The following is a 70,881-nucleotide window of genomic DNA, read 5'->3' as shown; positions in this document are numbered from 1 at the left end:
CGCCCTGTGGCTCGCCCGGCCCCGGCGCGGGGACGCGGCGGTGTATTACTGCGCGCTGGGAGACACGGGGAGAGGAGCCGGGGCTGCGGCCGGGCACGAACCGCCGCGGGCGGGGCCGGGCGGGGCCCGCGGGGGCGGGGGGACAGTCCGGGGAGGGCCCGCCAGGGGGCGCTGCCGCTCCGCCCGCCGGGGCCGCCTCGCCTCGCCCGGCCCCGCCTGTCCCTGGGCCCCGGGCCGCTTCCCCCGCCCGCCCGGCCCCGCCACCAACACCGGCACCACCAGGCCCCCCCAGCAGTCAAGGCCTGGCCTCAGCACCTCTTCTCATTGACGGCCGCTGCGGGTCTGTGCTCCCGAGGCCACCAAAGAGCCGCGCTTGGGCAGCGCTGCCCAGGGACAGGCAGACGGGCTGGGCAAGGCAGGCAGGGCAGGGCGGGCTTTCCCCCAGGCTCTCTTGCTGCCTCCCGACGGGCTCAGACTCTGCTGCCTAACGGGGCGTCCTCGGGCCTGTCTGTAACGGCCGGCCAGCTCTGCCTCAGAAATGCCTCGCCCAGGGGACAGAGTCCCAGAGCTTTTGCCCTTCCCGGGCACATGCACCAAGGGCTCCCCCAAGGCTGTTAGTACCGCCAACAGCCTCCCTGCACGTTCGACGGAGCCAATTAGCAACGGGGCAATTAAGAAACCAACGCAGCCAGGAAGTACCCGGTGCAGCAGAGCTCCTCCTGCCCACGGGCAGCCGGGCAGCCCTCGGCTCACACGGAACATACAGGGCCCCTCCTCGGGCTCCGGCCTTTCCCCCCGAGGACAGCCAAGGGAACCCCGAGCAGGTGCTTTCCTCTGCCCCGGCCCCACGGACACTCCAGGGCTGAGTTGCTAATGAAAAGCTTTCCTTGAGAAAGAACAGCCAGAAATGGTTCCACATTTCGTTACTTTGTAAAATCTCTGATATAGAATGAAAAACTCCAGCTACAGGCTGTCACGGATCTTTCAAAATGTTTCTGCTCATATTACAGATTCATCCCACCGAGTCAGGAGTTCAAGCTCCACATCGAGAGGAGAAGCAGATGTCGAGGTCACAGGCACGTTCAGGCGCTCCCCTCAGTGGATCAGTTTTGAGACCATGAGCCTGTTTGACAGGATTCAGGTCTTTCTGATTTGAGGCCCAGGAGACACAGGAAAAGCCTGGTCTGGGCACCTGAGGTGGGTTAAACTTGGCTGGGTGCCAGGTGCCCCACCAAGCTGCTCTATCACTGCCCCTCCTCAACTGGGCAGGGGAGAGAAAATATTACCAAAGCCTTGTGAGTTGAGATAAGGAAGGAAAGATCACTCAGCAATTACAGGCACAGGCAAGAACCACTCACTTTGGGGAAATCAGTTTGATTTATTGCCAATCAAATCAGAGTAGGATGGTGAGAAATGAAAAACGAGTCTAAAACACCTTCCCCCTTCCCCCCTTCTCAGGCTCAGCTTCACTCCTGAATTCTGTGCCTCATCCCCCTAAGCAGCACAGGGGGATGGGGAATGGGGGTTGTGGTCAGTTCATCACACATGTCTCTGCTGTTTCTTCTTCCTCACACTCTTCCTCTGCTCCAATGTGGGGTCCCTCCCATGGCAGACAGTCCTCCATGAACTTCTCCAAAGTGGGTCCTTCCCATGGGCTGCAGTTCTTCACTGGGAAGAGCCTGCGGGCTCCAGCCGTTCGCCTGGGAACCCTGTGTGGCTCAAGTAGCCAACAGAGCTCTTCAAAGTCCATGGTCAGAGGGTTCCAAGGCACAGAGTGAAGGATCAGCCGTGGTGCCTGTCCCAGCTGGACTTTGTAACTGTGTTTGCAGGGAACTACTGGCAGGGGGACAAACAAGGCAGAGCCACAGGCATGGCCAGGCCAGCACATGGATCAGCCCCATGGTCACATGGGATCAGCCCCTCTTGTCCCTGTTTCCAGCTCTCCTCCCATGCCTGCTCCAGGACAAACTGCCTTGATCTGTGTCTCTGCTGCTTCCCCTAAACAACCCATGCACAACCGCTTGCACAGTCCCCAAATGCTTTTCCACTGCATCCCATAAGGATTTCAATCCCGTTGCAGGCAGAAACACCCCTGAGTTTATAAGATGATCCTCTCTTCTCACTCTCCTCAGTGGTGTCACCTCCAGAAAAGAATTCAACTGTGATACCTGAGGGGATGTGGACAAGATGTCTGTGGAGCAGAGGGTTGTGCTGGATGTCCTCCTGTCCAAGAGAGGTCATGTCTCTGACTCTGGCTGGGATGTTTACAGCACGTGCTGTTCCCAGAGACATTTCCCTTGAAGGGCCTCATCTGTGGTGTGGGGAGAAGGGAAAGAGAACTCCTGTAGGGACAGGAACTCCTCCTTCCAGCTGCCTTTGGCTGTTCCAGGTTCTACCTCCCTTCAGACTCTACCGAGGGACAAGGAGCACATCAGGGGCTGCAAAGGGGCCTGTGTCCAACCCTGAGAGAGGTGGGTGCAGGCCCCTGTCTCTGGCTGGACACTGGATGGCAGGAGAAGTTCACCATGGACACTCCTCCCATGCTGGGGGCTGGTTGGGATTCAGGAGCAGCAAGAAGCAGGCAAACAGCCTGCAGCTTCCTATTGCCTGACAGCAGGCTGCTTGATCCCATCCTTCAGGCTCCTGCCTGAACTTCCAGGTGCCCCAGACCCCATTGGCAATGTTATTGGAGCTGAGCGGCAGCACTTCTACAGCAGGATATGTGTGTCTGAAGGGATGCTCAAGCACCTCCCGACTTGGAGGGCTGAGAAAAGCCCATTTGTGGCCTGACTGCCCAAAGATGAGCCCCCCAGTGCTGAACAACCTCCCCTTGGCCCTTGCAAACCTGGAACACAGTAAGAGTCACAATTTGGTGTCTTTCTTTGGGCTGAGCACTTTAACAACTTTAATTTATCTCCCTACAGAGCCTCCCCGGGCAGAGGTGTGGAGTCCCAAGCACATCTGTCTGCAGCAGCAGGGAGAGTGGTGCTCCACCCTTGACACTAAGGTTTGGTGGATGCTTTGAGCTGGCAGAAGGAGGAGAAGTGGTGAACTCTCAAGCTTCATCTCCCTCTTTCTGTGTGTACCCTGGACATGCCGTGCATGGGAGTGTGTGACATGGTCCTGGTTTTCCTGGCAGCACTGGTGGCACTGGCATCTTTTAGTGAGACACAACATTCAGGCTGGGGAGGAGCAGGGCAAGAGGTTGTCCTGCCAGTGGTGGGAGGGGAAATTCCAGTTGTGACTCTGCAGGAAACTGGGACTGATTCTGTAGGTAGAGCAGGGACTGCAGGTGGGACTGGAACATTGTCAGGGAGATGTCAGCTGTGATGGGAATGGAGGGAGGAAGAAGACTCTGCACATCCCTGTGAGTGTTCACAACCACCTTTCTAGGGGTTGTTTTTGCACAGGTGTTTCGAGAAAGACAGAGCTGCTAGGGTAGAGTCCAACACTAGAAATGGAAACTTCTCTCCCAGGCATATTTGACAAAATGCTTTCAGCCTGTGTAGGAATGGCCAAAATCATCAGGAGAAGGCTGGGTCAATGCAAGGAGTGTTGAAATTCCTTTCTAGCTTTACAGGTCATGAGCAGAAGGACTCTGTGCTCCAATCCCCTCCAGAAAGGACACAACACAACACTCTACCTTGATTTCTCCACCACCTATTCCAACCCCGACATCTACTGGAATCAGCAGCTCCCAAACCAGTCCCCTCTAATGCTGCTGGGGTTGAGCAAGTACAAAGCTCGTGTGGATTCAGGGAATTTCTCCTCTGTGCTGTCTGCAGAGGACTCCCAGGTGCTTCTGTGTGTGGGGGATGTCGAGCTCCAGGACAGCACTCTCTGCCTCTGTGTGCTGAGTCCACATCTGTGCCCTCAGTGTGCAGCACTGCGCAGGAAGGGGAGGGTGTGTGCTGGGGAGCGACTCCCTCCCCACCACTGCTTGGGTGTAGCTCTGAGCTCAGCCTGCCCAGGAACTGCACACTGGTGCTGGGGTGAGGCTGGGTCTCTGCCTGCCCAGCCTGTGCAGCAGGGAGAAAATCTGGGCATATTGCAATGAATCACAGAATTGGTTGGGTTGGAAGGCACCTTCTGAGATCATGCAGCCCCTGTTCAAGCTGGGTCAGATAGAGCAGGTTGCCCAGGACCATGTTAGTTTGGGTTTTTAAACTGGTGTCCACTACCTCTGCTCCTGTCAGTGGGCACTGCTGAGAAGAGTCTCTTCTTCATTCCCTCCCATCAGGTATTTACAGACACTGCCAAGATCCCCCTCGAGCCTTCTCTTCCCCAGGCTGAACACTGCCAGCCCGCTCAGCCTGTCCTCATAGGAAAGCTGCTCCAGTCCCTGCACCATTTTGCTGGGCTCATTCAGCTATCTTTCTTGTACTGGGGAGCCCAGAACTGGATCCAGCACTCCAGAGGTGGCCTCACCAGCGTTGAGGACAGAGGAAGGATCGGGACACTTGACCTGCTGGTGATGTTCTTCCTACTGCAGCCCAGGCTGCTGTTGGCCTTCCTTGCCACGAGGGTCCATTGCCACAGCAGAGTCGGGAACACCCCTAAGCTGCTGAAGCTGACTGGGATAGAGCTGTGAGTATTCAGAAGTATCGCAGCTGCTTGTCCAGCTCTTACTCTTCCTCAGCATCCACCAATGAACATTATAGGAGGAGGGGGCTCTTGGTAGGAGACATAAGTGCTCCTGTGGTTTTACCTCCTGGAAATAAAAGCCAAAGGAGGGAAAATGTCCTCCTAGCCCTGCACCTGGGGATCAGGGAAAGCCTCAACATGTGACAAAGACCCATCAGCCAGACACTGGACAAGATGCTCTGTTCAACCCCTTGAGCTGCCCCCCTGCTTTCAGGTCTCTTTCAGCACTAAGGACACCCAGAATCACCACGAGGTTTCCCCCCAGAGCCTTGACTCAAGAGATCCTATTGTTTCAGTGGACAGGACCCTTTCAGTGTGCCTTGAGGAACTCACTCACCTGAGGAACTTCACCAGAGGTCACTGCAAAGGCCTGTGGAAGGTGAGAGTGGCCAGTTCACTAAGGCTGTCTGATCAAGTCCTCTTTCCTTTCGAAGGGAAGAACAAGTCAAAGGGAAAGTGATAATCAAGGCACACAATGACAGCAGTCTCTCAGGAAGTGATCAGTGTCCCATCAGGGAACTGCAGGTGAAGCTTTGAAGTGTTGGAGGCTGAGCTTTTTAAGTGACTAGAAGTGACAAGAGGAACCTGAGGATTTGGGGTGTTTGAGGGAGTCCTGCAGGAGTAGGCAAGAGTTCTGAAGGAATGCTTAGGGGAAGTGTCAAAGGTGGTGGGGAAGAGGGGACTGGGGAAGAGCAAGGGGAGGCAATAGAGAGGAGGAAGGAAACTGGAACCAGCAGCACAGAAGCACATGTTGGGATGATGCCTGTGCCTGATCACTACTGTACCTCTTGTCTTATGAAATCCTTTTTCAACCATCCTACTGAGTAACTTCACTCCCTTTCCAAATGTGAGGGTTGCAAGGTCTGAGTGCCAATAAGTGGAGAGAAGGATGTGAAAGAGAGAGTTAGGTGCCAGTATTTGAAGAGCCAACCTATGCCCGTAGAGATTGTATGCCTGGGTGTCAGCAGTTGAATCACCAGGGTGTGTGCTGTAAAATCTAAGTGCCAGCAACTGGAGAAGGGTCACAGGTCATAGAGCCTATCACCCTCTGCACCAGCAGCTGGAGGGACTGGAGTGTAAGCAAGGTCTGGGTGCCAGCAACTGGAGAAGGAAGAAGGTGGCAGAGGGGTCATACATCTTGCTGTCAGCAACTGCAGGGACCACATTGCATGTGTATGTGTGGCAGGTCTGAGAACCAGTGACTGGAGGGACCTCAGTGTGTTTCTCATTTTTCTTTTTGACATGAAACCGATGTGCATGGGTGCATATATGGAATTTCACAGAATCACAGAATCATCTAGTTTGGAAAGGACCTTGAAGATCATCTAGTCCAACCGTTAACCTAGCACTGACAGTTTCCAACTACACCAGATCCCTCAGTGCTATGTCGACCCGACTCTTAAACACCTCCAGGGATGGGGACTCCACCACCTCCCTGGGCAGCCCATTCCAACACCCAACAACCTGTTCTGAAAAGAAATACTTCTTAATATCTAGTGTAAACCTTCCCTGGCACAACTTGAGGCCATTACCTCTTATCTTATCCCTCATTACTTGGTTAAAGAGATTCATCCCCAGTTCTCTGCAAACTCCTTTCAGGTAGTTGTAGAGGGCAATGAGATCTCCCCTCAGCCTTCTATTCTCCAAACTAAACAACCCCAGTTCCCTCAGCCGCTCCGCATATTGCACTCCCATTTGCAGCATATTTCAGTGAGTGGGCAGAAAAGCTGTATCTGAAGTCTGAGACAGAGGTGGGTAAGGGAGCCCAGGGCCCACTCATGGCTGCTAGACAGGCTGATATTACCAAGCCATGGTAATGTTTGAGGGATCCAAGAGTGTGGGGGTGATGGTGAGAGGAGTGGGAGATTTCACACATGTTTTTACTAGTGAACATCAGGCTGGCCTAGCCAGAGGGAAGGAGGAGACACAGGTGCTGGGTGAGAGGGCCCAGGCTCCAGGCAGGGCTATTAGATAGGTTGAGGGCCCGTGCTGGTATTTGGGGTGTGGTGGTTAGGTCCTGTCGGGGTCTGAGACCACGTGGCCGCTGCCCGTCCCCCACAAAGGGAGTGAAATACAAAGCCCTGGGGCTGAGATAAGGAGAGGTTTAATACAACAGTGCAACAGCAACAAAATAAACAACAACAATAGCAATAACAATAGCAGTAATAACAATGAACAGAGCAAGATATCTACCGATACAGCAGTGAGAACAGAGAGATAACACACGCGTTAACCGACTCTCCCGCGCTCTCGCGCTTGGGCACCAGGAGGTGATGTCAGCATGGTATATGAATAACCTTTCTAGAGCTTCCCCCCCACTACTGGGGAAACTTAACCCTATCCTAGCTGAACCAGGACATAGGGGATGCACAAACGTGACTTGTGAGTGACAACAGCGGGTGAAGCGTGTGCGATTTCACTGAGAACTCTATGTCACAACCATACTGGAGACAGTCAAGCCACAGGCTACTTAGATGATGGAGAGCCTGAAGCATGTCTCGTATGGAGATCCCAGCTGAGAGAGCTGGGACTGTTCAGCACAGAGAAGAGAAGTCTCAGAGGAGCTCTCATCACTGTGTACAAATATCGGAAGGGAGGGTGTGAAGAAGGCAGAGCCAGGCTCTTCTGCGTGGTGCCCTGTGACAGGACAAGAGGCATTGGGCACAAAGTGAAACACAGGAGGCTCTCTCTGAACACCAGGGAACAATGTTTGACTGTGAGGATGAGGGAGCACTGTCACAGGATGCCCAGAGAAGTTGTGGAGTCTCCATCCTTGGAGGCATTCAAAGGCCATCTGGACATGGTCCTGACAACACAGCTCTAGGTCACTCTTCCAGAGCATGGGGTTGGAGCAGCTGACCTGCAGACATCCCTTCCAAATTTAAGAATTCTGTGATTCCATAATGTGAAACATGAGGAGAGGCTGAGAGAAATGACCCGCTTCAGCCTTCAAATGAGACGCTAAAGGGAGAGGTTTATAATCTTCTAACACTTGACTGGAGGATTGTGGAGGTTTGAACTCAGCCGGCAGCCAGACACCGTGTGGCCAGCTGTTCACCTCCCCCTCTCCCCTCTGGTAAGATAGGGGAGGGACAAAAGAAGAGAATTCGTGGGTTGAATAAAAAGAAAGAATTTACTAAATATAACAAGAGAACAACAGTAACGATAGTGAGTTCAAAAAGAAAACGGGTAAAATGCAGCAGTGGCTTACCAAGCGCGACGACCGCCCCCCCCCCCAGCAACAATACTGCAGAGAGAGAGAGAGACAGAGACAGAGAGCGTGAGTGCCCGCCCTGATGGTATGAAATACTCCAATGAAAATTAACTCCATCCTGGTCGAAACCAGGACAAGGATGAAGAGAGGAGCCAAACCTGGATGAAGATTGGAGGAAGCCAGAGGGAGCAAAACTCCCCTTGAGCATAGTGATGGAAAGAAAGGCAATGGACACAGTCTGGAATAGGGGAAATTTATAGTGGAAATTAGGAATGTGTTTTGGTTTTACCCATGTGGTTGGAGCATGGGTGTAGATGGATCCCAGTAAGAATGGCACTGCAGCTCCATAAGGTGTTGGTTAAAATACCATTAACTGAGATGAGACAAGAAGGAAAAGGGGGATGGCACAGGTAATGTTATGTCCCTTCAGATTCTGGCAAATCCCAATTATGGATCATGAAAAGGACCTTGAGTTGAGGTTTGTCACATGCAGCAAATCCTGCCCGTTCTGAGATTCACTGACATTGTTGTCCCTGGAGTTGTCACAGGATTTTCTTAGAAATAGGCAAGTCTGTTCATCATTTCTACTGCTGAGCAAAATAACGTTCATATGAAAACACGGTGTTTCATTCACTCCTAAAGACAAGGATGTGTTTGTGGCATCATTGCCGAGTGCCAAGTGATATATAGAGCACAGCACAGCACGCGTCCGTGCCTGCTCAGGTCAGCTGCCATGCGGATCCCTAACTACTCCAAGAACAATCATCTTCTGGTTACTGTGGGCCACTACAGGCAGGCAGGGAGTTACACTGGTTCCTGAGGTACTTTAGTTTGGATAGAGGAGAAAGCTGATACTGCCTGGAGGATTCAAAAGGGACAGTCGGGATCTGCAGGGCTTGGAGTGTCATTCTTCAGGTGTCGGAGAGCTACATCCTAGAGGTGTGCTGAGGGAGGTGTAGGGGCAGACACTACGATGAAGCCAGGTGCAGAAAGTCAAACAAAGAGAGTATTAGCGATGTTGAGAGAGGAGACACAAGCATCAAGAATGGAGAGACTCCCAATGAGGATGGTTGCAGGTTGAGGACTATGGCTGTGTTTCTCCTCTCAGTAGAAATACAGAAATCCTCATCTTCCTGAACATGTCTTATGTCTGCTACGAAGCCTAGGGAGGCAGATCCACCTCCGGAGCTTGTTGTAGGGTTGTTACTGTAAAAGCCAGCAGAGGATCTCTCTAAGACTCCTTTTGGAGTTTTAGAAAGCAGGCATTCTTTGTTGCAGTGCTGGGCACACACGCCAATAGCTTCACAAAAAGTGAGTGTGCCCAAGATCTATAAGCAGCAGCTAATATACAGTGTGATCATACATACTCATATTTTTTCTGAGAAGTGAGCAACATATGCATTGGATTTCCTGCAACTAATTATAATATCTGCATCCCAATTTCTTGCTGGGTGGTGATCTTGAGGGGTCCCTGGTGGTCGTTGGTAGTCTTCCTCGCCATGTCTGCTGGTTGACCTCAGTGCTCACACATGCTCACAAAGGCCTGTTTAGGAGGTGCTGTGCAGCTGTGTTGTGTCTTGAGCTGGTTTGTTTTAATTTGCCCTGTCCGTGTTCCTGTTATCTTTAAGAATAGGCCCTGACTGTCTTATTTATTAATGTCTTCTCTTCAAACCCCTTTCTTCTTCATGACAGCACCAACCTTCAGCTGTATCTGCACACTCCAGAAGTTACATTGACATTGACCTACTTTATGCTCAGAAAAAATGATGTTCAGCAAGATGAAAAAGCAAGATGAAAAAATCTGTTAGCAAGCTGTTTTGGCTCACAGGATAAGCTTCAGCCTGTTCTTCCACCTGGGAAAGACTGTGTTGTCCTTAGAACCCACCACTTCTCTAGAAACCTCCTTTTACAGCATGAGGAGGTTCAGCACTTCCATAAGAATATTCCTGTTATTACCATTATTGTTACCTGGATCATTATTCGCCTCATTGTGGAGGTTTTCTGTTGGAAAGCCCATATAAGACTTAAGGAAAATGACCAGGATGTTATCTTTATTGTGATTGGTCCATGGGACCACTCTGGAGTTGATCTGGAAAGCGGGTGGCAGTAGTGGTCTCCACCTGCCCATCCCCCACCCCTTCGTGTGCCCTTTCAGCTCTGGGGTGCAGGGCTGCCCCATCACCACCCCTCACAGTGCAGCGCCCCAGTGGGTGCCCCATGTGCAGCCTCTTCCCACAACTGGGACCCCCAGAGACCCCAGGGCCCCTTACTGTAGAGATGCTGAGAATGCCCTTTGCTGAGGGAGCCACAGGTGTTGCTGCTGGAGGAGGGAGAAACCCAGAAGAAACATTTCATTCACAGGAAGAACAGATTGTTTCCCTCCCCCATTTCTTCCTTTGTTCCCCCAACAGAGTCATTTCCGGCAGCTCTGTTATCTCGGGGCTGGGAGGTGCTTTTCTGACTCTCTCTCACTCAGCAAATGGGCAGGTTGGTCTCAACATGCACCTCAGATATCTCATCCTCACGTCCTTCCTGGGGCAACTGCTGGGTAAGTTCTGGCTTTCTACAAACACATAGTTCTTCTCCTCAGGAAACCCTCAGCAGCCTTATCGGTCCATATGGGGAAGTACTGTTAAATACCAGGAGACCACTGGTAAAATGTCAGTTGACATCTGTGGTTTTCACTGGTTCTCTCAAAATGCTCTTACTTTTGAAAAGGAGAGAGGAGAGATACCTCAGGCCCCCTCTCCATCTTCTCTCTCCCCTTTGATCCATTCCTCTCTACCGCTCTCTTCTGATCCACCTGCTGTCACCATAGGAGATCTCAGCTGTCTCATGTTTCTCTATTTACAAAGGAAGTTAGCAGATCCTATCAGTGCTGCTACAGGGACTTTAAAGCACTCATCCCACTGACCCCTGAGGATCCTAGGGGCCTCAAGTGTGCCTCCTTGTTGGCAGATCCCTGCCATGGCCTCCACTTTCCTCCTTGTGAATATATCCAGGGCTCGTCTTTCCAACACTGGGTTCAGCTGTGTGTTTACTGAGGGAACAAGGACCCTTCAGAGATGACAGGGATGGGGAAGCAGGAGGAATCTTTTTACTGCAGTTCCAAGGGCTCCTCAACATTACGGAGGGGTGCTTGTCCCAGCACACAAAAGACAAGCATGACAGGCTGTTCCCTTCTCCACTGGACACTAGAAGGAACAGGGACACAGCACAGCTCTCAGGGTCCATTTTGGTCTGAGATCTTGGAGGTCCTGCCCAAAACTAGTCTCCACCTTGTTGTGTCCAGGCCTCATGATGTTCCTGTAGGGCAAGCGACAGGAAGCTTTCTCCTCCAGGGTTTTGCATCCATTTCTGATATGCTTATACAATCCCATCCCAGCAGAGCTACTGACCTTCCCTTTCTTCCAGGCACCATGGGGCAGAGTACAGTCACCCCACAAGAAGGACAAGTCACAGCAGAGGAGAGTGACACCTTCCAGACCAACTGCACATACCAGGTCTCTAACCTTTATGGATTCTCCTGGTACCAGCAGAGGAAAGGCCAAGCTCCCCAGCTGCTCTCGTATCAGGCAGCAGCTGGCCCAAGGCACAGTGGCCGTCTCACCACGTTGCTGAACACCACAGGGAAATACAGCGTCCTGCAGCTGGAGGAAGTCAAGGTCTCTGACAGTGCCTTGTACCTCTGTGCTGTGGGTGTCACTCTGGTGCAGGGAGCTTCCTTGGCTGTGCAAGAAGCCAGGGGAGGGAGGGGATGTGTGTGTGCAAGGCTGAGCTTGGGGGAAGGGTCCCTCAGCTCTCCCCTGGCAGCTCTGCTTCCCCTGGGCACCCAGGGATCTGCAGGCCAAAATTTTCTTCCAGGAGGGGACAGTGTCAGTGGTTTGAGAGGGAAGAGAAAGCAGTGGCAGAGTCTCAGGTCCTCTTGTTCTCACCATGGATTACATGGTTCTTCTGTCCAATGGCTCTGATGAGGGGACAGGCAATGCAGGAGACGGTGGCTGTTTGTTCAATGGTTCCTTGCTGCTGCTCTTTGCTTTCTCTTATTCCCTGTTGCACATTGCCTCTTCAGGTTTTCCTGCAGGCCTGTCTCTTAGAGTACCTGCTCCAGGATGTGTCCCTCAGAGGTCAGAGTTCAAAGTAAGATGGAAAACAAATAGCATGTCACGGGGAATGATTCTTCCTGGAATTGCATGATCATTCCAATTTTGGATAACAGTCTGAACCACCTTGTGGACTCTCCTGTTGTTGCATGGTCATGTGCTGGGACCCAGAGGACCTGCTCTCCCCAGGGCACTCTACCAGTCCTTGGAGCCCTTCTCATGCCCTATCTCATGGGCCTGCCAGGAGAGTACCAGGCCTTGGGGACAGCTGCCTCATGCCTGGGGGAAGGAATCTCAGGAAGCACAGATGGACCATGGGGGCTTGGGCACTGGCTGCTGTCCTTGGGGTGTCCCATCTGGTGGGAGCTGGGGGTGTGTGAGTGACAGGAGGGCTCTGGTGCGAAGGCTGGACAGGCTGATTTCAACATTAACCTTAGGGTCATCTTAGCCCTTTGAACTGTGTAACTGCTGGGCTGTGCAGTGATCTCGGATGGAGGGTGTAGAGGTGACCTGTCCTTGCTATCCTTACCCTTGAGTGCAGGTAACACCCCTCATTCTGGTGACAGGTGGGAAGATGAGGAGGAGAATTTCTGGGGCTATTTTAAAAGATTTTTCTGCATCCTTTGCAGACATCTTTTGACTGAGTTTCTTTTCCTAGCTCTAAAGCAAGAAAAACTCCCTTTTGCACAAAGTTGTGAGCTACTGACCTCTCAGAGACTCTAGGAGCATTGGGCTCCTCTCTAGGGGATAGCAGTGGTCACATTCCCTTTCTGCAGGACATGCTCTGAGGCCAAGGGCCTGTGTCTGAGCAGAGATGCTGTCACGGATGAAAGTACTGACACGGTAATGATTTAGCAAGAAATCTAGATTTATTAATAACTAACAGCAATTTATTATTACAAAATAATTCAGAAATGCTGAAAGAAAGGAAAGCATCTTATTCACAGATTCTAAAATGACATGATTCACACTAACATACTTAACAGTACCTTAATTTATACCTATATACATGCGCATACACAAAACGTAAAGATGCGCAAACACACACACAGAGACAAAAGTATTTGGGTCCAGTAGAATGAACACAAAATGTACAAACACACCCACAGAAACGAAAGTATCTGGATCCAGTAGAATGAAGTATGTACCCACACACCAATAAACAGAGAAAGAACGGGTGAAAGAGAAGCTACCTCAAAGGAAAATTTCCCTCTCAAGTTTAGAGTAAATACTCACAACGCCTTGACATTCCTCAGCCGGTGATAATTGAGACTCGAGTGAGTGGACTTTGCCCTGGCCTTCCATCAGCTCTGGCAGTAGACGACACCTTAAGGGTTTTGGTACCTGAGAGACGTCCCAGCTCAGGGGAGATACTGGTCACAGGCCCGCTGTGATCCAGGAGAGCTCAAAGGGTCTCCCTTGTGTTTGCCATTTATAGGGTCCAAGATAATTGACTTTTGTCAGATACCATCTGGTGCCTTCCAGCAGTTGCACAAGAACTTCATGAATGTGCAACTCTGTTATTGTTCCCATTTGACCACATCTCAGGTACAGGTGTGCCAGGCCCTTAGGAGATGATGGGCCATTTTAACTGTTTCGGAGCAATTGGGAGGGGCAGGAGCCAGGCTTCTTAACGTTATCAGTCCTTATCTCCACAGATTAATGTATAGATCAGGGGATGTGGGTGGAATCACACCTAGCACCAAGCAGCCCAACAAGGAGGGGTGGGGACGGGTAAGAATTGCACCACCACAGACGCCAGACAGCAGAGCCCTGTCGCCACTGGCTGTGGAGGAGCCAGGGATGTCTTCTTCACCTCCAAGAGACAGTGCCTGAAGGAGCCCCACTGCCATGTGTCCCATCCTCCCCTTCCTCTCTGAATGATGAATGAAACATCTGCTTTGGTCCCCAACCCAATCACCCACCAATCAAGACAATGCCTTTCTTCCTCAGCAACTCGATACAATGTTCACTAACAAAAGGATTATGTGGAGGCTGAGGCTGGGATGCAGAAAGCTTTAATGACTCTGAAGAGGGAAATTGGTTCACTTTGAGAGGAGGCGGCCAGAGCAGCGAGAGAACCAGCAGCTGCCAAACGTCTGTGCCCATCGGCCACAGTGCAGATCCCAGAAGTGATCCATCATCATGAAGGGACAGTGGCCAGTAGATTCCCCAGTTTGGCTCCTGGGGCTCTTACAGCCCAGAAGAAAGACAACACAAGAAAAAGATGGGAGGAAGTAGAAGGCAGGGGAGGTAGACTTTGGCCATGTTATCAGAGAGGCCCTGCTGCCCTCCCTTGGAAGGATGCTCAGCTTCTCTGAAATCACTGGCCAGGAGCTCTGTCCTCAGTCCAGCATGAGCTTCTGGGTTCCTGGGGGTCCTTGTCCGGGCTGTCACTGGTGGCTTTAGCAGGGAGGGCACCTTCTGCCGCAGTAGCGGCTGGTAATGCAGGAGAGGTCAAAGCCCCCAGAGTTGATGGGCACTCCGTCACAGCTGAGGATGCTGCCAACGGCAGCGGAGGTGGAGGAGCCCACAACGGTGTTCTGTGGGAAGGAGCTGAGGATGGGTCCGGGCAGGGTCACCACCACGGGGGAGGGTTGGATGATGATGGTGGAGTTCTGGCACTGCCTGACACAGGGCTCATTGCAGCTGTTGGCCAGCGGGGTCGGACCACAGGGCCGGCAGCAGGGCTCGCAGGGCTGGCACTGGTCACAGCAGGACATGTCTTGAGGCCCGAGGTGTACCTGGGAGAGAGGGCAGGGAGGAAGAAAAACATGGGGATGTGTGAGGAGCAGCTTGTCACCGCACCATGAGGCAGCCACACAACATGCAGTGCCCGAAGGTGGAGTCTGTGAGAGATGTATGAGGGTTTCTTGGACTCATCCTGCCATGGACCAAAAAGATCCACCAGCTCCTATGTGGCTACTGTCTACGCCTGAGTACAGAAGTCACCTCAGTACTGTTCCAGCTTCCCTCCAAGCTTAACTTCTCCCCACTCCCCTCTCACATGACAAGCAGCCCCAAGATCTGGTATAAAACAAAGCCAGTCTCAGCTGACAGGTTCACTGAAGTGAGACCTCCTTTGAGAGAAAGCAAAGAAGGAGAAGGGGCCTCAGACTCACCTGGTTCTCAAGGAGAAGGAGGCAAGAGAAGTGGCTGAGAGAGTGAGGAGCTGGGCTGGCTTTTATCCTGGACCTTTACTGCCCCAGGCTGACAGAGGCATCCCTTGTAGAGGTGGTTATTATCTGACAAGCTCATCCTGAATGCAAAACATCCCACGTAACCTATGGGCTGTGATTTAACTTCCGGAATCATTGTCTTTTCATTTCCTGCTGGATGTCAGATACATTTCCCAGTGAAGGCATCTTTTGCGTGACAGGATGAGAGGCCCAAACATTTCCGGATCAAGACACGTCAGCATGAGCAGAGGACTCACCTCACATGCTGGAGGACTCCAATAAAGGACACTCAAGGTAGATTAAACAGCTGGCTTAGACAACACACAGACGCGCGCGCACACACACACACACACACACACACAAATCTAGACCTCTAGTCATTCAGAGTTAATTGAGAAGACTCAAGACTCCCAAAGAGAGAGTCATATACACTGTCCACTCAGGTGTTGGAATGGACAGAGTCATCTTCTCCCAAGCCCTGTTTCCAAGGGCTCTGTGTGGCTGAGGGAAGACTGATGTGTGCTTGGTAAGAGCAGGACATGTAACTGATGAGAGAAATGTGTCCAGCTGGAGCCCATTCACTCCACAAAAGCCTTTTCCCTGCTCTCTGTCTGTCCCTCAGTACCGTGAACATGGATGTGGGCTTTAGGCATTGGATGAGGTGCTTGTAGGTGCTGGTAAGACAGTCTGTGGGTTCATTCCTGATCACATGATGAAGCAAGCCACGGAGACGTGACCAGGTAGGCCGACCCTGCTGTGAGCTTATGTTAGCTGGGGAGTTCAGAGGCCACCATGGTCAAGGGCAGGATCAGTGTCTCCAGAAACAGGATTCATTCTATTTACCGTGCACATCTTCTTTGGGGTGGGATAAGTCCCGTGTGTGAGCTGACATCTCTTCACTGACTGAGGGAAAGAGGAGGCCACGAAAATGATGAGAGGGATGGAACAGCTCTCCTATGAGGAAAGGTTGAGAGAGGTTGAGTTGTTCAGCGTGGAGGGGAGACAGCTCTGGCGAAAACTTCTTGAGGACTTTCAGTTCTTAAAGGGGGCTTACAAGACAGAGAAAGATGTTTTCGAAGGGCCTGTACTAATAAAGAGGCAATGGCTTTAGACTGAGAGAAGTTAGATATAGATTGGTCATAAGGAAAAAATTTTTCCTATCATGGTTTTGAGACACTGTCAGAGATGTACCCATGAAGTTGAGGAAGCTCCATAATTGGAAGTGTCCAAGGTCAGGTTAGATGGGGCTCTGAGCAACCTGACCTAGTGAGAAATATTCCTACCCATGGCAGGAGGCTTGGACTAGATGGTGTTCAAAGGTACCTTCCAACACAAACTCTTCTTTGATTCTGTGAGTCTATGAATTATGCTGGTGAGTGAGTCTGGGCTGAAAGAGCCTTTACACAAGGATGTGCTAGAATCTGAGTTGGTCCCGCAGGGCTGGAAGGACATATCCCCTGAGGGGATCTTGTTCCATTTGACTCAGAACCCCTTAATTACCTATATTTTCTAAGAGTGTGATGCATATTTACTAAGAGTGAGATGCAGAGCATGTCAGAGAAGTCAGAAGAGACTCCCTCTCCCTCATGTGGAAGAGCTCATTTGGTCAGCGTGCATGGCAGCAGGAGGCTGCGGCAGCACTGCACAGCTGTGGCTTCTGTCCCCAGATGACCTTCTTGGAAGAATGAAGACTACTGGTCAGGAGTGGAATGTGCCCGGCAAGGTGAGACAAGAGTGTCTTTCCAAATCCCTGCTAAACTGGGAAGGAGGAGTTTAAAGTAGGTATGGAGGGGGAGGTCTCCCACAGACTGAAGAGCAGGGATGTCACAAGGGTAGAAGAGGTATGCACGGGGGAACAGCATGCCAGGGGAGGCTCTCACACTTCCCCTGTGACGCAGGTGGTGGTGTACTTAGGTGACTGCTATGCATTTCCTGCTTAAGAAGAGGAGGCAGATGACACATTTGTCAGGCAGTTGGGGAAAGCCTCATAGTCACAAGCCCTGGTGCTCACCTGGTACCACCTCAGTATCTACTGCAGGAAGAAAATGGCTGGGCACAAGAAAAACAGGACATACCTGGAGTGTATGGAATACAAATTTTTGATGCAGTGCACTAGCGGAGAAGATCTCTTAGACCTGCTACTCACAAAAGAGGAAGAACTGTTGGATGATGTAAAATTCAAGGGCAGTCTTGCCTGCAGTGACCAGGAGACTGTGGAGCTCAGGATCCTCAGAGGTCTGACCAAGACAAACAGGAGGATTACTGCCCTGACTTCAGATGAGCACGGCTTAGTCTCATCAGGGACTTGCATGCTCGGCAGGATGCCATAGGAAACTGCCCTGGAGCCCAGAGGGTCCCAGGAAAGTGGGCTAACCTTCATGACAGCCTCCTCACAGCACAAGGATGGTCCCTGCAATGTGCAAAAAGGTGAGTCAAGAAAAGCCAAAACACAACTGGAGTGGACACTTACAAAGGAAGTGAAGAGAAACAAGAAAGATACCTCTGAGCCTATTGGCAGCAAAAGGAAGGCTGAATAGTTGAGGGTTCATTGCTCAGTGAGAAGAGGTCTTGATGACAAATGACAAAGAAAAGGCTGATGTACTCAATGCCTATTTCTCCTCAGTTTTTATTGATATGGCTTTTCCTCAGGCCCACCACATCCCTCAACCTTCCCACAGGCTCTCTGGGAATGAAGCAGCACCCACAGTAGAAGAAGAAAGAACTATGGAGCTCTTACTCAACTAGCCATACACAAGTTCATGGGATCACTTGGGATGTATCCAAAGGTGTTCAGGGAGCTGACAGGACACTCCCTACTCAGTCCCTGAAACAGAGATAGAGGAAATACTCTCAGAAGCCGTTCCTAAACTCATGAAAGTCTCAAGACGGGCTTGGAAGCAGCTCATGTGAGTTGACTGAGGCCAAATCATGCCTGAGCAACATCAATGCTTTCTGTGAGGAGGTGACTGGGACTGTGGGGAAGGGGAGGGGCACTGGCTGGGCTGTACCTGGATTTTAGCAAGAGCTTTGACATACCCTCGTGGGTGCACACACATGTACACCTATACCCACACCAAGGTACGCACACACACAGAGGCATGCACACACACAGACATGTGTCATATCTGTGCACTTGTAAAGAGGTGTGTGCACACAGGTTTCCAAAGGAGTCCATGAGCAGACACAGGCACAGCCACCCCACAAACCAACATGTACACACAGATATTCAACACACATGCTGACATATATGCATCCTCCTACATCCATGGATGTGCAGATGCACTTGCACGTTCATGTACAGCGATGTGCACACATAAAAGCACATACCCACACACATCTGTGCCCACACACTTACATACCTGCAGACCAATGTCACACCTGTCCATGCTCACCTGCATGAAGGCACGTGCATGTGATAAAACACATACACCCTCATCAACAGATGTGCACAAACACAAACGCAGCCAATATTTGTGCACACTCCTGCTTGCCTGTGCATTGCCCCAGGCACACACAGGCACACGTATGTGCAAATGGACACGTGAGCACAGCCAGAAGAACATGTATGTGAGCATGAACATGCACACACAGCACTGACAACCAGGAAGTTCAATGCCAGCTCTCAGCCTCTTGCGATGACAAGTCCTAGGCAAGTCCTTCAGGCCCTAGACTTAAGGCAATGAATCAGTTCCTGGCCATTCCCATCAGCTTTAGTGAGATCAAGGGTTTGAGTGGGCTTCAGTCAGGGGTTTTCTCACTAGAAAAGTGGGAGATGAAGCTGCCATGGCCTTTACAGGCATTCAGCTTCTCTGTGTCCCAAGTCTGTGTGTCAGGGATAACGTAAAAATATAGAGAACATCCATATTGCTGCAGCAACAAAGAATCCCCACATTGCAAGTGAGACAACTCTTACAGCCTTAGATGCTCCCAGCTGTGCTCAGTGGTCTCCTGAAGGGAGATGTGGGGCTGGGGGACAGGCCCCTGCTCTGTAAAGGAAATGGTGCCTCAGTGGTGTATTCACACAGCAGCAGAGCGTGGTGTCCCCTGGGACAAGCCAGACTCTCTACAGACTGCAGACACTGAGGCTGGGGCAACAGAAATGAGAGTGTCTGGTTCCAGTAAGAGAGGTACTCAGTCTCTTCCAAGCATTCCTTAAAATTAGCCCATTATTAGTGCTAAGACAAGAAAGGAAAGCAGGTTTATCTCAGTGACCCTACATCCCTTCAAGTGCTGGAAAGGCTGAGCAGCTCTACATCAGCTGCTGTCACAGAATGAGAGAATCACAGAAGAGTTGAGGTTGGAAGGGACCTCTGGATGTCATCTGGTCCAAGCCCCCTGCTCGAGGAGGGCCACCTCCAGCCAGTTGCCCAGGACCGTGTCCAGGTGATTTTGGAGGAGGGAAAATCAGTGACCTCCCTGGACAACCCACACCAGTTGTCAGTCACTCCCACAGCACAGCACAATGTGTTGCCCCTTGCCAGGGCACAGGAAACTGTGCACATCCCATCCACACACGGATTACCCCATTCTCGTCAGTCATGCTTTTAGTGCATTTTCTGGAAACAGATCTTCTCATCATATCAGCTGTCAAACACAACAGCCTGGCCAGCGTTGGCAGTGAAGAAATACCAGCAGCTTTCACATCCTCTTTTCTTAGGGTGTGAATCAAGGTGCACAGAACAGGAACAAGTGTGATGTAAAGAACAGCTCCTGCTCTGTCAGTCGATGGTTTAAATCACCATAAATAAAACCCTACCTGTGGCACAAATACACTTAATTTGAAGTGTAAAGCCTGCATGGATCCTGTGCCCTTTTCCTACCTTTGCAAGAGCTCTTTAGTCGGGCCGGCAAACCAGGGGTCATGCCAGGAGTCAGTAGCAGCACTTTGGCAGTGCTTTGGCCAAATGTCTTACTCATCTGTCAGAAACAATGCCATCCCTCCCTCATCCAGAAGGAAAATTTCAGACAGTATCTTCATTGCAAGGACCTGATGTACCTTCTCCTTGTTACAAGGTTTAACTTGGTAACATAGGAGGTCTATATGGGATGGTGATGATGGTGATTAGCAGCACGACTAGGAAAAAAAGATTTCAGACATGCAAGTGAAACATCGTTATAGAGATTTTGTCTTTACGATGTTCTGAGCTGTGCTTCATGAGCTGTAATTCCCTCTTGATGAAGGACATGTGTGTGGGGAGTTCCATTCTTCCACTTGTACACTTTTGTCAAGGCATCTGGATGTTCATATAAGAAATAGCATATGAGAGAGTAGTGGCTGCTGAGACACATTTCCACCGATCAGAATGAATGAGATTTACATGTAATAAATTCCTCTCTCCCCACAATGGCAGCCAGTTCCTGAGCACAAACTCTCTGGAGGGACCAATGAAGCAGTCAAGAGCTCTGCACTTACCCACAGCTCTCTTGGGAAGTGCACCCAGCACCCTTGTCCTCACTGATCTTCATGTTCTCCTGCACACTCTGTCTCAGAGCAATTAGATCCCCCTCAGAAATACACTGTTTCACTGTCCCCATTTCTGTGCTGACTACCCTCAGCTCCCACAGGTGTAGCTCCAATTTCCAGCCTCAAGACATTCAGCAGCATGGGTGACTTTTCCCTGCTAGTCCCGTCCATGTGTGCTGGCCATGGCCCCTAGACTGAGTGGTGGAGGGCAGAAGAATATGGAGTAGCAGCTCTGGGTCATCCCAAGGGCTCTTCCCTTCTTTACCACTCTTGCCATTCTGCAAAGCAAATCACCTTTCAGAGCCCAAAGCCAACCCCCTGCCAAGGCAGTGCAGCTCCAGCCATAGCAAGAGGAACGCTCTTGCTCAGGAGCTGATGGGGCTGCTGAGCCCTCAGAGCCTCCTGCCTTTCTGGGCATTTGTGCACAGAGACACAACAAGGCAAGGTCTCCTTGTCCCCTCACCCCCTTGCACCCAGAGCAACACCCTTCTCCTTTGGCAGCTTGGGGTGTGTCCACACAGGGAAGGACCACATGGAGGCCAGGCTTGAATGCAGCAGAATTTAATGAGTCAAAAGAGGGAAACCAAGTATACCCACGTGGAAGTCAGCAGTGCAGGGGGCCCAGATGCAGCTGAGAACCTGCAGTCCTTGGCCGAGGAGAAGTTCCTGCATGATGTCTGTCTGCCTGTCCCAGGGAGGGAGAGGAGATAGATGGGCTTTCCCCAGCTGGCACTGGGTTGCATGAAGGGAGAGGTAGACAGCAAAGAAAATGGAAAGAAAGGCAAAACCATTCGGCTATTCCAAATGAAACTTCCAAAATGTTAATTCTCTGCCCAGCACCTCAAGGTGTTTCCCTGGGGCTTTGCCAGCACCTTTAGCAGGGGGGGCACCTTCTGCCACAGTAGCGGCTGGTAATGCAGGAGAGGTCAAAGCCCCCAGAGTTGATGGGCACTCCGTCACAGCTGAGGATGCTGCCAACGGCAGCGGAGGTGGAGGAGCCCACAACGGTGTTCTGTGGGAAGGAGCTGAGGATGGGTCCGGGCAGGGTCACCACCACGGGGGAGGGCTGGATGGCAACGGTGGAGCTCTGGCACTGCCTGACACAGGGCTCATTGCAGCTGTTGGCCAGTGGGGTGGGGCCGCAGGGCCGGCATGGCAGGCACTGGTCGTAGCAGGACATGTCTCTGAGGGTGGAGGTGCACCTGGGAGAGAGGGCAGGGAGGAAGCAGAGAACAAGGTTGGGTGAGGAGCTGCCTGTCACAAAGGAGTCAAGTCCACTACTTAGTGGGGATTTGGAAGCTCTGCTAGGAGCCACATGGTCTTCATTCCCCACAATGAGGTGCCTGGCCTACGGAGGCTCTCTCTTAATTCATAAACTGAAACCAGCTTAGCCTCCCAGACTCTCTGTAAGCAGACCTGGTCCTCAGTTCCCTCTCTCATGACAAGAACATCCAAACCCCACGACAGGACAGAGCAATATCAGCTGGGACATCTCCAAAGTGGAGATCTCCCTTTGAAAGAGGAGTAGAAGGTGTTTCAAACTCACCTAGTTCCCAAGCAGAAGGAGCCAAGAGAAGTTCATGAGAGAGCAGGGACTTGGGCTGCCTTTTATACCTGCCCTTCACTGCCGCAGGACCAGAGGCACCTTTGCAGAGGTAACAATTTTCTGACAAGCTCATCTTGAATGCAAACCATCGCAGCTAATGATATGGGCTGTGCTTTCATTTCCTGCACTGCTCCTTTTCATTTCCAGGTTTGTGCCATGCCCATTCCCCAGTGAAGACTTGTTCTGAGCACTGGGATGAAAGGCCCCAGGATTTCTAGGGCAGGAATGCAGCAGTGCTGGCAGAAGACTCAGCCCAAGTGTTGGATGTTTTCAGAGCAGGCAAGTGATGTCAGTCTGGATCACTCTGGTGGGGCTCTTTGAAGAGTTGTTCTTAGGAAGAATCTCCAGCCATCCTCAGATGGATGCCATGGGCTCCCATGCAGAGATTGTGCCGTGTCATTACCTTTCCTTGCCTCCCTCCTCAGCTCACCTCAGTGCTCAGTTGTTGTTGCCTCCCCAGGTGTAGGTGTTGTGCTGCTGGGGTTTGACCCCATCCTGCCTAACACTGCCCAGTGCCCAGGGATCCTCAGCAGAGTCCATGGACCGTTGTGTTCCCATGTGTGTTCTTTCCTTGTGTTTAGTTGTAAGCAGATGGGTTTGTGTGAACGCACGTGGGAGCACAGTTTTCTGTATAGTTCCATGGCGGTGTGCAGGAGCCGCTCTTTGTGTGTCCTTGTGTGTCCTTCATCACGAGGGAATGTGCTGCCTATGGCAGGGACACTCTCCTCTGCTCTGTCCATGAGCACCACAGAGCAGCAGGTTGCCAGGGTCAGAAGGAGCCTGAGTGCAGCTGAACGGTGATGGCACCAGCCTGCTAGAGATGTGTCCAGGGAAGAGGCTCTGAAGTGCAGCCCCTGGCTCCTGAGCCCTCCTTTTCTTGCGTGGGCTGTGTACAGTGGGTAAATGTTCTAAGCCCATCTCCCCTCCTGAATATTTGTCTGCCTGGGCTCAGGCCCAGCTTGGACACAGTGCAGCCAAGGCTTCCCCCCTTCCCTTGAGTGACCTCGGGGAGATCAGTGCCAGGGAGCTCTGCTGGGAGAGCTCAGCCAGGGCTGATTCCCCTCTCCGTGGAGCTGCTGCTGAGCTGAGGCTCTCATGTAGCTGAGGGAAACCTTGCTGGTGTGTCAGGAGGTAAAAGGCACTGTGGACAAGGAAAGGGCAGGGGAGGTCTGTATGTAGAGTTTAGCAAGGACCTGACGGCCTCTCTCACACTTCATTTATGATGGAATTTGTAAGAAATGGTTTCAGTTAGAGGGTGATAATGTGAGTGGAATATTGGCTGGACTAGTAGGCTCAAAGGGTTGTTGATGACTCAAAGCCCAGCTAGCAGCCACTTGCTATTGTTTCATAATTGTTTCATAAAACCACAAGTAATGGGAAGGTCAGAACTTCCTGCAAGATTGGGGATGACACCCAACCACAGGCAACAGGCAGACACTGATCTCTGTCAGCCAAATTGTTCCCGGCAGGTCCAGGGAATAAGTGTTCAAAGGAAAGACAGAAGAGGTGTTGGACTGTGGAGGAGCTGAGAGACATAAGTGAAGGCTTCTGGAACAGGGACATTTCCAGTTTCTGCAATCTCCACCCCGGAGTGGCCTCAAATAACAGGAACTGTTGCAAGCGGGGGTTGATCCAGACAACCCCTGCAGGTCCCTGCTCAGCTACACTGTGACTGTGTGATTCCCCCTGTCCCCTGCCCTCCCTGAAGCCTGCACGCCCAGGTCACCCTTGGCCTCCCATCCCCTCTGCTAGAGAGCAGCTCGGAGGCATTGTGCTCGGCCTGCAGAGGGGCAGCTGAAGGGAGGCTCTCAGCCTCCTCCGTGCCATGGGCAGGAGGTGAGTGGCTGCTGTTTGCAGGCGCTGAGCTCGGGGACAGCTCTGGGAAGCTGCTGCATGTGCTGGGCCAAGGCCCTGCTGCTGCCCCAGGCTGCAGCTGGCGCTGGGCAGGCTTCTTCTTGCTGGGGAGCCCTTGCTGGAGGAGGGAGAGAGTGGGATTGCCGGGAGCCCAAGTGGTGGCGGTGCAGAGCCGCTGAGCACTCTGAGCCCGGGCGAGCCCCCGAGCGGCGCCGGCGCAGGGCTCAGCCCCGGGGCGGAGCTGGCGGCGGCCGAGAGGAGCGGAGGCGGCGGAGAGGAGGCGCCGCGGCCGGAGCAGAGAGCCGGGGCTGGCGGGGGGCAGCGAGGCGCGGGCGGCGGAGCGGCGGGATGCGGCGGGGCCGGGGCGCAGGGCTGGCGGGGCTGGCCGCGGTGCTCCTGGGTGCGCGGGGCTGGGCCGGGTCTCGCCTGTGACCCTCCTGCTCCTCTTGAACCTTATTCTCTTCTCTGTCCTCCCTTCTGCCCCCAATGAGCTCGTTCCCTCCCAGCTTGCTTCTCTATACTCTTACACCATTTCCGCATCCATCCATCCATCCCAGCCAATCACTTTTCCTCAGTCCCTTCTCCTCTTCCTCACTCGGACTGTCCTTCCAAACATCCCTCATACAATCTTGTCCCCAAAGAACCACTCTCAGAGGAACTGTCTCTCCATCCCGTGTTCTCAGATCACACCCCCATCATCTGTGAAGTGTCCCCTTCTCCCCTCTCCCGCTGCACGACATGTTCAGCTGAAGCAAAGGGATTCTTCTTTTCTCCTCGGCAGTGGCTGCGGGCAGAGCCCAGGTGCAGCAGGAGCCGTCGGCAGAGACCACCGAGGGCACCGGCGTCACCATCAACTGCTCCCACCCCAACATCCAGTCTTACGACTACATCCACTGGTACCGTCAGCTCCCGGGTCGAGTCCCCGCATTCCTCGCGTTCATTCTGAAAGGCTCCAAAGAGCTGCAGGCCCCGCCGGGGCGGCTGTCGGTGGCGGCAGACCGCCGGTCCAGCGCCCTGTGGCTCGCCCGGCCCCGGCGCGGGGACGCGGCGGTGTATTACTGCGCGCTGGGAGACACGGGGAGAGGAGCCGGGGCTGCGGCCGGGCACGAACCGCCGCGGGCGGGGCCGGGCGGGGCCGGGAGAGGGCGGGGGGACAGCCCCGGGCGGGCCCGCCAGGGGGCGCTGCCGCTCCGCCCGCCGGGGCCGCCTCGCCCCGCCCGGCCCCGCCCGGCCCCGCCGTGTCCCGCGCCGCTTCCCCCGCCCGCCCGGCCCCGCCATCGCCACCTGTATCGGTACTGCCATCGACATAGGTCCCTTCGCAGCCCTGCAGCTGCCACGCCGCACAGCCTTGATCCTTCCCTTTCCTTGCCTCTGCTCCTTTCCCTGGTGGTCCCATGTCTTGTACAATCTCAAAACACTTTTTCACTGCATGCTGTAAGAAGTTTGATCCTCCTGTAGCAGAAATACCCCTGAGTTGATTGCATGGTCACATCACCCTTCTGGGAGGTGTCACCTGCAGACAAGGGGTCGATTACAATGCCCTGAGGGTGAGTGAGAAGATTTTGGTAAAGAGGGTTGTGTTGGATGTCCTCCTGTAAAGAGGAGGCCTGGTCTAACTCAGGGTAGGGGTGGCCACACCACGTGCTGTTCCCAGAGATGTTTCCCTTGCAGGGTCTCAGCCACGACCTCAGAGAAGAGAGAGAAAATCCCTATAAGGACAGGAAGTCAGACTCCTGCTTCCAAATGCCTTTAGCTGAATGGTTCTTGCTCCATTCAAACACTACCGAGGGACAAGGAGCACATCAGTATCAGCTTTCTCCCACTACCCAAACTAAAGTACCTCAGGAACCAGTGTATCTCCCTGCCTGCCTGTAGTGGCCCACAGTAACCAGAAGATGATTGTTCCTGGAGGAGTTAGGGATCCGCATGGCAGCTGACCTGAGCAGGCACGGACGCGTGCTGTGCTGTGCTCTATATATTGCTTGGCACTCGGCAATGATGCCACAAACACATCCTTGTCTTTACCCAGGAGTGAATGAAACACCGTGTTTTCATATGAACGTTATTTTTCTCAGCAGTAGAAATGATGAACAGACTTGCCTATGTCTAAGAAAATCCCATGACAACTCCAGAGATGACAATGTCAGTGAATCTCAGAACGGGCAGGATTTGCAGCACGTGACAAACCCCAACTCAAGGTCCTTTTCATGATCCATATTTGGGATTTGCCAGAATCTGAAGGGACATAACATTACCTGTGCCATCCCCTTTTCCTTCTTGTCTTATCTCAGTTAATGGTATTTTAACCAACACCTTATGGAGCTGCAGTGCCATTCTTACTGGGATCCATCTACACCCATGCTCCAACCACATGGGTAAAACCAAAACACATTCCTAATTTCCACTATAAATTTCCCCTGTTCCAGACTGTGTCCATTTCCTTTCTTTCCGTCACTATGCTCAAGAAGAGTTTTGCTCCCTCAGGCTTCCTCCAATCATCCTCCAGGTTTGGCTCCTCTCTCCATCCTCCAGTCAAGTGTTAGAAGGTTAGAAACCTCTCCCTTTAACATCTCATTTGAAGGCTGAAACAGGTCATTTCTCTCAGCTTCTCCTCATGTCTCACGTTATGGAATCACAGAATTGTTAAATTTTGAAGGGACATGTGAAGGTCACCTGCTCCGATCCCCTGCTCAGGAAGGCTCACCTAGAGCTGCATCGTCAGGACCATGTCCAGATGGCTTTTGAATGCCTCCAAGGATGGAGACCCCACAAACTCTCTGGGCATCCTGTGCCAATTCTTCCTCATCCTGACAGTCAAACATTGTTCCCTGGTGTTCAGAGAGAGCCTCCTGTGTTTCACTTTGTGCCCAATGCCTCTTGTCCTGTCACAGGGCACCACGCAGAAGAGCCTGGCTCTGCCTTCTTCACACCCTCCCTCCCGATATTTTTGCAAATCGATGAGAGCTCCCCTGAGACTTCTCTTCTCTGTGCTGAACAGTCCCAGCTCTTTCAGCTGGGATCTCCATGTGAGACATGCTCCAGGCTATTCATCACCTAAGTAGCCCATGGCTTGACTGTCTCCAGTATGGCTGTGACATACAGTTCTCTGTGAAAACACACATGCTTACACCCTCTGCTGTCACTCAACACTCACATTTGTTCATCCCCCAAATACCAGCACTGTCCCTCAGCCCACCTAACAGCCCTGCCTGGAGCCTGGGCCCTCTCACCCAGCACCTGCATCTCCTCCTTCTCTCTGGCTAGGCCAGCCTGATGTTCACTAACAAAAAGATGTGTGAAATCTCCCACTCCTCTCACCATCACCCCCACACTCTTGGATCCCTCAAACATTACCATGGCTTGGTAATATCAGCCTGTCTAGCAGCCATGTGTGGGCCCTGGGCTCCCTTACCCACCTCTGTCTCAGACTTCAGATACAGCTTTTCTGCCCACTCCCTGAAATATGCTGCCAATTCCACATACACACCCATGAGCATCGGGTTCATTTCACAAAGAAGAATGAGAAACACACTGAGGTCCCTCCAGTCACTGGTTCTTAGACCTGTCACAGATACACGTGCAATGTGGTCCCTGCAGTTGCTGACAGCAAGATGTATGACCCCTCTGCCACCTTCTTCCTTCTCCAGTTGCTGGCACCCAGACCTTGCTTACACTCCAGTCCCTCCAGCTGCTGGTGCAGAGGGTGATAGGCTCTATGACCTGTGACCCTTCTCCAGTTGCTGGCACGTAGATGTTACAGCACACGGCCTGGTGATTCAACTGTTAGCCCCTAGGCCTACAATCCCTATGGCATGGGTTGGCTGTCCAAATACTGGCACCCAACTCTCTCTTTCGCACCAGTCTCTCCAGTTGCTGCACTCAGACCTTGCAGTGCTCTGAGATGGGAAATTGAGTGAAGCTACATGTACGGGTGGTCAATAAAGGATTTCATAAGACAAAGGGAATGGTGGTGATCAGGAACAGGGAAAATCCAATCATGTGCTCTGACTGAATACTGCTTCTGTGCTACTGGCTCCTTTTTTCCTTCATTCTCTCTATTGCCTCCCCTTGCTCTTCTGCAGTCCCCTCTTACCCACCACCTTTGACCTTTCTCCTAAGCATGCCTTCAGAACTGTTCCCTATTCCCGCAGGACCCCCTCAACCTCCCAAATCCTCAGGTTCCTCTTGTCACTTCTTGTCACTTACAAAGCTCAGCCTCAAACACTTCAAAGCTTCCCCTGCAGTTCCCTGATGGCCCATCAATTAGAGGCTGAAGAGCTCTGGTCTCCCTCCTTGTCTCCCTCATCACTGCCTGAGAGACTGCTGTCATTGTGTGCCTTGATTATCACTTTCCCTTTTGGTTGATCTTCCCTTTGAAAGGAAAGAGGACTTGATCAGACAGCTTTAGTGAACTGGATGCTCTCACCTTCCACAGGCCTTTACAGTGACCTCTGGTAAAGTTCCTCAGGTGACCGAGTTCCTCAAGACACTGAAAGGGTCCTGTCCCCTGAAACAATTGGATGTCTTCACTCGAGGATCTGGGGTGAAACCACATGGAGAGTCTAGGGCGTCTCTAGAGCTGAAAGAGACCTGAAAAGCAGGGGGACAGCTCAAGGGGTTGAACAGAGCATCTTGTCAAGTGCCTGGCTGATTAGTCTTGCTCACAATTTGAGGCTTTCACTGATCCCCAGAAGCAGGGCTAGGAGGACATTTGCCTTCCTTGGGTTTCTTTTGGCAAGGAGGTAACCCCACAGGAGCAGTCATGTCTCCTACCAAGAGGACTTTGCTCCAAGAGTCATCGCAGTTGGCTACTGAGGAAAGAGCAAGACTTCGATAAGCAGCTGCAATACTTCTCCTGAATACTCAGTGCTGTGTCCTGCTCACTTTCAGCAGCTCAGGATTGTTCCTGAATCTGCTGTGGCAATGCACCCTCGTGGCAAGGAAGGCCAACAGCATCCTGGGCTGCAGTAGGAAGAACAACACCAGCAGGTCAAGTGTCCTGATCCTTCCTCTCTACTTAATGCTGGTGAGGCCACCTCTGGAGTGCTGGGTCCAGTCCTGGGCTCCCCAGTACAAGAAAGATAGCTGAATGAGCCCAGCAAAATGGTGCAGGGACTGGAGCAGCTTTCCTATGAGGACAGGCTGAGCGGGCTGGCAGTGTTCAGCCTGGGGAAGAGAAGGCTCGAGGGGGATCTTGGCAGTGTCTGTAAATACCTGATGGGAGGGAATGAAGAAGAGACTCTTCTCAGCAGTGCCCACTGACAGAAGCAGAGGTAGTGGACACCGGTTTAAAAAACCAAACTAACATGGTCCTGGTTAAGCTGCTCTATCTGACCCAGCTTGAACAGGGGCTGCATGATCTCAGAAGGTGCCTTCTAACCCAACCAATTCTGTGATTCATTGCAATATGCCCAAATTTTCACCCCACTGCACAGGCTGGGCAGGCAGAGACCCAGCCTCACCCCAGCACCAGCGTGCAGTTCCTGGGCAGGCTGAGCTCAGAGCTACACCCAAGCAGTGGTGGGGAGGGAGTCACTCCCCAGCACACACCCTCCCCTTCCTGCGCAGTGCTGCACACTGAGGGCACAGATGTGGACTCAGCACGCAGAGACAGAGAGCGCTGTCCTGGAGCTCGGCATCCCCCACACACAGAAGCACCTGGGAGTCCTCTGCAGACAGCACAGAGGAGAAATTCCCTGAATCCACATGAGCTTTGTACTCACTCAACCCCAGCAACATTGGAGGGGACTGGTTTGGGAGCTGCTGGTACCAGTAGATGTCGGGTTTGGAATAATTGGTGAAGTCGAACTATTCTGTCCTGCTTGGATGGTCCTTTCTGGAGGGGATTGGAGCACGGAGTCCTTCTGCGCATGACCTGTAAAGCCGGAAAGAAATTTCAACACTCCTTGCATTGACCCAGCCTTCTCCTGATGATTTTGGCCATTCCTACACAGGCTGAAAGCATTTTATCAAATATGCCTGGGAGAGAAGTTTCCATTTCTAGTGTTGGACTCTACCCTAGCAGCTCTGTCTTTCTCAAAACACCTGTGCAAAAAAAACCCCTAGAAAGGTGGTTGTGAACTCTCACAGGGATGTGCAGAGTCTTCTTCCTCCCTCCATTCCCATCACAGCTGACATCTCCCTGACAATGTTCCAGTCCCACCTGCAGTCCCTGCTCTACCTACAGAATCAGTCCCAGTTTCCTGCAGAGTCACAACTGGAATTTCCCCTCCCACCACTGGCAGGACAACCTCTTGCCCTGCTCCTCCCCAGCCTGAACGTTGTGTCTCACCAAAAGATGCCAGTGCCACCAGTGCTGCCAGGAAAACCAGGACCATGTCACACACTCCCATGCACGGCATGTCCAGGGTACACACAGAAAGAGGGAGATGAAGCTTGAGAGTTCACCAGTTCTCCTCCCTTTGCCAGCCCAAAGCATCCACCAAACCTCAGTGTCAAGGGTGAAGCAACACTCTCCCTGCTGCTGCAGACAGATGTGCTTGGGACTCCACACCTCTGCCACAGGGAGGCTCTGTAGAGAGATAAAGTTGTTCAAGTGCTCAGCCCAAAGGAAGACACCAAATTGTGACTCTTACTGTGTTCCAGGTTTGCAAGGGCCAAGGGCAGTTTGTTCAGCACTGGGAGGCTCATCTTTGGGCAGTCAGGCCACAAATGGGCTTTTCTCAGCCCTCCAAGTTGGGAGGTGCTTGAGCATCCCCTCAGACACACATACTCTGCTGTAGAAGCGCTGCCTCTCAGCTCGAGGTGACATTGCCAATGGGGTCTGGGGCACCTGAAAATTAAGGCCTGAGCCTGAAGGATGATATCAAGCAGTCTGCTGTCAGGCAACAGGAGGCTACAGGCTGTTTTCCTGCTTTTTGCTGCTCCTGAATCCCAACCAGCCCCCAGCATGGGAGGAGTGTCCATGGTGAACTTCTCCTGCCATCCAGTGTCCAGCCAGAGACAGGGGCCTGCACCCACCTCTCTTGGGGTTGGAGACAGGCCCCTTTGCAGCCCCTGATGTGCTCCTTGCCCCTCGGTAGTGTCTGAAAGGAGGCAGAACCATTTACAAAGAACCTAGATCCAGGAGTCTAACTCCCTGTTCCCACAGGTGTTTTCTCTCCCTTCTCCTCAGACCAAAGATCAGGCCCTTCAAAGGGAAATGTCTCTGGGAACAGCACGTGCTGTGACCACCCCTTCCCCAAGTCAGACACACCACTCTCTCAGGTAGAAGGACATCCAGCACAACCCTCTCCTTCACAGACAGCTTGTCCACATCCCTTCAGGTGTCACAATCATCCCCTTTGTCTGGGGATGTCTTACCCTAGAATGGGGAGAAGAGAGGATCGACTTATAAATGTATTTCTGCCTACAGGGGGATAGGACTTCTTATGGAAGTCTTGGAAAAGCACTGGAAAAACATTTAGGGATTGTCCAAGACATGGGATGCTTAGGGGAAGGGGCAGAGACAAGCAGAGAGAGGGAACAAGGCAGTCTGTCCTGCAGCAAGCATGGGAAGACAGATGGAGGCAGAGATGAGGAAGATTGAGTGTGACCATGAGGCTGATCCATGTGCTGGCCTGGCCATGCCTGTGGCTCTGCCTTGTTTGTCTCCCTGCCAGTAATTCCCTGGAAACCGAGTTACAAAGTCCAGCTGGGACAGGCAGGAGGGCTGATGCTTCACTCTGTCATTCAGAAAACTCTGACAATGAGCTTTGAAGAACTCTGTCAGTATCATTCCCAAGATCATTATTCACCTAATTGTGGACATTTTCTGGAACAAAGACCTTATGACACTTAAGGAAAATGACCAGGATGTTATCTTTGTTGTGACTGGTCCATGGGACCACTCTGTTGGTCTGGAAAGGGGGTGGCAGTAGGGGTCTCCACCTGCCCATCCCCCACCCCTTTGTGTGCCCTTTCAGCTCTGGGGTGCAGGGATGCCCCATCCCCACCCCTCGCAGTGCAGCGCTCCAGTGGGTGCCCCATGGGCTCCCTGTGTGTATGTGGTGGGGGTGATCCACTGATCCCTCATCCTGTTTGCTGGTGACAAATCAGCCCTTTTTTCCTGTGGAATAAGTTGTCCTTATTTGCTCTGGGTTTGTGGCATCCAACAGCCTCACTGGCAGCAGGTTCCTCTCTTAGACTGTAGTTTACACCAGCAGAGCAGGACACAACCAGAGACCCTGGGCTGCTGCACAGCAGGGCTCACCTGCTATTTCTGAGGATGTGGGCGAGAGGTGCTCCAGAGCAAAGGAAGGGGAGAAGTGAGAGAAACAGAAGAGACTTCTCTTCCCAGAAGAAGTAGCAGTGTCCCCAGAGAGCTGAGGACATCAGGGGAAGATGTGAAACCTCAGCAGGGAAGAAACCCCTGACCTCCCAGATGGCCCAGCAGTGGCTGTGCAGAAGAGCAGGTGATTCTAGCTGGGGAGGTGAGGACTCAAATGCCAGCTGAGCCTCTTCCCACAATTGGGACACCCAGAGCCCCCAGGGCCCCTCACTGTAGAGATGCTGAGAATGCCCTTTGCTGAGGGAGCCACAGGTGTTGCTGCTGGAGGAGGGAGAAACCCAGAAGGAGCATTTCAGGCATAGGAAGAACAGATTGTTTCCCTCCCCCGCTTCTTCCTTTGTTCCCCCAACAGAGTCATTTCCGGCAGCTCTGTTATCTCGGGGCTGGGAGGTGCTTTTCTGACTCTCTCTCACTCAGCAAATGGGCAGGTTGGTCTCAACATGCACCTCAGATATCTCATCCTCACGTCCTTCCTGGGGCAACTGCTGGGTAAGTTCTGGCTTTCTACAAACACATAGTTGTTCTTCTCCTCAGGAAACCCTCAGCAGCCTTATCGGTCCATATGGGGAAGTACTGTTAAATACCAGGAGACCACTGGTAAAATGTCAGCTGACATCTGTGGTTTTGCACTGATTCTCTCAAGATGCTCTTACTGTTAGAAAGGAGAGAGGAGAGATACCTCAGGCCCCCTCTCCATCTTCTCTCTCCCCTTTGATCCATTCCTCTCTACCGCTCTCTTCAGATCCACCTGCTGTCACCATAGGAGATCTCAGCTGTCTCTGCTGTCTCATGTTTCTCGATTTCCAAAGCAAGTTAGCAGATCCTATCAGTGCTGCTACAGGGACTTTAGAACACTCATCCCACTGACCCCTGAGGATCCTAGGGGCCTCAAGTCTGCCTCCTGCCTGGCACATCCCTGCCATGGCCTCCACTTTCCTCATGGTTGTCAACACAGTGAGGGCTCCTGTTTCCAACACTGGGTTCAGATGTGTGTTTACTGAGGGAGCAAGGACCCCTCAGAGATAACAGGGATGGGGAAGCAGGAGGAAACTTTTTACTGCAGCTCCAAGGGCCCATCAAACTGCTGGAGCGGTGCAGATCGCAGCACACAAAGTACAGGCATGACAGGCTTTTCCCTGCTCCTCTGAGCAGTACGAGAAGGAACAGGGAGATAAGAGCAGTGACAGCACAGCTCCCCTCGGGGTCCATTCTGGTCTGAGATCTCTGAGCTCCTGCCCAAAACTAGTCTCCACCTTGCTGTGCCCAGGCCTCATGATGTTCCTACAGGGCAAGGGACAGGGAGCCTTCTCCTCCAGGGTTTTGCATCCATTCCTTGTTTTCTGCCCAGAGCCCTTCCCTGCAGAGTCACTGACCTTCCCTTTCTTCCAGGCACCATGGGGCAGACCACAGTCACCCAGCAAGAAGGACAAGTCACAGTGAAGCACAGAGACACTTTCCAGACCAACTGCACATACCAGACCTCCATCTTTAATGGTTTCTCCTGGTACCAGCAGAGGAAAGGCCAAGCTCCCCAGCTGCTCTCATATCAGGCAGCAGCTGGCCCCAGGCACAGCGGCCGTCTCACCACGTTGCTGAACACCACAAGGAAATACAGCGTCCTGCAGCTGGAGGAAGTTGAGGTCTCTGACAGTGCCTTGTACCTCTGTGCTGTGGGTGTCACCCTGGTGCAGGGAGCTTCCTTGGCTGTGCAAGAAGCCAGGGGAGGGAGGGGATGTGTGTGTGCAAGGCTGAGCTTGGGGGAAGGGGCCCTCAGCTCTCCCCTGGCAGCTCTGCTTCCCCTGGGCACCCAGGGATCTGCAGGCCTAAATTTTCTTCCAGGAGGGGACAGTGTCAGTGGTTTGAGATGAAGGAGAAAGTGGTGAAAGAGTCTCAGGTCCTCTTGTTTTCATCATGGGTTACATGCTTTTTCTGCCCAATGGCTCTGGTGAGGGGGCAGGCAATGCAGGAGGTTGTGGCTGTTTGTTCAATGGTTCCTTGCTGCTGCTCTTTGCTTTCTGTTATTCCCTGCTTCACATTGCTTCTTCAGGTTTTCCTGCAGGCCTGTCTCTTAGAGTACCTGCTCTGGAATGTGTCCCTCAGAGGTAAGAGTTCAAAGTAAGATTGAAAACATATCAATGAGAAGTGACCCTTCTGTCACTCTGTATGTGTGACTGTAATGTTCTAATTTCACATACTATTTTCTAGCTGTCTCTCAGTGTGCTACTCCCACAGTGGGGTACCTGGTAGGATGGGTTTCAGAATTTTAAAGGGATCTCACAGTATTATGAATTGTTTCCGTATGATTTTTCCAACTTCTTGTAGGTCTAGGATTACCACAAATAGACCCTTTTCCCAGGTGGAATAGCATTTTTCTGCATCCTTAAAACTGCATGAAAAGAACCCAACAGGGTGAATGGGGCCCTCTGGTCCCTTTTGCCATATATGTATAGATGCTTCATGGATTGCAAAGACCCATTCAATTTGAAGGGGGTCTGTGGGGTAGATCAGGCCCAGGGTCTGATATACTCCTGCCTCAAACACTAATAACTTCAAGGCCTCCTTATGAACAGGGGTCCAATCCCAAGCAGCTTGGTTACATACTAGGTCATAAAGAGGATGAGCTATAATGGAGAAATGTGGAATATATTTTCTCAAGAAAACCAGCAAGCCTAAAACATGTTGAAGTTCCTTTTTATTGTCTGGGACTTCTACCTGTTCCAAGGCAAGCAGGGTTTCAGGAGGTATGCACGCTGTGCCACCTTTCTACCATATGCCTAGAAATTTCACCTCGGGGCAGATAACTCTATTTTCTCAGCGGGAGTTTGGAGGCCCAATTTTTCTAGGTGGGTAATTATGTTTCTTTGGGCTTCAGCCACTGCAGCAACATTGGTCCCCCCTGTCAGTACCTCATCTATGTACTGGTATGTTTTTACTCCCTCCTCGGGAAGAGGGGCTTCCGCTAGCGCCTGGGCTAGGGCATGGTGTGCCAAAGTAGGTGAATGTTTATAACCTTGCGGAAGGCAGGTAAAGGTATATTGTATACCATCCCAGGTAAACCCAGATTTGTCTCGATCACTCTCTTGCAGGGGCACCATGGAAAACATGTCTTTAACATCAATAGTTGCTAAAATATCATGACACTGTTCTTGGATAGTGGAGACTAGCTCTACTATGTTAGGGACAGCTCCTGTTAGTGGGCCAGTGCCTGCACTGAGGTGTCGATAGTCAATTGTTAACCACCATTTTCCATTTGGCTTACGTGCTGGTCATATTGGGCAATTATAAGAGGAGTGAGTTTTTATAATTACTGCTGGCTCTTGCAATCTTTTATCACTGGAGTAATTCCCTCTCTGGCTCCCGATGATAAGGGGTAAGGTTTTACTTTTACTCTATTAGATGGAGCAAGTGCTGGGGCTGTCTGTAACAATTGTATGGAGGTGATGGTGGGAGATCCAAATTTCCATTCCCTCCCTCTCGAGTCCTTCCACCCTCTCCCTTTTAATACATCAAGTCCTAGAATGTTCACTGGGTATAGGCCAACACTGATAACTACCCAAATGGGACTGTCTTCTTTGGGCAACCAGCACTTCGCTGTGGCTGTGTTTTGGGGCAGGGGCTTCCCAAACACATAGTAACCCATATTTGATTTTTATCTGGTACAATATTGTGGTGGGCTGCCACATCAGCGCATAAAGCTGACACCTACCCTCCAGTTATCTACTAAAAAGGTAACGGATGTTCTTCGGGGCCCTGTGGGGAAAGTAATCATTAGATCTCCCTGCTGATTTGTGGTGAGCTGCCTTACATACATCCACAAGCTGTGCCAGCAAAACCAATTTCCCTGTTTAACACCAGAACCCTAGTGTTTCGGTGGGGGAGCGGGGTTGGGGGAGTGGTCTTTTCAAAGGACAATTGTCAAATTCCATTCTCTTAAGCGAGACTTTGCCTTTTTGTGTGTCATGTGTCCGCCCCCCCCATTTCCCCCACCCCCCGCCCCCCCCACCCCCCCCCCCCCCCCCCGAGCTTCCTACATTGGGGTAGTAATATATCAGCTCCTACGCAATCTCTTCTCAAGTGAGGGGGAATTCCACTGAAGAGGGTTGTGTTTGGTTTCTCCCTGGCGTTAATGTTTTTGCCAAGTGCTCCTGGATCGGGAATACCGCCCTTAGATGGTCTGTATAGCATATAGTTTTAAGGAGTCAGGGAGGCCCTTTGATAGAGGTTTCGGGTCAGCTCTTAACAGCATCGGGAGGGCAGATGGGGTACTAAACGCCTGTCCTGCATAAACTGAAGACAAGCGCCTTCTGCACACTTTAGGTAATTTGGTCCAGCCCCTGCATGGGGATGGTTCCCAGGTCTCCCCACTTCAGGGATCCAGCCCTCCGGCCCAGTATGCCATCTTCTGAGTTAAACACCAGGGAGCCCTGGTATCTGGGACAGTCAGAAACACACCCAGACCCCAGTATTCCTGTGCCTCTTCTTCACTGAGTTTAATTCTGTCTCCCCCCATGAGTGAAACCCTCCACATATATTCAATCTCTGTTTCTCTAGGGAGTCTACTGTATTTTTCCTGCAATTTTGTCAGTTCATTTGGACTATAGGGTATTTATTTTGTTATGATTTCTGGCACAGCATCAGCTTCCCCAGGGTACAGAAATTCTGTTCTGACCAGTGGGCGGAGTTGAGGATTGATTCTCTCTTTTTCGAGCTTTATCTGCTCCATCTCCTCCCAGGGGTAATGGCCAGGTACTTTTCTGTTAATCGTTTTGCATTCCTCTGGTAAATTAGAGCACCCACACTCACTGTCACCATCCTCTTTCAGTGCCTCGGCTAATTCCAAGCGCAACTCTCGCTCCTGAACAAAAGCGTTTCGCCACTGACTTTTTGAACTGTCCTCGGTTACCTCCTCCTGCAGCCGCTTTTCCCGCTCAGCTTCTAATTCTGCTTGTAAGTTCTTAACTAGCCCTTGTAAAGATTCATTCTCTTTCTGCTCAGTCTGCTTCACTATACATCTATCTTTTTGTGCTGCTATCCGTGCTGCTCACAAAACACCACAAACCACAGCTTTTCCAGGTCTCGACCTGTTCTCTTTCACCAAATCCTTTATTTGCTCTGCGACAGTGAGTGGGAATTGCCAGTTGTCCTCTGCCCAGGGTGTCTTTTTAAGAGTTGGGTGAGATTTATACATTTTCAACAGCTCTAGCAAAGGGGAGCAGTCCAGATCAGACTGAACCCAGGAAACCACAATCATCTGCCAGAGAATTCGGACTCGGCTGATTTTATGTCCTCCCTTCTCGAACTCAGTCGATATCCCTTCTACATTCCTCTCACTGACCAACTTGGGGAATCCCACTTCTGACACCAAAATTATTATCTCGTCCCACGTGGTGGACTACGAGGGGGGTGAATCTTTTGAATTCCCCGAGAGCCTGCATGCTGGTCAAAGAGCCAGTCTCTGTTTGACAGAGCTGCAGGACGGCTGAGACACCACAAGGACTCGGAGGAACAGTTGTGCTGGTGACTTTATTAACTGACCACTTTAGTAAGTGAATGGAGACAATTTGGCTACAATCAACTGATAACCCTTCAGAGAACAAATAAAGGCACTTTGGCAATGAAACTATATTCCTAATAACCCGTCAATGAACAACCAATTCAACTCCTACAGAACTTATACACGTGAATATATGTAAGAGAGAGAGAGCAGAAAAGGGAAAGAGAAAAAGACAGGAGGAGGGGATAGAAAAAGGAGAATGAACACCATCGGATCCCACGTTGTCGCAGAGTATCCAGTGCAGTCCATAGGTAGCTGTTTGTCAAAGACATACGTGGGGTATTACCTTTATATAGTCTTTCTTGCACATGTGCAATAGGTTGTTCCAGAAGGTTGTCATTTTCTCTGTCTTGTACCTCCGCAGTTAGGCAAGTTCTGTCTCTGGACAACAACAGCAGGAAACTCGGTTTTGGGGCCACTCCTGTTTAATATCTTTATTGATGATCTGGACAAAGGGATCAAGTGCACCCTGAGTAAGTTTGCAGATGACACCAAGCTGGGTGGGAGTGTTGATCTGCTCGAGGGTAGGGAGGCTCTGCAGAGAGTCCTGGCCAGGCTGGAGCGATGGGCTGAGGCCAACTGGGGGAGTTTCAATAAGGCCAAATGCCGGGTGCTGCCCTTGGGCCACAACAACCCCCAGCAGCGCTACAGGCTTGGGGAGGAGTGGCTGGAGAGCTGCCAGTCAGAGAGGGACCTGGGGGTGTTGATTGACAGCCGGCTGAACATGAGCCATCAGTGTGCCCAGGTGGCCAAGAAGGCCAATGGTATCCTGGCTTGTATCAGAAATAGCGTGGTCAGCAGGGACAGGGAAGGGATCTTACTCCTGTACTTGGCACTGGTGAGGCCACACCTTGATTACTGTGTTCAGTTTTGGGCCCCTCACTACAAAAAGGATATTGAATGACTCAAGCATGTCCGGAGAAGGGCAACGAAGCTGGTGAAGGGTCTGGGGCCAGGTCTTATGGGGAACAGCTGAGGGAACTGGGGGTGTTTAGTCTGGAGGAGATGAGGTTGAGGGGAGACCTCATCGCCCTCTACAACTAACTGAAAGGAGGTTACAGAGAGGTGGGGATGAGTCTCTTTAACCAAGTAACAAGTTGTGCCAGGGAAGGGTTAGACTGTTTATTATCAAGTATTTTTTTACAGAATGGGTTTTTAGACGTTGGAATGGGTTGCTCAGGGCAGCGGTGGAGTCCCCATCCCTGGAGGTGTTTCAGAGTCAGATTGTCATAATGCTTAGGTAGACTTGACAACATTCAGTGTTAGGTTAATGGTTGGACTAGATGAACTTCAAAGTCTTTTCCAACCTAGATGATTCTGTGGTTCTGTGAAGGAAATGGCCCACAGCCCCAGCTCTGCAGAGCTCGCTCCTCTTTCCCCCCACAGGGCATCCAACTTGAGTTGTTTGAGACATCCTCTTTACAAACAGTTTCTTGTTTATGAACAGTGTGTGACACATGGGAATCTCTGCTCTGGCACCTGGAGCACCTCCTCCACCTCCTTCCTCACTGACCTTGGTATCTGCACAGTTGTTTCTCTCACATTTTCTCACTCCTCTCTTCCAGATTATGTTGTGCAAGTTTTTTCCCCTTCTCACATTTATTATCATAGAGGTGCTACCAGTGTCACTGATTGGCTCAGCTTTGGTCAGTGATGAGTCATCTTAAAGTCAACGGGGACTGACTGTGTGTGACATGGGGGAGGCAGCTTCTGGTAACTGCTCACAGTAGCCATCCCTGCAGGCTGCATCCCTGCACCTTTGCCCCATAAAGCAAATACATTCCACCCCTCTGCTCTGTGAATCACATATTTTAGAATTATCATTAATATATACATTCATCACACAATCTACAATGTTCAAAAACTTCACTTACAAAAAGAATTCCTCACACCAAAATCAAAATAACACCATCACAGCACCAACAATAGTGGACATTGTACAGACACTCCTCCCCTCATCCCTTCACCACAATTACAACAGCAGAAATTCCCCACAATTATTCCACTCCTCCCTCTGCAGCAATGTTCAGTCCATGTTCCAGGGTTCCCCAGAGCTCCATTTTAGGGCCATTTCTCTTCAAAGACTTTATAAATGATCTGGATGCCGGAATCAAATGTACTTTAAGTAATTTTGATGATGATACTGAACGAGGAGGAGCTGTGGACTGCCTGGAGGGTAGAGAGGCCTTGCAGAGAGAGCTGGATAGACTAGAGAGCCGGGCAATCTCCAACCTCATGAAATGTAGAAAGAGCAAGTGCCGGATTCTCCACCTGGGATGAGGTAATCCTGGTTATACGTACAAACTGGAGGACAAGGGGCTGGAGAGCAGCCCTGCGGAAAGAGATGTGGGGCTTTGGGTTGATGGCAAGTTGTCTGTGAGTCAACAGTGTGTCCTGGCAGCCTAAAGGGCCAACAGTGTCCTGGGGTGCATCAAGCAGAGCACAGCTAGCCGGTCAAGGGAGGTGATTGTTCCACTCTGCAGTGGTGCCGCCCCACCTCAAGTACTGTGTGCAGGTTTGGGCACCTTGAAATAAGAAAAACATCAAACTATTAGAGTGTGTCCAGAGAAGGGTGACCAAGATAGAGAAAGGTCTTGAGGGCAAGAGTATATATATAAGGAGTAGCTGAGGTCACGTGGATTGTTCAGCTTGGAGAAGAGAAGGCTGAGGGGTGACCTCATCACAGTCCACACCTTCCTCAAAGAGGAAGCAGAAGGGGAGGTGCTGATCTCTTTTTGGTGACCAGTGATAGGAAATGGAATAGAAAGGGAAAGGTCAAGGAAATGGAATGAAGCTGCATCAGGTAAGTTCAGTCTGAACATTAGGAAAAGGTTCTTCACTGAGAGGGTGGTTGGTCACTGGAACAGGCTCCCCACGCAAGTGGTCACAGCACCAAATGTGTCAGAGCTCAAGGAGCATCTGGATGATTCTCTCAGCCATATGGTTTAGTTTTAGGCAGTCCTGCAAGGAGCAGGGAGTTGCACTCAATGATGCTCTTGGGCCCCTACCAACTCGAGATATACTATCATTGTGTGATGCCATGACATGTCAGCACGCATGAAAACACATGTGCATGCACAGCCAGTTGCACAGGAAGCCCTGCACATGCACACACACACACACACATTCAGCCCCGAGACTTGTCATCACATCAGTGTTCACAGTTGCTCATACGCACTTGCACACTCACACTTGCATGTCGATAGACGTGCAAGCTCGTGTACAGAGATAGATATGTGCTCGTCTGCACACACAGATGCCCACACACATACACACACACGCACACTGACACCACACACACTTACTTGCTCACCTGCAAAAACGCCCGGGTACACAAACCCCTGCACAGACACACACAGACAGGCACTTGTTCACACACACACGGGCACACACTCACTCTCACATGGGCATTTGCAAATGCGCACCCAAGGGCAAACACACAGGCACAAATGCCCCCTCAGGCACAGGCAGGTGCATATGCACATGAGGAAGCACAGCCTCTCCCCACACTCTGAGAACCAGGACTCCACCAGGCAGCTCTCTGCCTCTGTGCCCCTGACAACTCCAGGCAAGTCCTTGGAAGCCCAGTGCTCAGAAGGGAAATCAGACCCCGGCCATCGCTGGTGGATTTAATGACAGCAGAGAGCTTTTGGGCTTTTGTGGGTTGGGCGGAAACAGTTCAATTGATTGTGTTCTCATTACAGGAAAGAGAGAAGGTGTATTGGGTCCAAGCTTCAGGGTCTTTTTTGGAAATTCAGCCTGTTCACAGGCAAAGTCTGCTCGTGAGAGACAAAGTCAAAGCTAGAGACCATCCCTATTGCTGCAGCTGCAGGGCTTCCCCGCTTTACAAGCCAAAACAATCCCAGAGTTGGACAAGATCCAGCCCATCCCTGGTGATCGCCGTGGGGTGGCTGTGGAGGTCTGGGACCAGTTCCAGTTGAGCACAGGGAGAGGTGCTGCCCTGACATGTTCCCATGGCAGCAAAGGGCTGTGTCTGGGGTGAGCCAGATGCCCTGCAGCTGCAAATGCTGAGGCTGGGACACCAGAGAGGAAGGTGGCCTGATGAAGTTGCCTTAAGATAAAGACCTGCTCTTCCGTGGGTGTCTGATGTGTCTGAGGGAAAGATGGGCCAGAGGGAAAGAGAAGGAGGCAAAGAGAGTGAGGTACCTGGAGAAAAGTGTCTCTGTGAGGTCCTGCAAGAGATATGAGAAGTTCCCTTTCCACCTGGATGGGCTAAGAAGGATAAGATTTGGATCTCACCCAGTGGTGGAATTCAGGTCTGTCCTCATGCTGGGATGTTCCCAAAGAGCTGTGAGAGAGGGTTCATGTTCTTGTAGGAAACACAGGACATCTGGGAGAGCAAACAATAAGCATGTTGGAATATGGGGGCACAAAGTAATTCATTCCAGAATGACATTTCACATGACCTGAGTGCTTTCTTACACCCACCTTACCTTTGAAACTGATGGATGATTTGGCCAGTCTTTCCCTTTTCCTTCATGTTTGCAACATCTCATGTGTCCTGGAAAGTGAATGCCATGGCTTAGTGCTGCTGCAGGTGCTGCGGGGACACACTTCAAAGATTGAGCTCATCTTGGGGTTTCCTCCCAGAGCCTTGATTCAAGTGACCCAGTTTTCTCAGGGGACAGGGGCCTTTCAGCATCTTGAGGAACTCACTCACCTGAGGAACTTCACCAGAGGTCACTTAAAGACCTGTGGAATGTGAGAGTATCTGGTGCACTAGGGTTGTCTGATCAAGTGCCCTTCCCTTTCAAAGGGAAGAACAAGTAGAAGGGAAAGTGATAATCAAGGCACACAATGACAGCAGTCTCTCAGGCAGTGATGAGAGTGACAAGAAGGGAGACCAGAGCTCTTCAGCCTCTAATTGATGGGCCATCAGGGAACTGCAGGTGAAGCTTTGAAGTGTTTGAGGCTGAGCTTTGTAAGTGACAAGAAGTGACAAGAGGAACCTGAGGATTTGGGATGTTTGAGGGGGGGTCCTGTAGGACGAGGCAAGAGTTCTGAAGGAATGCTTATGGGAAGGGTCAAAGGTAGTGGGGAAGAGGGGACTGGTGTGGAGCAAGGGGAAGCTGTTACTGATTTGATGTTAATTTGATCTGATTTTAATGATTTTTGGTGATTTTTATTTAAATAAAGAATGATTTAGAGTAATCACACAACCAGTGATGCTGCTACAATGTCCTTTGTAAAGTCCCAGACTAAGGCCACTTAGGCCGGTAATAATCATTAACCAGATTGCTTTTCAAAGAATAAGATTCATGACCAGGTAGTATTAGACTCTTTGGTAAGGACGGTTTATTGCCCTGTACACCAGGTATTCTAAAAGATACATTGTGAAATGGACTCAAGTATGTCAAAATCGTAATGTGATCCAAACTCCTTGAGACAAGGACATTGGAGGGTCTTTCTGTTGAGTCAGTAGTCCATGGTGGTTGTAAAAGCAGCCCCCCAACTCATTTCAGGACTCAAGTGCACATGACCGGAAAGAGGTGGGAATAAGAAAATGAGTTACAGGAATTATCATGTTTATGTATGAGAACTTGTTTATTATCACAGAATCATTCAGGTTGGAAAAGACCCTTGGGAACATCGAGTTCAACCATCAGCCCAACTCTACAAAGTTCTCCCCTACACCACATCCCCCAACATCTCATCTAAATGACCCTTAAATACATCCAGGGGTGGTGACTCCACCACCTCACTGGGCGGCCTATTCCACTCTCTGACCACTCTTTCTGTGAAAAATTTTTTCCTAATGTCCAGACTAAACCTCCCTTGTTGCAGTTTAAAGCTATTCCCTCCTGTTCTATCGCTAATTACCTGTGAGAAGAGACCAGCACCAGCCTCTCTACAATGTCCTTTCAGGTAGTTGTAGAGAGTGATGAGGTCTCCCCTCAGCCTTCTCTTCCTCAGACTAAAGAGTCCAAGCTCCTTCAGTTGCTCCTCAAAGGATTTATTCTCCAGGCCCTTCCCCAGCCTCGTTGCCCTCCTCTGCACTCGCTCCAGCACCTCGAGATCTCTCTCGTATTGAGGTGCCCAAAACTGGACACAACACTCCAGGTGTGGCCTCACCAGTGCAGAGTACAGGGGGACTATCACCTCCCTACTTCTGCTGGTCACACTATTTCTAAGACAAGTCAGGATGCCATTGGCTTTCTTGGCCACCTGGGCACACTGCTGGCTCATGTTCAGTTGCTTGTCAATTAGAACCTCCAGATCCTTTTCTTCCAGACAGCTCCAGCCACACCTCCCCAAGCCTGTAGCCATGCATGGGGATGTTGTGGCCCAAGTGCAGGACCTGGCACTTGGCCTTGTTGAAGCTCATCCCGTTAACATTGGCCCACCAATCCAATCTATCCAGGTCTCTCTGTAGAGCCTCCCTATCTTCATGCAAACCGACACTCCTGCTTAACTTGGTGTCATCTGCGAATTTACTGATGATACACTCTGTGTCCTTATCAAGATCATCAATAAAGATGTTAAACAGAAACGGTCCCAACACTGAGCCCTGAGGAACACCACTTGTGACTGGCTGCCAGCTGGATTTAACTCCATTGACCACCACTCTCTGGGACCATCCATCCAGGCAGTGCTTGATCCAGCAGACCGTACGCTCATCCAGGCCATGGGCAGCCAGTTTTTCTATGAGGATTCTACGGGGAACTGTGTTGAATGCTTTTTGAAAATCCAGGTAGACAATATCCACAGCTTTTCCCTCATCCAATAGTCAGGTCATCTTGTCATAGAAGGAGATCAGGTTTGTCAAGCAGGACCTGCCTTTCATAAACCCATGCTGACTAGGCCTGATCTCCTGGTTGTCCACTATATGACTTTTAATGGCACTCGAGATGACCTGCTCCATGACCTTCCCTGGCACCGAGGTCAGACTGACAGGTCTGTAGTTTCCTGGACCCTCCTTTCTGCTTCTCTTGTAGATGGGTGTTACATTTGCCACCCTCCAGTCCAATGGGACCTCCCCAGTTGGCCATGACTTCAGGTAAATCATGGAAAGCGGCTTAGCGAGCACATCTGCCAACTCCCTCAGCACCCTTGGGTGTAACCCATCCGGTCCTACAGACTTGTGTGCATCCAAGCGGTGTAGCAGGTCTCTGACCACTTCCTCTGTAATTGTGATGACCTCATTCTGCTTCCCCTCCCCATCTCCCAGCTCATGAGGCTGGGTGTCCAGGGAACAGCCAGTTCCACTGCTAAAGACTGAGGCAAAGTAGGCGTTGAGTACCTCAGCCTTTTCCTCATTCTTAGTTACCATGTTTCCCTCTGCATCCAATAAAGGAGGGAGATTTTCCCTAATCCTCCTTTTGTTGTTAATGAATTTATAGAAACATTTTTTATTATCTTTAACAGCTGCAGGCAGGTTGAGCTCTAGCTGTGCTTTGGCTCTCCTAATGCTCTCCCTGCATAACTTCACTACATCTTTATAGTCTTCATGAAAGACTTGCCCCCACTTCCAAAGGTCATAGATTCTCCTTTTGTTCTTGAGATCCAGCCAAAGGTCCCTGTTTAGCCAGGCCGGTCTCCTGTCCTGCCTGCTTGTTTTTCAGCACATGGGAACAGCCTGCTCCTGTGCCCTCAAGACTTCTCTCTTGAAGTATGTCCAGCCTTCCTGGACTCCCATTTCCTTCAAGGCAGCCTCCCAAGGGATTTTGTCAATCAGTCTTTTGAACAGGTCAAAGTCTGCCCTCCGGAAGTGTAAGGTGGCAGTTTTACTAACCCCTCTCTTTGTTTCTCCACGGATCGAAAACTCAATCATCTCATGATCACTGCACTCTAGATGGCCTCCAACCTTTACCTCCCCTACAAGGTCTTCCCTGTTCACAAGCAGCAGGTCTAGGAGGGCACCTTCCCTGCTCGGCTCACTCACCAGCTGTGTGAGGAAGTTATCCTCCACACATTCCAGGAACCTCCTGGATTGTTCCCTCTCTGCTGTGCTGTGATCCCAGCAGATACCCGGAAGGTTAAAGTCTCCCACAAGAAAAACGGCAAGTGAGTGTGAGATTTCTCCCAACTGTTTATAGAAAGCTTCATTCACCTCACTGCTTTGGTTGGGGGGTCTATAGCAGACTCCCACAGCAAGATCTGCTTTATTGGTCCTTAACCTAATCCAAACACTCTCAACCCCGTTATCACTATACTTGATTTCTGAGCTCTCATAGCATTCTCTAACATACTGGGCCACTCCACCGCCTCTCATTCCCTGTCTATCCCTTCTGAAGAGCTTGTAGCCATTGATTGCAGCACTCCAATCGTGTGAGGCATCCCACCATGTTTCTGTTATGGCTACTATATCATAGTTCTCATGCTGCATCATGGCCTCAAGCTCACCGTTTGTTGCTCATACTGCGTGCATTGGTGTAGATGCACTTGAGATGAGCTAGTGAATTCAACACCTTTTTGTGAGCACGTGCCCCATTCCCTACAAGACCCTTCTCAGGTGCTTCCACGGTCCCTAAACATCATTCCCTTCTCTCAAATGAAGAGGCAGAGGGAGAGCCCTCACCAGTCCACCATTCTTCAAGCTTTGGCATGCTTTCCTTGAGCTTTTTCCTAACAGGCCCAGTTATCTCCCTGTCCCCCCTCATATCTAGTTTAAAGCCCAGTCAATAAGCCCTGCCAACTCCTGCCCCAGAATCCTTTTCCCCCTGTGGGACAGCTGCATCCCACCTGTTTCATTTGTCACCAGCAGACCAGGTGCCTTATAAACCTCGCCATGGTCAAAGAACCCAAAATTCCAACGGTGGCACCAGTCTCTGAGTCATGTGTTAATCAGATACGTTTTCCACCCTCTATCAGTGGTTTTCCCTTCCACTTGAAGGATTGATGAACATACGACCTGAGCTCCCGAGCCTTCAATTAGCCACCCCAGCGCCTTGAAGTCCTTTTTGAGTGACTTAAGACTTCTCTCTACCACCTCCTCGTTACTTGCCTGGATAACCAACAAGGTGTAGTAATCAGAGGGCTGCACCAGAGCAGTGACCTTCCTTTTAATATCGAGAGCACATCCGCCAAATCCTGCTGCTGTCCCACAGGGCTGTCCAGAAGAGACTCTCTTTCTGACAAGGGCTGTGTACAGTGGGTAAATGTTCTAAGCCCATCTCCCCTCCTGAATATTTGTCTGCCTGGGCTCAGGCCCAGCTTGGACACAGTGCAGCCAAGGCTTCCCCCCTTCCCTTGAGTGACCTTGGGGAGATCAGTGCCAGGGAGCTCTGCTGGGAGAGCTCAGCCAGGGCTGATTCCCCTCTCCGTGGAGATGCTGCTGGACTGAGGCTCTCGTGTAGCTGAGGGAAACCTTGCTGGTGTGTCAGGAGGTAACAGGCACTGTGGACAAGGAAAGGGCAGGGGAGGTGTGTACCTACAGTTTAGCAAGACCTTGACAACCTCTCTCGCACTTCTCTTATGTCCACCTTGGAAATGAATGGGTTCAGGAAGAGGATGATCAGCTGGGTGGGATATTGGCTGGACTACCAGGCTCAAAGAGTTGTGACCATAGTCCAAAGCCCTGCCGGCCATCACTCACTAGTGTGATCTAGTAGTAGGGATCAGTAGTAGGAGCAATGCTGTTTAAAGTTTTCATGAATGCTGTGAGTAGTGGGAAGTGGGTGAGTCCCAGCAAGTCTGTGGAAAACACCCAACAGTGTCTCCAGGCTGGAGAAGGAGAGAAGGAACATGTTTCCCAGGGAAGTTTGGCAGTGTCCACCCTGGGAGGTGTTCAGGGCTGGACTGAATGTGACTTTGAGTGACTTGATCTAAGGGGATCTGTTGCAAGCGGGGGTTGATCCAGACAACCTCTGCAGGTCCCTGCTCAGCTACACTGTGACTGTGTGATTCCCCCTGTCCCCTGCCCTCCCTGAAGCCTGCACGCCCAGGTCACCCTTGGCCTCCCATCCCCTCTGCTAGAGAGCAGCTCGGAGGCATTGTGCTCGGCCTGCAGAGGGGCAGCTGAAGGGAGGCTCTCAGCCTCCTCCGTGCCATGGGCAGGAGGTGAGTGGCTGCTGTTTGCAGGCGCTGAGCTCGGGGACAGCTCTGGGAAGCTGCTGCATGTGCTGGGCCAAGGCCCTGCTGCTGCCCCAGGCTGCAGCTGGCGCTGGGCAGGCTTCTTCTTGCTGGGGAGCCCTTGCTGGAGGAGGGAGAGAGTGGGATTGCCGGGAGCGCAAGTGGTGGCGGTGCAGAGCCGCTGAGCACTCTGAGCCCGGGCGAGCCCCCGAGCGGCGCCGGCGCAGGGCTCAGCCCCGGGGCGGAGCTGGCGGCGGCCGAGAGGAGCGGAGGCGGCGGAGAGGAGGCGCCGCGGCCGGAGCAGAGAGCCGGGGCTGGCGGGGGACAGCGAGGCGCGGGCGGCGGAGCGGCGGGATGCGGCGGGGCCGGGGCGCAGGGCTGGCGGGGCTGGCCGCGGTGCTCCTGGGTGCGCGGGGCTGCCGGCGGCAGCTGGGACAGGAGCTACGAGGGGGGCTGGGTTTGGGCCCGGGACTTGCTTCTATCCCTCCTGCTCCTCTTGAACCTTATTCCCTTCTCTGTCCTCCTTCTGCCGCCAATGAGCTCATTCCCTCCCAGCTTGTCTCTCCATTTTTTTATTCCACTTGTCCCTCCCTCCCTTCCTCCCAGCCAATCTCTTTTCCTCAGTCCCTTCTCCTCTTCCTCACTCGGACTGTCCTTCCAAACATCCCTCATACATTCCTGTCCCCAAACAACCACTCTCAGGGAAAGTGTCTCTCCATCCCGTGTTCTCAGATCACACCCCCATCATCTGTGATGTGTCCCCTTCTCCCCTCTCCGGCTGCACGACATGTTCAGCTGAAGCAAAGGGATTCTTCTTTTCTCCTCGGCAGTGGCTGCGGGCAGAGCCCAGGTGCAGCAGGAGCCGTCGGCAGAGACCAACGAGGGCACCGGCGTCACCATCAACTGCTCCCACCCCAACGCAAAAATCTCCGACCGCATCCAGTGGTACCGTCAGCTCCCGGGCCGAGGCCCCGCACTTATCGTGAGCGCTTATCAGGGCTCCAGAGATCTGCAGGCCCCGCCGGGGCGGCTGTCGGTGGCGGCAGACCGCCGGTCCAGCGCCCTGTGGCTCGCCCGGCCCCGGCGCGGGGACGCGGCGGTGTATTACTGCGCGCTGGGAGACACGGGGAGAGGAGCCGGGGCTGCGGCCGGGCACGAACCGCCGCGGGCGGGGCCGGGCGGGGCCGGCGGGGGCGGGGGGACAGTCCGGGGAGGGCCCGCCAGGGGGCGCTGCCGCTCCGCCCGCCAGGGGCAGCCTCGCCCTCCAGGGGCAGCCTCGCCCCGCCCGGCCCCGCCCGGCCCCGCCCGGCCCTGCCTGTCCCTGGGCCCCGCGCCGCTTCCCCCGCCCGCCCGGCCCCGCCACCAACACCGGCACCACCAGGCCCCCCCAGCAGTCAAGGCCTGGCCTCAGCACCTCTTCTCATTGACGGCCGCTGCGGGTCTGTGCTCCCGAGGCCACCAAAGAGCCGCGCTTGGGCAGCGCTGCCCAGGGACAGGCAGACGGGCTGGGCAAGGCAGGCAGGGCAGGGCGGGCTTTCCCCCAGGCTCTCTTGCTGCCTCCCGACGGGCTCAGACTCTGCTGCCTAACGGGGCATCCTCGGGCCTGTCTGTAACGGCCGGCCAGCTCTGCCTCAGAAATGCCTCGCCCAGGGGACAGAGTCCCAGAGCTTTTGCCCTTCCCGGGCACATGCACCAAGGGCTCCCCCAAGGCTGTTAGTACCGCCAACAGCCTCCCTGCACGTTCGACGGAGCCAATTAGCAACGGGGCAATTAAGAAACCAACGCAGCCAGGAAGTACCCGGTGCAGCAGAGCTCCTCCTGCCCACGGGCAGCCGGGCAGCCCTCGGCTCACACGGAACATACAGGGCCCCTCCTCGGGCTCCGGCCTTTCCCCCCGAGGACAGCCAAGGGAACCCCGAGCAGGTGCTTTCCTCTGCCCCGGCCCCACGGGCACTCCAGGGCTGAGTTGCTAATGCCAAACTTTCCTTAGGAAAGAACAGCCAGAAGGGGTTGCACATTTCATTACTTTCTAAAAGCTCCGATGTTCAATGAAAAACTGCATCCTCAGTTACAGGCTCTCACGGAGCTTTCAAAATGTTTCTGCTCATGTTACAGATTCATCCCACGGAGTCAGGAGTTCAAGCTCCACAGCGAGAGGAGAAGCAGATGTCGAGGGCACAGGCACCTTCAGGTGCTCCCCAGAGTGGCTCATTGTTGAGACCATAAGCCTGTTTGACAGGATTCAGAACTTTCTGATTTGAGGCCCAGGAGACACAGGAAAAGCCTGGTCTGGGCACCTGAGGTGGGTTAAACTTGGCTGGGTGCCAGGTGCCCCACCAAGCTGCTCTATCACTGCTCCTCTTCAACTGGACAAAGGAGAGAAAATATTACCAAAGCCTCGTGAGTTGAGATAAGGAAGGAAAGATCACTCAGCAATTACAGGCACAGGCAAAAACCACTCACTTTGGGGAAATCAGTTTAATTTATTGCCAATCAAATCAGAGTAGGATGGTGAGAAATGAAAAACAAGTCTAAAACACCTTCACCCTTCCCCCCTTCTCAGGCTCAGCTTCACTCCTGAATTCTGTGCCTCATCCCCCTAAGCAGCACAGGGGGATGGGGAATGGGGGTTGTGGCCAGTTCATCACACATGTCTCTGCTGTTCCTTCCTCCTCACGCTCTTCCTCTGCTCCAATGTGGGGTCCCTCCCATGGCAGACAGTCCTCCATGAACTTCTCCAACGTGGGTCTTTCCCATGGGCTGCAGTTCTTCACTGGGAAGAGCCTGCGGGCTCCAGCCGTTCGCCTGGGAACCCTGTGTGGCTCAAGTAGCCAACACAGCTCTTCAAAGTCCATGGTCAGAGGGTTCCAAGGCACAGAGTGAAGGATCAGCCATGGTGCCTGTCCCAGCTGGACTTTGTAACTCGGTTTCCAGGGAACTACTGGCAGGGGGACAAACAAGGCAGAGCCACAGGCATGGCCAGGCCAGCACATGGATCAGCCCCATGGTCACATGGCATCAGCCCCTCTTGTCCCTGTTTCCAGCTCTCCTCCCGTGTCTGCTCCAGGACAAACTGCCTTGATCTGTGTCTCTGCTGCTTCCCCGACACAACCCCTTGCACAATCCCCAAATGCTTTTCCACTGCATCCCATAAGGATTTCAATCCCATTGCAGGCAGAAACACCCCTAAGTTTATAAGATGATCCTCTCTTCTCACACTCCTCAGAGGTGTCACCTCCAGACAAGAATTCAACTGTGATACCTGAGGGGTATCCCTGAACAAGATGTCTGTGGAGCAGAGGGTTGTGCTGGATGTCCTCCTGTCCAAGAGAGGTCATGTCTCTGACTCTGGCTGGAATGTTTACAGCACTTGTTGTTCCCAGAGACATTTCCCTTGAAGGGCCTCATCTGTGGTGTGGGGAGAAGGGAAAGAGAACTCCTGTAGGGACAGGGACTCCTGCTTCTAGCTGCCTTTGGCTGTTCCAGGTTCTACCTCCCTTCAGACACTACTAAGGAGAGACAAGGAGCACATCAGGTGCTGCAAAGGGGCCTGTCTCCAACCCCGAGAGAGGTGGGTGCAGGCCCCTGCCTCTGGCTGGACACAGGATGGCAGGAGAAGCTCACCATGGATGCTCCTCCCATGCTGGGGGCTGGTTGGGCTGGTTGTGATCTCCAGGAGCAGCAAGAAGCAGGCAAACAGCCTGCAGCTTCCTATTGCCTGACAGCAGGCTGCTTGATATCATCCTTCAGGCTCCTGCCTGAACTTCCAGGTGCACCAGACCCTGTCGACAATGTGATCTGGAGCTGAGAGGCAGCACTTCTACAGCAGCGTATGTGTGTCTGAAGGGATGCTCAAGCACCTCCCGACTTGGAGGGCTGAGAAAAGCCCATTTGTGGCCTGACTGCCCAAAGATGAGCCCCCCAGTGCTGAACAACCTCCCCTTGGCCCTTGCAAACCTGGAACACAGTAAGAGTCACAATTTGGTGTCTTCCTTTGGGCTGAGCACTTTAACAACTTTAATTTATCTCCCTACAGAGCCTCCCCGGGCAGAGGTGTGGAGTCCCAAGCACATCTGTCTGCAGCAGCAGGGAGAGTGTTGCTCCACCATTGACACTGAGATTTGGTGGATGCTTTGGGCTGCCAGAGGGAGGAGAAGTGGTGAACTCTCAAGCTTCATCTCCCTCTTTCTGTGTGTACCCTGGACATGCCATGCATGGGAGTGTGTGACATGGTCCTGGTTTTCCTGGCAGCACTGGTGGCACTGACATCTTTTAGTGAGACACAGCGTTCAGGCTGGGGAGGAGCAGGGCAAGAGGTTGTCCTGCCAGTGGTGGGAGGGGAAATTCGAGTTGTGACTCTGCAGGAAACTGTGACTGATTCTGTAGGTAGAGCAGGGACTGCAGGTGGGACTGGAACATTGTCAGGGAGATGTCAGCTGTGATGGGAATGGAGGGAGGAAGAAGACTCTGCACATCCCTGTGAGTGTTCACAACCACCTTTCTAGGGGTTGTTTTTGCACAGGTGTTTCGAGAAAGACAGAGCTGCTAGGGTAGAGTCCAACACTAGAAATGGAAACTTCTCTCCCAGGTATATTTGATAAAATGCTTTCAGCCTGTGTAGGAATGGCCAAAATCATCAGGAGAAGGCTGGGTCAATGCAAGGAGTGTTGAAATTCCTTTCTGGCTTTACAGGTCATGCGCAGAAGGACTCCGTGCTCCAATCCCCTCCAGAAGGGACCATCCAATCAGGATACAACACAACACTCTGATTTCTCCACCAGCTATTACAACCCTGACATCTACTTGTACCAGCAGCTCCCAAACCAGTCCCCTCCAATGCTGCTGGGGGTGAGTAAGTACAAAGCTCGTGTGGATTCAGGGAGGTTCTCCTCTGTGCTGTCTGCAGAGGACTCCCAGGTGCTTCTGTGTGTGGGGAATGCCGAAATCCAGGACAGCACTCTCTGTCTCTGCGTGCTGAGTCCACATCTGTGCCCTCAGTGTGCAGCACTGCGCAGGAAGGGGAGGGTGTGTGCTGGGGAGCGACTCCCTCCCCACCACTGCTTGGGTGTAGCTCTGAGCTCAGCCTGCCCAGGAACTGCACGCTGGTGCTGGGGTGAGGCTGGGTCTCTGCCTGCCCAGCCTGTGCAGCAGGGAGAAAATCTGGGCATATTGCAATGAACCACAGAACTGGTTGGGTTGGAAGGCACCTTCTGAGATCATGCAGCCCCTGTTCAAGCTGGGTCAGATAGAGCAGCTTAACCAGGACCATGTTAAGTTGGTTTTTAAACCGGTGTCCACTACCTCTAGTCCTGTCAGTGGGCACTGCTGAGAAGAGTCTCTTCTTCATCCCCTCCCATCAGGTATTTACAGACACTGCCAAGATCCCCCTCGAGCCTTCTCTTCCCCAGGCTGAACACTGCCAGCCCGCTCAGCCTGTCCTCATAGGAAAGCTGCTCCAGTCCCTGCACCATTTTGCTGGGCTCATTCAGCTATCTTTCTTGTACTGGGGAGCCCAGGACTGGACCCAGCACTCCAGAGGTGGCCTCACCAGCGTTGAGGACAGAGGAAGGATCGGGACACTTGACCTGCTGGTGATGTTCTTCCTACTGCAGCCCAGGCTGCTGTTGGCCTTCCTTGCCACGAGGGTCCATTGCCACAGCAGAGTCGGGAACACCCCTAAGCTGCTGAAGCTGACTGGGATAGAGCTGTGAGTATTCAGAAGTATCGCAGCTGCTTGTCCAGCTCTTACTCTTCCTCAGCATCCACCAATGAACATTATAGGAGGAGGGGGCTCTTGGTAGGAGACATAAGTGCTCCTGTGGATTTACCTCCCGGAAATAAAAGCCAAAGGAGGGAAAATGTCCTCCTAGCCCTGCACCTGGGGATCAGGGAAAGCCTCAACATGTGACAAAGGCCCATCAGCCAGACACTGGACAAGATGCTCTGTTCAACCCCTTGAGCTGCTCCCCTGCTTTCAGGTCTCTTTCAGCACTAAGGACACCCAGAATCACCACGAGGTTTCCCCCCAGAGCCTTGACTCAAGAGATCCTATTGTTTCAGCGGACAGGACCCTTTCAGTGTGCCTTGAGGAACTCACTCACCTGAGGAACTTCACCAGAGGTCACTGCAAAGGCCTGTGGAAGGTGAGAGTGGCCAGTTCACTAAGGCTGTCTGATCAAGTCCCCTTTCCTTTCAAAGGGAAGAACAAGTCAAAGGGAAAGTGATAATCAAGGCACACAATGACACCAGTCTCTCAGGAAGTGATCAGTGTCCCATCAGGGAACTGCAGGTGAAGCTTTGAAGTGTTGGAGGCTGAGCTTTTTAAGTGACTAGAAGTGACAAGAGGAACCTGAGGATTTGGGGTGTTTGAGGGAGTCCTGCAGAAGTAGGCAAGAGTTCTGAAGGAATGCTTAGGGGAAGTGTCAAAGGTGGTGGGGAAGAGGGGACTGGGGAAGAGCAAGGGGAGGCAATAGAGAGGAGGAAGGAAACTGGAACCAGCAGCACAGAAGCACATGTTGGGATGATCCCTGTGCCTGATCACTACTGTACCTCTTGTCTTATGAAATCCTTTTTCAACCATCCTACTGAGTAACTTCACTCCCTTTCCAAATGTGAGGGTTGCAAGGTCTGAGTGCCAATAAGTGGAGAGAGGGATGTGAAAGAGAGAGTTAGGTGCCAGTATTTGAAGAGCCAACCTATGCCCGTAGAGATTGTATACCTGGGTGTCAGCAGTTGAATCACCAGGGTGTGTGCTGTAAAATCTAAGTGCCAGCAACTGGAGAAGGGTCACAGGTCATAGAGCCTATGACCCTCTGCGCCAGCAGCTGGAGGGACTGGAGTGTAAGCAAGGTCTGGGTGCCAGCAACTGGAGAAGGAAGAAGGTGGCAGAGGGGTCATACATCTTGCTGTCAGCAACTGCAGGGACCACATTGCATGTGTATGTGTGGCAGGTCTGAGAACCAGTGACTGGAGGGACCTCAGTGTGTTTCTCATTTTTCTTTTTGACATGAAACCGATGTGCATGGGTGCGTATATGGAATTTCACAGAATCACAGAATCATCTAGTTTAGAAAGGACCTTGAAGATCACCTAGTCCAACCGTTAACCTAGCACTGACAGTTTCCAACTACACCATATCGCTAAGCGCTATGCCGACCTGACTCTTAAACACCTCCAGGGATGGGGACTCCATCACCTCCCTGGGCAGCCCATTCCAACACCCAACAACCTGTTCTGAAAAGAAATACTTCTTAATATCTAGTGTAAACCTTCCCTGGCACAACTTGAGGCCATTACCTCTTATCTTATCCCTCATTACTTGGTTAAAGAGATTCATCCCCAGTTCTCTGCAAACTCCTTTCAGGTAGTTGTAGAGGGCAATGAGTTCTCCCCTCAGCCTTCTATTCTCCAAACTAAACAACCCCAGTTCCCTCAGCCGCTCCGCATATTGCACTCCCATTTGCAGCATATTTCAGTGAGTGGGCAGAAAAGCTGTATCTAAAGTCTGAGACAGAGGTGGGTAAGGGAGCCCAGGGCCCACTCATGGCTGCTAGACAGGCTGATATTACCAAGCCATGGTAATGTTTGAGGGATCCAAGAGTGTGGGGATGATGGTGAGAGGAGTGGGAGATTTCACACATCTTTTTACTAGTGAACATCAGACTGGCTTAGCCAGAGAGAAGGAGGAGCCCCAGGTGCTGGGTGAGAGGGCCCAGGCTCCAGGCAGGGCTATTAGATAGGTTGAGGGCCCGTGCTGGTATTTGGGGTGTGGTGGTTAGGTCCTGTCGGGGTCTGAGACCACGTGGCCGCTGCCCGTCCCCCACAAAGGGAGTGAAATACAAAGCCCTGGGGCTGAGATAAGGAGAGGTTTAATACAACAGTGCAACAGCAACAAAATAAACAACAACAATAGCAATAACAATAGCAGTAATAACAATGAACAGAGCAAGATATCTACCGATACAGCAGTGAGAACAGAGAGATGGCATAACACACGCGTTAACCGACTCTCCTGCGCTCCCGCGCTTGGGCACCAGGAGGTGATGTCAGCATGGTATATGAATAACCTGGCTAGAGCTTCCCCCCCACTACTGGGGAAACTTAACCCTATCCTAGCTGAACCAGACATAGGGGATACACAAACGTGACTTGTGAGTGACAACAGCGGGTGAAGCGTGTGCGATTTCACTGAGAACTCTATGTCACAACCATACTGGAGACAGTCAAGCCACAGGCTACTTAGATGATGGAGAGCCTGAAGCATGTCTCGTATGGAGATCCCAGCTGAGAGAGCTGGGACTGTTCAGCACAGAGAAGAGAAGTCTCAGAGGAGCTCTCATCACTGTGTACAAATATCGGAAGGGAGGGTGTGAAGAAGGCAGAGCCAGTCTCTTCTGCATGGTGCCCTGTGACAGGACATGGGGCATTGGGCACAAAGTGAAATGCAGGAGGCTCTCTCTGAACACCAGGGAACAATGTTTGACTGTGAGGATGAGGGAGCACTGTCACAGGATGCCCAGAGAAGTTGTGGAGTCTCCATCCTTGGAGGCATTCAAAGGCCATCTGGACATGGTCCTGACAACACAGCTCTAGGTCACTCTTCCAGAGCATGGGGTTGGAGCAGCTGACCTGCAGACATCCCTTCCAAATTTAAGAATTCTGTGATTCCATAATGTGAAACATGAGGAGAGGCTGAGAGAAATGACCCGCTTCAGCCTTCAAATGAGACGCTAAAGGGAGAGGTTTATAATCTTCTAACACTTGACTGGAGGATTGTGGAGGTTTGAACTCAGCCGGCAGCCAGACACCGTGTGGCCAGCTGTTCACCTCCCCCTCTCCCCTCTGGTAAGATAGGGGAGGGACAAAAGAAGAGAATTCGTGGGTTGAATAAAAAGAAAGAATTTACTAAATATAACAAGAGAACAACAGTAACAATAGTGAGTTCAAAAAGAAAACGGGTAAAATGCAGCAGTGGCTTACCGAGCGCGACGACCGCCCCCCCCCCCAGCAACAATACTGCAGAGAGAGACAGAGACAGAGAGCGCGAGTGCCCGCCCTGATGGTATGAAATACTCCAATGAAAATTAACTCCATCCTGGTCGAAACCAGGACAAGGATGAAGAGAGGAGCCAAACCTGGATGAAGATTGGAGGAAGCCAGAGGGAGCAAAACTCCCCTTGAGCATAGTGATGGAAAGAAAGGCAATGGACACAGTCTGGAACAGGGGAAATTTATAGCGGAAATTAGGAATGTGTTTTGGTTTTACCCATGTGGTTGGAGCATGGGTGTAGATGGATCCCAGTAAGAATGGCACTGCAGCTCCTTAAGGTGTTGGTTAAAATACCATTAACTGAGATGAGACAAGAAGGAAAAGGGGGATGGCACAGGTAATGTTATGTCCCTTCAGATTCTGGCAAATCCCAAATATGGATCATGAAAAGGACCTTGAGTTGGGGTTTGTCACGTGCTGCAAATCCTGCCCGTTCTGAGATTCACTGACATTGTCGTCTCTGGAGTTGTCATGGGATTTTCTTAGACATAGGCAAGTCTGTTCATCATTTCTACTGCTGAGAAAAATAACGTTCATATGAAAACACGGTGTTTCATTCACTCCTAAAGACAAGGACGTGTTTGTGGCATCATTGCCGAGTGCCAAGTGATATATAGAGCACAGCACAGCACGCGTCCGTGCCTGCTCAGGTCAGCTGCCATGCGGATCCCTAACTCCTCCAGGAACAATCATCTTCTGGTTACTGTGGGCCACTAGAGGCAGGCAGGGAGATACACTGGTTCCTGAGGTACTTTAGTTTGGATAGAGGAGAAAGCTGATACTGCCTGGAGGATTCAAAAGGGACAGTCGGGATCTGCAGGGCTTGGAGTGTCATTCTTCAGGTGTCAGAGAGCTGCATCCTAGAGATGTGCTGAGGGAGGTGTAGGGGCAGACACTACGATGGAGCCAGGTGCAGAAAGTCAAACAAAGAGAGTATTAGGGAGGTTGAGAGAGGAGACACAAGCATCAAGAATGGAGAGACTCCCAATGAGGATGGTTGCAGGTTGAGGACTATGGCTGTGTTTCTCCTCTCAGTAGAAATACAGAAATCCTCATCTTCCTGAACATGTCTTATGTCTGCTACGAAGCCTAGGGAGGCAGATCCACCTCCGGAGCTTGTTGTAGGGTTGTTACTGTAAAAGCCAGCAGAGGAACTCTCTAAGACTCCTTTTGGAGTTTTAGAAAGCAGGCATTCTTTGTTGCAGCACTAGGCACACATGCAAATACCTTCATATTGTGTGCCCACGAGTGTGCCTAAGATCTATAAGCGGCAGCTAATATACAGTGTGATCATTCATAGTCACATTTTTTCTGAGAAGTGAGTTACATATGCATTAGATTTCCTGCAACTAATTATAATATCTGCATCCCATTTTTCTTGCTGGGTGGTGGTCTCGAGGGGTCCCTGGTGGTCGTTGGTAGTCTTCCTCACCATGTCTGCTGGTTGACCTCAGTGCTCACACATGCTCACAAAGGCCTGTTTAGGAGGTACTGTGCAGCTGTTTGTGTCTTGAGCTGGTTTGTTTTAATTTGCCCTGTCCGTGTTCCTGTTATCTTTAAGAATAGGCCCCGACTGTCTTATTTATTAATGTCTTCTCTTCAAACCCCTTTCTTCTTCACAAAAGCATGAAACTTCAGCTGTATCTGCACACTCCAGAAGTTGCATTGACATTGACCTACATTATTCTCAGAAAAAATGATGTTCAGCAAGATGAAAAAGCAAGATGAAAAAAATCTGTTAGCAAGCTGTTTTGGCTCACAGGATAAGCTTCAGCCTGTTCTTCCACTGGGAAAGACTGTGTTGTCCTTAGAACCCACCACTTCTCTAGAAACCTCCTTTTACAGCCTTGGGAGGTTCAGCACTTCCATAAGAATATTCCTGTTATTACCATTATTGTTACTTGGATCATTATTCGCCTCATTGTGGAGGTTTTCTGTTGGAAAGCCCATATAAGACTTAAGGAAAATGACCAGGATGTTATCTTTGTTGTGACTGGTCCATGGAACCACTCTGGAGTTGATCTGGAAAGCGGGTGGCGGTAGTGGTCTCCACCTGCCCCTCCTCCCATCCCTTCGTGTGCCCTTTCAGCTCTGGGGTGAAGGGCTGCCCCATCACCACCCCTTGCAGTGCAGCGCTCCAGTGGGTAGCCCCTGGGCTCCCTGTGTGTGTGGCGGTGGGGCGTGACCCACTGATCCCTCATCCTGTTTCCTCCTGACACCTCAGCCCTTTTCCCTGTGGATTAAGTTGTCCTTCTTGCCTCTGGGTTTGTGGCATCCAGCAGCCTTGCTGGAGACAGGTTCCTCTCTTAGACTGTGGTTTACACCACCGGAGCAGGACACAGGCAGAGCCCCTGGGTTGCTGCACAGCAGGGCTCATCTGCTATTTCTGGGGTTTGGGCGAGAGGTGTTGCAGAGCAAAGAAATGGGAGATGTGAGAGAAACAGAAGAGACTTCTCTTCCCAGAAGAAATAGCAGTGTCCCCAGAGAGCTGAGGACCTCAGGGGAAGATGTGAAACCCCTGACCTCCCAGATGTCCAGCAGTGGCTGTGCAGAAGAGCAGGTGATTCTAGCTGGGGAGGTGAGGACTCCACTGTCAGCTGACGGGGAACAGCCTCTTCCCACAACTGGGACCCCCAGAGCCCCCAGGGCCCCTCACTGTGGAGATGCTGAGAATGCCCTTGGCTGAGGGACCCACAGAGGAGGGAGAAACCCAGAAGGAGCATTTCAGGCATAGGAAGAACAGATTGTTTCCCTCCTCTGCTTCTTCCTTTGTTCCCCCAACAGAGTAATTTCCGGCAGCTCTGTTATCTGGGGGCTGGGAGGTTCTTTTCTAACTCTCTTTCACTGAACAAATGGGCAGGTTGGTCTCGATAGGCAACTCGGATATCTCATCCTCACAGCCATCCTGGGGCAACTGCTGGGTAAGTCCTGGCTTTCTAGAAACACATAGTTCTTCTTCTCCTCAGGAAACCCTCAGCAGTCTTATCGGGTCCATATGGGGAAGGAGTCCTGAATAACAGGAGAACACTGGGAAATGTCAGCTGACATCTGTGGTTTTCACTGGTTCTCTCAAAATGCTCTTACTTTTGAAAAGGAGAGAGGAGAGATACCTCAGGCCCCCTCTCCATCTTCTCTCTCCCCTTTGATCCATTCCTCTCTACCGCTCTCTTCTGCTCCACCTGCTGTCACCATAGGAGATCTCAGCTGTCTCTGCTGTCTCATGTTTCTCGATTTCCAAAGCAAGTTAGCAGATCCTATCAGTGCTGCTACAGGGACTTTAAAGCACTCATCCCACTGACCCCTGAGGATCCTAGGGCCCTCAAGTCTGCCTCCTGCCTGGCACATCCCTGCCATGGCCTCCACTTTCCTCCTGGTTGTGAGCATATCAAGGGCTTGTCTTTCAAACACTGGTCTCAGCTGTGTGTTTACTCAGGGACGAAGGACCCCTCAGAGAAAACAGGGATAGTGCAGCAGGAGGAAGCTTTTTAATGCAGTTCCAAGGGCCCCTCAACATTACGGAGGGGTACTGGTACCAGCACACAAAAGACAAACATGACAGTCTGTTCCCTTCACCACTGGACAGTAGACTAAGGAACTGAAACACAGCACAGCTCAGGGTCCATTCTGGTCTGAGATCTTGGAGCTCCTGTCCAAAACTAGTCTCCACCTTGCAGTGCCCAGGCCTCATGATGTTACTGTAGGGCAAGGGACAGGAAGCTTTCTCCTCCAGGGTTTTAAATCCATTTCTAATATGCTTATACAAGGCTTCCCAGTAGAGCTATTGAGCTTCCCTTTCTTCCAGGCACCATGGGGCAGACCACAGTCACCCAGCAAGAAGGACAAGTCAGTGCAGAGGAGAGAGGCACCTTCCAGATCACCTGCTCATACCAGGTCTCTAACCTTTATGGATTCTCCTGGTACCAGCAGAGCAAAGGCCAAGCTCCCCAGCTGCTCTCGTATCAGGCAGCAGCTGGCCCAAGGCAGAGCACCCGTCTCACCACGCTGCTGAACACCACAGGGAAATACAGCGTCCTGCAGCTGGAGGAAGTTGAGGTCTCTGACAGTACCTTGTACCTCTGTGCTGTGCAAGACACCCTGGTGCAAGGAGGTTCCTTGGCTGTGCAAGAAGCCAAGGGGAGGGAAGGGATGTGTATGTGCAAGGCTGAGCTTGGGGGAAGGGGCCCTCAGCTCTCCCCTGGCAGCTCTGCTTCCCCTGGGCACCCAGGGATCTGCAGGCCAAAATTTTCTTCCAGGAGGGGACAGTGTCAGTGGTTTGAGATGAAGGAGAAGGTGGTGACAGAGTCTCAGGTCCTCTTGTTCTCACCATGGTTCACATGGTTTTTCTGCCCATTAGATATGGTGAGGGGGCAGGCAATGCAGGAGGTTGTGGCTGTTTGTTCAATGTTTCCTTGCTGCTGCACTTTCCTTTCTGTAATTCCCTGCTGTGCATTGCTTCCTCAGGTTTACCTGCAGGCCTGTCTCTTAGAGTACCTGCTCCGGGATGTGTCCCTCAGAGGTCAGAATTCAAAGTACAATGGAAAATATAAAGAGGATGTTGTGGGGCAACGCTCCTTCCTGGAATTGCATGATTATTAAAATAGTGGATAATAGTCTGAACCACCTTGTAGATTCTCCTGTTGCTGCATCACCATGTGCTGGGATCCAGAGGACCTGCTCTCCCCAGTGCACTCTGCCAGTCCTTGGAGCCCTTCTCATGCCCTACCTCATGGGCCTGCCACGAGAAGACCCGGCCTTGGGGTCAGCTGCCTCATGCCTGGGGGAAGCTCAGGCAGCACAGATGGATCATGGGGGTTTGGGCACTGGCTGCTGTCCTTGGGGTGCCCTGTCTGGTGGGAGCTAGGGGTGTGTGAGTGACAGGAGGGCTGTGGTGTGAGGGCTGGACAGGCTGAATTCAACATCAACCTTAGGGTCATCTTAGCCCTTTGAACTGTGTAACTGCTGGGCTGTGGGGTGATCTCTTTGGGGGATGGACGCTGTAGAGGTGACATGTCATTGCTATCTTTGCCCTTGAGTGCAGGTCACACCCCTCATTCTCAGGAGAGGTGGGAAGATGATGAGGAGAAGTTCTGGGGCTGTTTTAAAAGATTTTTCTGCATCCTTTGCTGGTATCTTTTGACTGAGTTTCTTTTCCTAGTACTAAAGCAAGAAAAACTCCCTTTTGCACAAACTTCTGAGCTACTAACCTCTCAGAGCCTCCAGGAGCATTGGGCTCCTCTCTAGGGGATAGCAGTGGTCAGGCGTCCTTTCTGCAGGACATGCTCTGAGGCCAAGGGCCTGTGTCTGAGCAGAGATGCTAGAAGGCAGAGCCCTATGGCCACTGGCTGTGGAGGAGCCAGGGATGTCTTCCTCAGCTTCAAGAAACAGTGCCTGAGAGTGCCCAACTGCCATGTGTCCCATCCTTCCCTTCCTCTCCAAATGCTGAAACATCTGCTTGGTCCCTGACTCGATCACCCACCAATCAAGAAAATGCCTTTTTTCCTCAGCAACTCGATACAATGTCCACCAATAAAAGGATTATGTGGAGGCAGAGGCTGGGATGCAGAAAGCTTTAATGACTCTGAAGAGGGAAATGAGTTCACTTTGAGAGGAGGCAGCCAGAGCAGAGAGAGCACCAACAGCTGCCAAATGTCTGTGCCCATTGGCCATGGTGGAGATCCCAGAAGGGATCCATCATCATGGAGGGAGAGGGGCCAGCAGATCCCCCAGCTTGGTTTTGGAATTTTACAGCCCAGAAGAAGAGAAGAGAAGAAAGTCATGGGAGGGAGTAGAAGACAGGGGAGTTAGACTTTGGCCATGTTTTCAGAGAGACCCCGCTGCCCTCCCTTGGGAGGATGCTCAGCCTCTCTGAAATCACTGGCCAGGAGCTCTGTCCTCAGTCCAGCATGAGCTTCTGGGTTCCTGGTGGTCCTCGTCCGCGCTGTCATCAGTGGCTTTAGCAGGGGGGGCACCTTCTGCCACAGTAGCAGCTGGTAATGCAGGAGAGGTCAAAGCCCCCAGAGTTGATGGGCACTCCGTCACAGCTGAGGATGCTGCCAACAGCAGCGGAGGTGGAGGAGCCCACAACGGTGTTCTGTGGGAAGGAGCTGAGGATGGGTCCGGGCAGGGTCACCACCACGGGGGAGGGCTGGATGACGATGGTGGAGTTCTGGCACTGCCTGACACAGGGCTCATTGCAGCTGTTGGCCAGCGGGGTGGGGCCGCAGGGCCGGCAGCAGGGCTCACAGGGCTGGCACTGGTCACAGCAGGACATGTCTTGAGGCCCGAGGAACACCTGGGAGAGAGGGCAGGGAGGAAGAAAAACATGGGGACGTGTGAGGAGCAGCTTGTCACTGCACCATGAGGCAGCTACAGAACATGCAGTGCCTAAATCTGGAGTCTATGAAGAGATGAATGAGGGTTTCTTGGACTCATCCTGAGACGGATCAAAAAGAAGCACCAGCTGCTATGTGGCTACTGTCTACCCCTGAGTACAGAAGCCTCGTCACTACTGTTCCATCTTCCCTCCAAGCTTAACTCTCCCCACTCCCCTCTCACATGACAAGCAGCCCCAAGATCTGGTATAGAACAAAGCCAGTCTCAGCTGACAGGTTCACTGAAGTGAGACTTCCTTTGCGAGAAAGCAGAGAAGGAGAAGGGGCCTCGGACTCACCTGGTTCTCAAGGAGACGGACACAAGAGAATTGGCTGAGAGAGTGAGGAGCTGGGCTGGCTTTTATCCTGGACCTTTACTGCCCCAGGCTGACAGAGGCATCCCTTGTAGAGGTGGTTATTATCTGACAAGCTCATCTTGAATGCAAAACATCCCACCTAATGCTATGGGCTGTGTTTTGCCTTATGGAATCGTCTTTTCATTTCCTGCTTCATGTCAGGTACATTCTCCAGTGAAGGCATCTTTTGCATGACAGGATGAGAGGCCCAAGCATTTCCGGAGCATGACATACAAACATGCACACACACATGCACACACACACACACACACACAAAGCTTGACCTCTAGTAATTCAGAGTTTATTGAGAAGACTCAAGACTCCCAAAGAGAGAGTCATATATACTGTCCACTCAAGTGTTGGACTTCAGAGAGTCATATTCTCCCAGCCCTGTTTCCAAGGGCTCCCTGTGGCTGCGTGTCATGGTCCACTCGGTGGACTCGTGATGGTTCGTTTGCTACGATCTCGAAAGTTCAAAATTAAGGTGTCCAACACTAAAGGGGATAGCAGTAATCAAACAGTGAAACTTTATTGGGTTGCCTGTGAAGCGGCACGCGATAGTTAGAGATGGGTGAAAGAAAGGAGAAAAGTAAAGTCAAGTTTAGAGAGAAGAGGGAGAGAGGTTATAGCTACCACCGCTGATCTCACGACGTCCTAACGGTCCCGGGTCCAGCTGATGCTGCGTCATCGATCGTCGTGGTCCTTGGTGGGGAAGCTTCCAATTTTCGTTGTCCAGAAGTCATCTTTTATGCTTAGTAACACACCTTGCTCCACCTCTGCCTCAGGGGTCTCCGCCCTTCTCAGAATTCAATTATCATATCTCCACCCCTCTCGAGCAAAGCCATTGCGCGTGCACGGGGGGGAGTGTCCGAGGTGTGGTCAGTCTCGGAGGCGGGTAACCTTCAACCAGGAGGTGTGTTTTGGTATTATAATGAAGCAAAGTTCATCTGAGGTTCATGATTTCTTCATCGGTGTTATGGCAACAGTCGCGATCCATCTTTTTTGACAATGGCTATGCAATTATCACTAACCGCTCTGGCTAGGCCCAGGTACTGAACAATAGCACAACACTCTTTGTACTACACGGCTCAGGCACCAAGGAACAGCACTGCACTGCCTGTACCACACGGTTCAGTACTCAGGAGAACAGCACAGCACTGGCTGTGCCACACAGTTCTGCATTCAGGAGCCTTTGCACCACATTCCGTTCCAGGGGTCGGCAGCTGCGCTCCAAACAGGCCGTTGTCGGGTACCTCACTGTCCATGTCCCTGATGACAATGTTGAGACAATGCTGATCTTCTGACCGACTCTTACACTGCGGGAAGACAGATCTGTGCTTGTTGAGAGCGGGAGATGCAATTGATGAGAGAATTGTGTCCAGCTTGAGCCCATTCACCCCAAAAAATCCTTTTCCCTGCTCTCTGTCTGTCCCTGAGTACCGTGGACATGGATGTGGGCTTTAGGCATGGGATGGAGGTGCTTCTAGGTGCTGGTAGGACAGCCTGTGGGTTCATTCCTGATCGCATGATGAAACAAGCCATGGAGATGTGACCAGGTAGGTCGGACCTGCTGTGAGCTAATGCTAGCTGGGAAGTTCAGAGGTGACCATGGGTCAAGGGCAGGATCAGTGTCTCCAGAAAGAGGGTTCATTCCATTTGCCGTGTACATCTGCTTTGGGGTGGGATAAGTCCCGTGTGTGAGCTGACGTCTCTTCACTGACTGAGGGAAAGAGGAGGCCACGAAGATGGTGAGAGGGATGGAACACCTCTCCTATGAGGAAAGGCTGAGTGAGGTGGGATTGTTCAGCCTGGAGAGGAGACGGGTCTAGAGAGACCTTCTTGAGGTCTTTCAATTCTTAAAGGGAAGCTTATAAGAAAGACAGAGAAAGATGTTTTCAAAGGGCCTGTAGTAATAAAGAGGCAATGGCTTTAAACTGAAAGAAGGTAGATATAGATTGGTCATAAGGAAGAAAATTTTTCCTATGAGGGTTTTGAGACACTGGCAGAGATTTACCCAAGAAGTTGAGGCATCTCCATAATTGGAAGTGTCCAAGGTCAGGTTAGATGGGGCTCTGAGCAACCTGACCTAGTGAGAGATGTCCCTACCCATGGCAGGAGGTTTGAACTAGATGGTCTTTCAAGGTCCCTTCCAACACAAACTCTTCTATGATTCTGTGAGTCTATGAATTATGCTGGTGAGTGAGTCTGGGTTGAAAGAGACTCTACACAAGGATGTGCTGGAATCTGAGTTGGTCCCACAGGGCTGGAAGGACATATCCCCTGAGGGGATCTTGTTCCATTTCACTCACAACTCCTTAATTACCTATATTTTCTAAGAGTGTGATGCATATTTACTAAGAGTGAGATCCAAAGCATGGCAGAGAAGTCAGAAGAGACTCCCTCTCCCTCATGTGGAAGAGCTCATTTGGGCAGCGTGCATGGCAGCAGGAGGCTGCAGCAGCACTGCACAGCTGTGGCTTCTATCCCCAGATGACCTTCTTGGAAGAGTGAAGACTAATGGTCAGGGGTGGAATGTGTCTGGCAAGGTGAGGCAAGAGTGTCTTTCCAAATTGCTGCTAAACTGTGAAGGAGGAGTTTAAAGTAGGTATGGAGGGAGAGGTCTCCCACAGACTGAAGAGCAGGGATGTCACAAGGGTAGAAGAGGCATGCACGGGGGAACAGCATGCCAGGGGAGGCTCTCACACTTCCCCTGTGACGCAGGTGGTGGTGTACTTAGGTGGCGGCTATGCATTTCCTGCCCAAGAAGAGGAGGCAGATGACACCTTTGTCAGGCAGTTGGTGAAAGCCTCACAGTCACAAGCCCTGGTGCTCATCTGGTACCACGTCAGTACCTACTGCAGGAGGAAAATGGCTGGGCACAAGCAAAACAGGACATGTCTGGTGTGTATGGAATACAAATTTTTGATGCAGGCAATCCATGAATGGATTAAGGGAGAGGATCTCTTAGACTTGCTAGTCACAAAAGAGGAAGAACTGTTGAATGATGTAAAGTTCATGGGCAGCCTTGCCTGCAGTGACCAGGAGACTGTGGAGCTCAGGATCCTCAGAGGACTGACCAAGACAAACAGGAGGATTACTGCCCTGACTTCAGAAGAGCACGGCTTAGTCTCATCAGGGACTTTCCGGCTTGGTATGCTGCCATGGGAAACTGCCCTGGAGCCCAGAGAGTCCCAGGAGAGGGGACTGACCTTCAAGACACCTCCTCAGAGCACAAGGATGGTCCCTGCAATGTGCAAAGAGGTGAGTCAAGAAAAGCCAAAACGACTGTAGTAGACGCTTACAAAGGAGGTGAAGGGAATCAGGCAAGATATCTCTGAGCCTATTGGCAGCAAAAGGAAGGCTGAATAGGTGAGGGCTCATTGGTCAGTGAGGAAGAGGACTTGGACAAATAACAAGGAAAAGGCTGATGTACTCGATGCCTGTTTACCTTCAGTTTTCATTGATATGGCTTCTCCGCAGGCCCACCATGTCCCTGAACCTTCCCACAGACTCTCAGGGAATGAAGCAGCACCCACAGTAGAAGAAGAAAGAACTAAGGAGCTCTTACTCTCATCTGGCCATACACAAGTTCATGGGATCATTTGGGGTGTATCCAAATGTGTTCAGGGAGTCTCTACTCAGTCCCTGAAAAGGACATGCAGGAAATACTCTCAGAAGCCGTTCCTAAACTCATGAAAGGCTCAAGACGGGCTTGGAAGCAGCTCACATGAATTGACTGAGGCGAAATCATGCCTGAGCAACATCATTGCTTTCTGTGAGGAGGTGACTGGGACTGTGGGGCAGGGGAGAGGCACTGGCTTGGCTGTACCTGGATTTTAACAACAGCTTTGACATACCCTCATGGGTGCACACACATGCACACCTATACCCACACCAAGGTACGCACACACACAGAGGCATGAACGCACACAGACATGTGTCATATCTGTGCACTTGTAAAGAGGTGTGTGCACACAGGTTTCCAAAGAAGTCCATGAGCAGACACAGGCACAGCCTCCCCACAAACCAACATGTACACACAGATATTCAACACACATGCTTACATATATGCATCCTCCTTAACCCAGGGGTGTGCAAACAAATTTACCTGTACGCTGATGTACAGCGACACGCAGGCAAAAAAGCACATACCAACATATATATGTGCCCACACACTTACATATCTGCAGACCAATGTCATATCCGTCCATGCTCACCTGCATGAAGGCACGTGCATGTGATAAAACACATACGCCCTCATCAACAGACGTGCACAAACACACCCGCAGCCAATATTTGTGCACACTCCTGCTTGCCTGTGCATTACCCCAGGCACACACAGGCACACGTATGTGCAAATGGACACGTGAGCACAGCCAGAAGAACATGTATGTGAGCATGACCATGCACACACAGCACTGACAACCAGGAAGTTCAACGCCAGCTCTCAGCCTCTTGCGATGACAAATCCTAGGCAAGTCCTTCAGGCCCTAGACTTAAGGCAATGAATCAGTTCCTGGCCATTCTCATCAGTTTTAATAAGAACAAGGGTTTGACTGGGCTTCATTCTGGTGTTTTCTCACTAGAAAAGTGAGAGATGAAGCTGCCATGGCCTTTCCAGGCATTCAGCTTCTCTGTGTCCCAAGTCTGTGCGTCAGGGATAACGTAAAAACTGGAGAACCATATTGCTGCAGCCACAAAGAATCCCCACATTGCAAGTGAGACAACTCTTACAGCCTTAGATGCTCCAAGCTGTGCTCAGTGGTCTCCTGAAGGGAGATGTGGGGCTGGGGGACAGGCCCCTGCTCTGTAAAGGAAATGGTGCCTCAGTGGTGTATTCACACAGCAGCAGAGCGTGGTGTCCCCTGGGACAAGCCAGACTCTCTACAGGTTGCAGACACTGAGGCTGGGGCAACAGAAATGAGAGTGTCTGGTTCCAGTAAGAGAGGTACTCAGCTTCTTCCAAGCGTTCCTTAAAATGCCCATTATTAGTGCTAAGACAAGAAAGGAAAGCAGGATTATGTCTGTGACCTTACATCCCTTCACGTGCTGGAAAGCCTGAGCTGCTCTACATCAGCTGCTCTCCCAGAATGAGAGAATCACAGAACAGCTGAGGTTGGAAGGGACCTCTGGATGTCATCTGGTCCAAGCCCCCTGCTCAAACATGGCCACCTAGAGCCAGTTGCCCAGGACCGTCTCCAGGTAGTTTTGGATATGGGAAGGCCTGTGACCTCCCTGGGCAACCCACGGCAGTTGTCAGTCACTCCCACAGCACAGTATAATTTGTTGCCCCCTTTCTAGAGTACAGGACACTGTGTATGTCTCATCCACACATGAATTACCCCATTTTGGTCAGTCAGGCTTTTAGAAAATTTTCTTCAAATGGAAACAGATCTCGTCATCATTTCACCTGTCTAACAGTAGAAACTGGCCAGCGTTGGCAGTGAAGAAATACCAACAAATTTCACATCCACTTTTCTTAGGGTGTAAATCAAGGTGCACAGCACAGGAATAAGTGTGATGTAAAGAACAGCTCCTACTCTGTCAGTCAATGGTTTAAATCACCATAAATAAAACCCAACCTCTGGCACAATTACACTTAATTTGAAGTGTAAAGCCTGCATGGATCCTGTGGCCTTTTCCTACCTTTGCAAGAGCTCTTTAGTTGGGTCGGCAAACCAGGGGTCATGCCAGGAGTCAGTGGCAGCACTTTGGCAGTGTTTTGGCCAAGGGTCTTACTCATCTGTCAGAAACAATGCCATCCCTCCCTCATCCAGAAGGAAAATTTCAGAGAGTATCATCATTGCCAAGGACCTTCCCCTTGTTACAAGATTCAGTGTGGTAGCATAGGAGGTCTATATGGATGATGATGTTTGTCATTAGCAGCATGATTAGGGAAAAAAATTTCAGACATGGAAGTGAAACGCTGCTATAGAGCTTTTGGCCTTCAGGTGTTCTGAGCTGTGTTTTATGAGCCAGCCTCAAGACATTCAGCAGCATGGGTGACTTTTCCCTGCTAGTCCCATCCATGTGTGCTGGCCATGGCCCCTAGATTGAGTGGTGGAGGGCAGAGGAAGGTGGAGTAGCAGCTCTGGGCCATCCCAAGGGCTGTTCCCTTCTTTACCACTCTTGCCATTCTGCAAAGCAAATCACCTTTCAGAGCCCAAAGCCAACCCCCTGCCAAGGCAGCGCAGCTCCAGACAGAGCAAGAGGAACGCTCTTGCTCAGGAGCTGATGGGGCTGCTGAGCCCTCAGAGCCTCCTGCCTTTCTGGGCATTTGTGCACAGAGACACAACAGGGCAAGGTCTCCTTGTGCCCTCACCCCCTTCACCCAGAGCAACACCCTTCTCCTTTGGCAGTTTGGGGCGTGTCCACACAGGGAAGGACCACATGGAGGCCAGGCTTGAATGCAGCAGAACTTTAATGAGTCAAAAGAAGGAAATAAATTCACTCCAAGTGGAGGTCAGCAGCAGAGCGAGCCCTGAGGGCAGCTGAGAATCTGCAGTCCTTGGCCATAGAGAAGTTCCTGCATGATGTCTGTCTGCCTGTCCCAGGGAGGAAGACGAGATAGATGGGCCTTCCCCAGTTGGTGCTGGGCTGCGTGAGGGGAGAGGTAGTAAACAAAGAAAAAGGAAAGAAAAGCAAAACCATTCCGCTATCCCAAAAGCAACCTCCAAAATATTAATCCTCTACCCAGCACAATGTTCTGAGTTCCTCAAGCTGTTTCCTGGGGTTTGTCGGCACCTTTAACAGGGTGGGCACCTTCTGCCACAGTAGCGGCTGGTAATGCAGGAGAGGTCAAAGCCCCCAGAGTTGATGGGCACTCCGTCACAGCTGAGGATGCTGCCAAAGGCAGCGGAGGTGGAGGAGCCCACAACGGTGTTCTGTGGGAAGGAGCTGAGGATGGGGCCAGGCAGGGTCACCACCACGGGGGAGGGCTGGATGGCAACGGTGGAGCTCTGGCACTGCCTGACACAGGGCTCATTGCAGCTGTTGGCCAGTGGGGTGGGGCCACAGGGCCGGCATGGCAGGCACTGGTCGTAGCAGGACATGTCTCTGAGGGTGGAGGTGCACCTGGGTAGAAGCAGGGAGGAAGCAGAGCACAAGGGTGGGTGAGGAGCTGCCTGGTTACCCTGTCATAGAGGAGATAAGGCCAATACTTAGT

General features: G+C 51.7%; 1 protein-coding gene and 1 gene segment (V, D, J or C); one reads left to right on the top strand and one right to left on the bottom strand.

Moving 5' to 3' along the window:
- Nucleotides 1-21,478: 21,478 nt before the first annotated feature.
- On the bottom strand, nt 21,479-21,784 carry LOC141934203 (feather keratin Cos1-2). The gene has a single exon (XM_074849540.1). It carries the CDS (start codon nt 21,782-21,784, stop codon nt 21,479-21,481), a length of 306 nt encoding a protein of 101 aa, XP_074705641.1.
- A 26,510-nt stretch (nt 21,785-48,294) lies between these two features.
- Nucleotides 48,295-57,120, top strand: LOC141934289 (T cell receptor alpha variable 26-2-like). The segment is given in 4 exon segments: nt 48,295-48,346; nt 48,771-49,053; nt 55,680-55,713; nt 57,049-57,120. Coding segments are annotated over 4 exon segments (441 nt in total).
- Nucleotides 57,121-70,881: the final 13,761 nt, after the last annotated feature.

The sequence above is a fragment of the Strix aluco genome, chromosome 24 (genome assembly GCF_031877795.1).
Source record: "Strix aluco isolate bStrAlu1 chromosome 24, bStrAlu1.hap1, whole genome shotgun sequence".
Lineage (NCBI taxonomy): Eukaryota > Metazoa > Chordata > Aves > Strigiformes > Strigidae > Strix > Strix aluco.
The sequence above is the reverse complement of the archived record's forward strand: the minus strand, read 5'-3'. Positions and strand labels throughout refer to the sequence as shown.

Bases quoted from the DNA above. Each gene is read 5' to 3' on its own strand.
- LOC141934203 (XM_074849540.1), bottom strand. From the start codon at position 21,784: ATGTCCTGCTACGACCAGTGCCTGCCATGCCGGCCCTGCGGCCCCACC.